Source organism: Cryptomeria japonica, chromosome 7, assembly GCF_030272615.1.
Source record: "Cryptomeria japonica chromosome 7, Sugi_1.0, whole genome shotgun sequence".
NCBI lineage: Eukaryota > Viridiplantae > Streptophyta > Pinopsida > Cupressales > Cupressaceae > Cryptomeria > Cryptomeria japonica.
In genome coordinates this window covers 708,454,495-708,526,583 of record NC_081411.1, presented here as the reverse complement: position 1 = coordinate 708,526,583, position 72,089 = coordinate 708,454,495, and the positions used below count along the sequence as shown (strand labels likewise).

Genomic DNA, 72,089 nt, shown 5'->3' with positions numbered 1-72,089 from the left:
TTCCAGCTTTCTTCAGTCTATCCGCGCACAATCCGCAATAAAGCAACATTTGCATCACAGATCCGCAATAAAGTTTCATCTTCTCCGCAATAAAGTATTAGTTTCATGGATTCAGTCAGTTTCAGATGAGACACATCAGCAACAATGGGCTTCAACAAAATCAAATCTTTCAACAGACTCAGACAACATATGGTTCAGTGCTATCTATCCTTTTTGTGAAAGTGAACATTGTGACCACAATCAAATAAGACTTATACAAGTGACAAGAGACACTAAACTTGAGGACTATAGTGGATGTTGGTGTCGAATCTTGGTTTTCTTTTGATTTTATCTTTTGGTGACATGTCTTTTAGCTTTTCCAGGATGTCTTTGACTAGAGATTCTATCTCCAGGATGTCTTTGACTAGAAAGGTGAGGATGGGGTATCGTCACCTATTTGCATTTGCTATCTGTGGATTGTCTCTTAGTAATGCTATGACTTGTCCAAGGATATGAGGACACTGTGAGTCTAGTATGAACTGGGGCATTCCTTGTTTGTGACTGTCTTATCTCCATGCAAACATGTACAATGACTTTCTGGGTCAAACATATGCCTCGATTGTCATAACCTACTTGCCATAATAAAGCTCAATGATGATAATGCACAAGAAGCTCTTTCACTTTCATATCTTCTATCTTTCATCCCCCTTTCTTGATTGACTTCCATCATCCTTCTCGAGTCCACGTAGCCTACTATCACATGACTGAGTATAATGACACACCAAAAATATTTGCATTTCATGTAGTTGCACCTACATTACCACATATAAGCATTTCATACATACATATAGATATCACAACTGCATCACATCCTGCACACAACACCTGTTAGCACAATTTACATTTGCATTATCATATTCATCTGCATTACTTACATGCACATTTGCATCATGCATACACATATAAAACATAAACGAAAAAAAAAATATTGCATTGCATCATATACATATTTGCATCCATATCATAAGCATCACATAAAACATACATCATGAAAAATCTCATCACATCGATACACATGCATATAGCTTCTGCAAAGATGAATCATCTCATATATATATAAAAAGTGTCATGATACAATGATGTCAAAATCATATGGCTACAATCATTCGCAGGTGTCTACATCATCATACAAAAATGGTACAATACTGATACATAGGGAGCCCTCTAAGGCTATGATGAACTCCCTCCCTCAGAGCCGCCTGGCCTCGATGGAGTCTGAGCCCTAGAAGGACCTGTCCCAAGATCATCTCTCCTGGCCCCTGTGTCCCTTGCAGCCACCCCTTGTGTTGCCCTATCAGGATAGAGGAACCCACTAATAACTCCTGCCAACATTGTTGGTAGTGCTAATCCTATCCATGTCATGGTATCCCATGCCACATGTCCCACCCTCATCTCCAGTCCCGGATCCTAGAACACTCATCTCAGTGCATCCCTATCTCCATATCAATCATAGGGTACTAACTCTCCATCGATCGGTATCTGCAGAATCCTATATACATCCTCTAGGGTGACTGTCATCTCACCCATCGGCAGATGAAACGTACAAGTCTCTGAGTGCCATCTCTTAGATAGTGCAGTCAGCAATCCCATGTTCACTCGAAACTCAGGCACATACAGAATGTATCTCAATCCCATAGCCTCAATCGCGGCTCGGTCCTCAAGTGTCAACTCAGGTCGCAATCTCTGTGTCGACGATAATCTCTCCCCTGACTCTAGCATTGGCAAATACTCCTACAGTCAAGCAACTCAATCATGTCAGTTATAGTGGCATTCATTGTTTATCACAAAATGCTACTCGCTATCTAAATGCATATGGCTATCTACCCTAGTGACACTCACTGTTCATCACAAAGTGTTGCTGATTATCCTAGTGGTACTCCCTGTTCATCACAAAGTACTACGTGTGTGACACTCCCTGTTCATCACAAAGTGTTACTCACATTTGCACTCCTTGTTCATCACAAAGTGCTGCTCATATTTTAGTACTCCCTGTTCATCACAAAGTACTTTATCTTGGTACTCACTGTTCATCACAAAGTGCCTTGATCTATCCTAGTCTTCCTAGAGGACCTGCTTGAGTGTATCCTCTCAGTAGCTTATCCAATCGATAGCATATGTTCATCACAGAACTGTCGATTTGACCTAGAAGATGCAAATTCATACTTTTCAAACGCAAACGCGCTTTTAGACTGCACAAACGCGCTTCTGCAACACAGACGCGCTTTCTGGACACAAACGTGCCTACATTATGCACAAACGCGATTCTAGAACCTAAACGCCCCTACAGGACATAAACGCCTCTAAAATTCACAAACGCGCTCGCAATCAATGCAAACGCGGTCCCAGACGTGAACGCGCCTGGAACCGACACAGACACGCCTGTTGGACACAGACGCGCCTGGCACCGACACAGACGCGATTGTGCATTTTTGCATTTTTTTTGGTACCCTATTCCTAGCGCATTTATTGCTACCTACTGAGCATTAATGACAAAAACTTGAAATGCATGAAAGTACGAGGAGATTTGGTGGTACTTACCGGCTCTCCTGCCTCTGCTGGCCTCTGAAATCGGCGAATGCGGTCGAATCTATGAACGAAGGCCATCGTTGCTGACTGCAGCTGCTCTTTTCTCTCTCTGCACTGTGATCTCGTAAGGGTGTGGATGACAATGAGGATGTCTTTTCCCCCGTGGTCTATCTTATAGACTATCCCTAGCCTTCGTTTCCCGAGTCAGTCTTCTTTATCTCGTGACTTTGTCACTTTATTCGGTCAATCCATTCTAGCCTTTCTTTCTTATCGAGAGATTGTCTGCAATCTTTTCAAACATTTTCATCCAATCTCTCGAGGGGGCATATCATTCCCATTCTGGGGCAACTCTGTATCAGTTCATCTTATCTTCTTTGAAACAACGTGACAAGCCGCATTGTCTCAAAGAGGGGCAAAATGTAGACACTCAAAATTGTCGTGTTTAATTAAATAAATATTTTATTTATTTAATTATCTAAGCCTAATTCTTCTATTAATTAAATAAATTTTTATTTATTTAATTAATTCATTTATCCTCTTCTAGCCTTATTTCTTATTTAAATAAATACATTTATTTATTTAAATTACCCTTTCCTGAATTAAATAAATATTTTATTTATTTAATTGTCCTATTTCTTCTATTAATTAATTAAATATTTATTTATTTAATTAATTCATTAGCTTTTTCTACACATGACACATGCAATTCATCTCTTAATTCCTACACTACCTACCTCTTTCATTATTTTGGTATTTCTTTTACCTACCCTCTAATCCTAGCCGACCTCTCTTTTTACACCTCTCAATCTTAACCCTCCATTTCATATTGTGTCTTCTATTTAAGGAGATGCTTCCTTCATTGTCAAACCCTAATGACCTAATCACTCATGCTAATGATCTTTCATGCAACTTGCTACACTACGATCCTACTTGCAACCACATTCCGTTCTTTGTTGAGCTCTTGTGCATATAAAAATCTGAGAGCAAATATATCAAGCAAGATCAATGGAGATAGGAAGAATGAAGATCAAAACCCTATTGGACATGTGATGGTATAATCTTTGTGATTTCATTTGATTTGCATTGTCTTAGGTAATCTTCATATGTTATGGTGGATCTTTGTTGATTGTTAGGCTAGGGTTTTGTGGTTGAATTCATTTAGCCTTTCAATATTGTTATTATTGTTATCCATTTTCACCATAAACAACAACAAAATCATCTCCAAAGTGTGTCATGTTGATCTGGAATAGATAAGTCTATCGGTGCTTATTTTGGACCTATTTTCCGGTAACAGCAAATATGCAAATATGAAAAATCCAATGAACAAATCTCCAAGACAAAGTGTCCAAACGATGTCTTCAACATAACCAAGTGTTTTCCATGTCATTCCAAGTGTCGATGAACAATATATTTTGCCAGCAAACTAGATACCGGTGACTATGCATAAGTCACTTGCTTGTCGGTGAACATTGCCAATTCTTCAAAGTGCCAGAGTTGATAAGTGTTAACATCAATGACAAAACCATATCAACATAACCAAAACATCAATAGCCATAAGAGAAGCGAGAAATATGAAGAGTGTCATGGATTCCTATGAAGCTACTTCTGGGCAAAAAATAAATTCGGATAAGAGTTCTTTGTTCTTCATCAATACCCCTATGGATAAACAAAGAAGGATTGAAAAGATCCTTGGATGTAAAATTGATGAGTTTCCTTCTACTTATTTGGGTCTCCCTCTATTCTTAAAGCCTTTGGAGAATTTCTGGATGAAGCTAGTTGATAGATTTAATTCCAAACTGGTTAGGTGGAAGGGAGCCCTCCTTAGCGAAGTGTGTAAGGTGATGATGCTTAAGGCCACCCTTCAAAATCTGCCTATCTATGCCCTTAGTCTATTTAAAATCTCTAGGAAGTTTGTTGAGGCCATTGAAAGAATTCAAAAAGAATTCTCATGGTCGAGAGTGGAAGATAAAAATAGAATCTCCCTTATTGCCTAGAATAATATTTGCACTCCTAAGGCTTTTGGGGGTCTCAGAATAAGGAACATTATGACTATGAATAATATCTTGTTAGATAAACAAATTTTGACAATGAAAGGGGAGGAAAGGGAATGGAATTCCATTTTGAAAAATAAATACCTTCACATGCAACCGTCTCGTGAAGAATTTATGGATAAATCCTTTCTTGTGGAAGGCTCTGCAATTTGGAATGCTATTCAAATGACCAAAGTCTGGGCTACTGCTAAAAGAAAGTGGAAACTGGGGAATGGGAGAATTATCAGATTTTGGGAGGATAGATGGCTTATGGATAAACCGTTGGAGGAAATCCCCATTCTTAATGAATGGAAAGATTGGTTTAAAAGAAGGTATGGAGACCTTGTTAGGGACTACTGGAGAAATGGTAAGTGGATTGAGTTCAACCAGTTTTGTTTGGGCTTAAGATTTTTGGAGTCCTTGCTCTCTTCCAAAATCTTCATGGAGCATTCTAAGGATTGTATGATTTGGAAGGAAACTTCTGATGGGAGATATTCTATGTCTTTAGCTATCTCTATTCATTACAAAGTTTCGGAAGAGATTCCTTTGTGGGAGAAAGTGTGGATAAAGAAGTTGACTCCCAAAATTAATATCTTCTTTTGGATTTTTATCCAAAATAAGGTGTTAACCCTTGATAATCTCCATAAGCGTGGATTTGTTTTTCCTAATAGGTGTTCTCTTTCTTGCATGGAGGAGGAGTCTACCTTCCATATCCTCTACCAATGCAATTTCAGTCAAGATATTTGGAATATTATTCTTAATAAGTGGAAGTTGAGCTGAGTTTTCTTGAGCTCTCTGGAAGAGTTTTTGCGATAATGGTATTGCCCTAGCTCTAATTCTAAGAATGTTGAGCTTTGGAAACTTATTCTCCCTATTGTCACCTGGAACATCTGGAAGGAGCGTAACAACAAGATTTTTAGGGAAAAAAGTGTGAACCCTGAAGTGGTGGTGGATAAAATCTATAGAGGGATCCATTAATGCTTATATGGAATTGATACTGGTTTATCTGCTAAAGAAGAATTTAATGAAAGATGGAACCTTTCTAATAGTAGAAACAACAAAGATAAATGTAGAGATGGTCTTTTCTGGTGCTTTCCTTCCCAGGGATGGATCAAGGCCAATTTTGATGGGGCTTCTAAGGGAAATCCTGGCAATGCGGGTTATGGGGGTATTGTCAGGAATTTTGCTGGAGGTTGCCTTGTGGTTGTTGTTGGCTCTTTGGGTAACTAGACTAGTCATTATGCTGAAGCTTCAGCTGCCCTAAATACTCTAATTATAGCTAAAAATCTCAATCATGACAAACCATTGTTGGAGGGAGATTCTCTTAATATTATTAAATGCCTTAATGGTGAAGTTGAGCCTTTGTGGTCTATCGAAAATATCATTTTTAAGGCCAGAGAAATTATTACTAGCTTTAAATCTATTATTATTGAGCATGCTTTTAGGGGCAAAAATGTCATAGCAGACGTTCTTGCTAACCTTGGCGTTATTTCCGAAGAACAAAGCATATGGAATAGTGAAGATAATATTGATTTCAATATTAAAGACCTCATTAGAAAGGATAGAATTATAGGGAAAGAAGGATTGCATTTTAATCATGGTAGTATTAATGATTAATCATCAAAAATTTAGAAAGGTAATGATATCTCGTCAGATGGGCAGAGTGTCAAATAAGAATATTAAAAAATCGTACGCTTTGTGGGTGTGTATTTTCAAGAATCTGAGTCATCTGGAAGATTGCTTTGAAGTTGCAGAAGCAGAAAAATTGCAGAATGAATTCAAGAATGGGAGGTGATCTTAGAAGAGAGGAACCTGATAACATTTCTAGATGGTGGGAGATGCCTAAGGTATGGATGAAGTTGGAGAAGGGTTTCACGTCGCCATTCATGGAAAAAATGGTGGATTATGACAAAAGCAGAGTTAACCTGGCGGTTACTAGAGTGACTAAAAACTGGAAAAATGGTACTTTCAAAATCCATGGTGTCGAATTCAAGCTAGATGCAAAGCTCATCTCTACAGTCACTGGTATGCCCCATATTGAGCTCAATTTATTTAGGGACTTGAAAGTCTCCAATAATGTTGTGAAGTTGTTTCTGCACAAAGATAAGGAGAGAGCAAAATTAGGCAAAGCGTATAGGGGGTATTATGATGCATCTAATATTAATTTTTTTTTGGTTTTGTGCTTAATGTCATTATGAAGTATATCATTGTGGAGGGCCATTTCACTAGGGTCCATACCTATTACTTTGATGTTTCTAAACCACTTTAGGCATGAGAAAAGGGTGTCTCTTCCCTATTACCTTTTCAGGTCCCTGTCACGCTCATTGAACAAGCACAGTAAGAACCCCTCTTCTCCTATGCTACATTATGCCCTTATTTTGCTCATTTATGAACATTGTAAGATTTTGGCAATTCATGAAAACAAAAGGCTATCGGTGTCACCGGGGGAAGGCAAGAGGAAAAGTGATGACCATGGGCCTAGTAAGGATGAGCAGAAACATAGTAAAAAGGCTAAAAAAGGTTTTGTGGAGAAAAACATTGAGGACACGAATTGGAGCCATAAATATAAGGATATAGAGGTTGATCCCGAGGATATGGGAAAAGAAGGAAGTGATATGGAGACTGATGATATTGATGGGCAGGAGAGTTGGAAAGATGAGGAAGTGGGGGAAGAGGAAGGAGGAGAAGAGGAATATTATGATAAGAACAACCCTACCCACAATGCGAGTACAGGTAATTTTAATAACTAGCCTATGGAGGAGGAGGACAACTAGATTAATGAGGAGGAAAGGCAAATAGAAATTGAAAAAAAAAAGGATAAGGAGGATACGAGCAAGGAAAAGGATAGAGGTAGAAGTGAGATTATTCTGGATAAGCTCAAGAACCAGTCTAATGCTCGTATGGGTTTTGATAGGTGGGTATATGAAAGAATTAATAAAATGGAAAAAAATTCTAATCAATAGGAAGAGTAGAGACAAAAAGGTGAAAGTAACCCGGAGCAATCGAAAAAGGTAATGGACGAAAAAGTGGAGAAGCTGGAAGTTCAAATCAGCAAGCTGGAGGAAGGAAAGGCAGCCATGAAGAACTTCTTGATTCTGATTCAGGATATCCTCAACTCTGTGACTAGGAACATGGAGGAAATTGCCAAATACCTTGATGGCCCTAGCCCTACCAAACCTGTTGTGGACCTTGATGTTGATGATGCTGCTACTGAGGCTAGGAATGTGGATAGTTCTCCTAGAGGTGCGGCCAAAAGGACCAGGGCGAGTACGAAAAAAGATGCCTTGGCCTCTTCCAAAGAAATCCCAATTCTTGGGGATAATATCAAATAAATGCAAGTGATTAGAGAGAAATTGGCTAATACCCTTAAAAGCATTATGAAATTTGTCCTTTTTCTATTTTTTGTTGCTTGTTGTTGGTTGTCTTGGGCTTTTATGTTGGCTTTTCCCAGTTCTTTGCTGGTTTTCTTCTAGTCTGTCCTATCTTGTTTCTTAATGCTCTTATCTTTTAAGGTTCTTATGTAAAGGGTTTCGAGATCCCTTCAAAACCTATTTTTCCCATAATCAAAAATATTAATAATGTATTGTATTGTGAATTATCTTATATAACCTCTATCATTGAAAAATATGCCACGTTATTTAATATAGTAAATTTAAAAACATAAAATGATTAATATTTTTTATTTTTTTATTTTTATATATATATTTTAAATAATGCCTGGTAAAAATTTTCACGTGACTGATGACGCTAGCATGACACGCCCTCCGGCTCCACTCGAAATTCTTTTGACCCGAAGCTATGAACCGATGAGACCACAATCAGGGGACCTCATCCCCACACTTCACTTGTTCAAACCCGAGAGCACAACAACCCAAAGAAGACACAAGGCTTGCGAGCGCAATGGCCTAGTAGGGGTTTAAACCCTAGTGGCCATTTCATCAACAAAGTGTTTTAACTGTGACACTACATGTCCAAAGACATAAAATGATTAATATTAATAATTACAAAATTGAACATATAATTATTATTTTTTAAACAAATGTATACATTACATATAAATTTCCTATTGTGATAGAAGTCAATATTCAAGCCTTTAACTGCATTGAGCATAGAACTTTATATGCTAGGCCATACAATAAAGCACTAAAATTTCTTATATGTCCTCATTTTTGGAAAACATGTTCCCTTCCATCAAACTTGGAATTGTTGGCAAGACATTGCTTAGGTAGTCAAATGTTGTCATTGATGGCAACTTGATGCTCATATGATCAATGGTAACTATTTTGTTTGCAATAAATATTGTCACATGGCTAGTCAATGCAGAAATAGGATGAATAATAATGGTCCATCTCTCTCTGATCAATGTTTCAAAAGCAATAAGTATGGTCATAAGTCAATAGAATGCAAAAGTGTGATAAACAATAGAAGTAATGTTAGATGCTATGCATGTGGTAGGTTTGGACATGTTGCTAATCAATCCAAATCAAGAGGAAATCAGATGAACTTTAGGCCTATGCAAGGAAATGTTATTTTCTATACTTGCAACAAATCCAATCACATTGCAAGATATTGCAGAAGCAAAAAAGTAGATAGGAAGGGTTTGGAAGACAAGAACAAGAATGTGAAGGCAGATGAGAAGGGAAAAGCAAAAGAAGATGAGATCAAAGATTAGATGAAGAAGGCATGGGTTAAGAAGAGTGATTCAGAAGTAGGAAGTGGATCCATGCCTGATTCTGGTGTTGGAGCTTCATCTGATAACTAAGCTAAGGCATCTGGCCTTGGGCGAGGTTTTTACAAAAATCTTATAACCCCATGTTTGAGATTTGTGCCTGATTTTAGTAGGTTGCGGAAGTTGTATTGGATGATTGTCAATCTATTGGATGGAGTTTCGGAAGAGTATGAGTAGATTTGAAGATCCATGAAAGATTTTTGTGTGATACAGAGTATCTGAAAGTGTTAGGGTAAAGTGCATTTACTACAATGAAAATTTACGTATGTAGAAGATAAAAAGTGGTTTAATCACTTCATTTATTACTTTGCATTCAAAGAGAAAAAGAGAAGAGATCTCTACAAACTGAATTTTTAGAGACCGAAGCGTGAAAGAAGATTTCTCCAGCGATTTGACAAGAAACCCTAATCTGATGGACAAGGTATTTCTCAATGAAACTTTTTCAAGTTTGAAGTTTAAATTTTTTGGAATGGCTACCTCTGGAACTATTGCCCCATTAGAAATCGACATCACTCATGGAGCCAAGCCAAATTTCAAGAAACATCCATTTATTTCCATGGAAGATGATCCAAAAAGTGCGTTTTCATTGGTTTCACATGGTGTCTTGCATATCAAATATATTAGGGTTTACACTCATTGTAACATTGAGGATTTGGGAACCTCTAACCTATTAAATCTCTTAAACAATAATTTCAAGTATTGGAGGAGAAGGGTTTTGAATAATATGTCAGGTTTCTGATGTTTGATGAACCTGAATGGGTTTGTTATGCATTGAGGAGAATGCATGATGAATTCATGTGGTTGAATAAACCATTCAAGATCACAAAGAATGTTATTAGGGTTGTTATAGGGTTGTGTTCATCGAATGAGCTACTGTCATTGAAGGTTGCAAAGAACAAGATTGTTACAAATGCAATGAGATCAAAATTTGACCGTAGGGAAATGAATATCAATGACATTTTGGAGTATGATGTTAAGTTTTCCTCAACAATGATTGGATATAAGATATACTACTCCACAAGAAGAATTTTGTTTTCAAAACAACCATCTATGTTTCCTATGAGATGATGAAGGAAAATAAGAAGTATGACCTATGTGAACTACTCCAAAGTGAGCTATTGAAGAATTTGAAGAAGATTAAGAAGAACAAGAAACATCCATTCAATTAAGAAACCTTGATCCTGTGTCTATTTTTCTACTTCATGAAAGAAGTTCCGGGAGTAGGATAGATTCAATGGGCTTTTGACAGAATTGTGGGAGTATAGATCTGAGAGTACTTGTATAACTCCTGTGATTCTATCGTTCAAAATACAAATCTCTGGGGTTACTTTAAGAATTTTCAAAAGTAAATGCATCGAAGGGAGAGAATTCCTAAGACAATAGTAGAAAAGTATCAAGATACCATTTGTTTCATGGTGGACACTGATCAATTCTTAACGGAAGGTTTTGAACCTAGAACCATATAGATTATGTCCCCAGGGTATGAAGTTGATGGGAAAATTTTGGAACTATATGCAAAACACTTATTAAGAAAGTCGATAGATCCCTCAGAGGAAAGGTTTGGTACATATGCAGAGAAGAGATTGAACCTGCATCAATAGTTCAAGAAAACAAAAATTCAAAAGAAAGTCAGGAAGGAAGTAGAGGCTTATGTTGAGAGCATAGGGATAACTAAGGAGGTGGTCTGAGAGGTGAGGAATAGAAACATCTTCTATGAAGAGCAGAGTATTAAGGAAAAGAAAGATAAATCAAAAGTCACTGCTACCAAGCCTGAGAAATCAAGAAGCATTGCTCCCTCCTTTGGTTCTGCAAAGGCATCCAAATCATCGGTCGAGTCATCCAGTGGTGATGAGAAGAGAAAGAAGGCAGTAAGATTTAAAACTGTGAAGGATGATGAAGAGATAGAGTCTGATGAAGTTGTGTAGGAGGTAAAGGCCAAAGTAGTCAAGGCCTCTAAAGTTGCCAAGAAGAAACCATCTGGTGGAGCAAAGCCAAGTAAGAAATCAAAGACATATAGAAATGGTGATGTGATTAAACAGGTAAGATTTATTGTTAAATCTCCTATGTCTCTAAATGAAATAATGAATGAGGTGGTAAAGAATTGGAATTTGAAACCATTGTCAAAATGGTATGACAATTTTGATGTGAATGGGAAAAGGACATTAGAGGAATCTAATATTGAATATTTGAATGTAGAGAATAAAGCGTTAATAGAAACAATATATGAAATATCCAAGAGTCTATATGATGTATTGGATATAAGGAGAGTAACTACAAAAGAAGAAGAAGAGAGACTAAGAGAATATGTTCTAGTTAATATATGCTCCCTAATATCTAAGGACGACATTGTAAGAATCCTTAAGTTATCAAAGAATGAGTTCTAGATCAAAACTAGAGTAAATAAGATCATGATTGGGAAAACTGATGAAGTCATAGAGGACACTGAGAAAATTTTGAGAATTTTTTTTCTTCACAATCACTATGAGGTTATACATGAGAAAACTCAGGATGATCTGGAAACTGCGTAGACAAAGGATGATACTCCAGAAGTATGGACATTTGAGCAGGCATAGGTAAATGTTCTAGAAATGGCTAGAGATGAAGATGTTGCAAATAAGGGTGAAGGAAAAGCAGGACAAACATATGAGACTAAAGATACTTAGAATCCTCTGGTTGAAGCTGATTCAGAGAAAGTAGAAGAGATGGAGAAGGTGGAGGTTAAGGTTGAAGTTGAAACTGAAGCAAAAGACACTGTAGAGGTAGTAAAGGGAAAGCAAGGTGTTGATGAATACTTATCTAGATATCTTCAAGCTTTTGTAAGTAAGGACTGTGTGTATATATGTATATAAAATTTTGGCTTAAATTTGGACATATGAAGTCTCATATTTTCCATTGATGTCAATAAAGGAGTGTAGAAGAGTGAAAAATGTTGTAACAAGATTAGGGGGAGTCCTTTGGAGTTTTGCAATTTTGGATTTTTTTGTTGTAGTGTATAGTGTTTTGGTTTTGGTTCCTACACAAACATTTTTCACTAAGTGTTGCCATCAATGCCAAAATGTGAGATTGTTGGCAACAAACACTGCTTATGTAGTCAAATGTTGTCATTGAGTGCAACTAATGATAATGCATGCATCCATAGTTCATGGTTTGTTCATACGTGAAGATAGATTGACTTTTGGTTAGGTTTGATGAGATAGAACATGACATTCGATAGTATGCAATAATTTGGTTGGTGTTTCACTTATATTGAATATTTTGGGTTGCAGATTTGTGGGATTTTTTATGGAAGTGTTATTTACCTTACTCAAAGTTTTTTTCCTTCGGTGATTATTCTTGAGTGAGTTAGAAGGTTTGGTATACAGGTTTTCGGTAGAACGATGTTCATTACCAGTCTCATGTGAATAATCATTATGTGGATTATGTGGATTACTTTTCGTGGTTGTTTTTATGTTTGAGGATGGTCTGTTGACATATGAGAAGCATGTGGACAGTTATTTTTGGTATGCATATGTATTTGGTTCAGATTGAGCTAACTTGGTATACACGTTTCATTTGTGTGTTATGCATTTTTGGGCCGACGTATAGAAGACCTAATTTGATATTGCGGATATTAAAGGGTGATTGATATGATCATTTTGGATATTGGTGGTTGTGTAGAAATTATTTGTGAGCAATTGTGGATAGTTTCATGGGCATAAGTAAAGGATTTGTGCTCTGAAATATAGCAAAACAACAAAATAGAGCAGTATAGCAAAGCTGAGTAAGATTGAGTATTTTGAGCTTAACCGAAACTATTTCCAAAAATTCGCATATTCTATTCATTAGTTCATTACTTCTTGTAATCATTGTAAATGATTGTAAGGCAGTGAGCCTTTCGGGGCTATAGTTCTTATTGTAATTGAGTAGTGAGCTCTAGGCAGTGTGCTTGAATGCATGTGCATTCCCCTTATGTAATGTTTCTATACTTCTAATAGAGTATATTAATATTGTGGATCTCAATTCCACTGTATTTTTTCCCTTAACTGGGTTTCCACATAAAAATCTTGGTGTTATGGTGTTGTGGATATTTGTTTTATCTGTTTACATCTTTCTTTTGTTGATTTGTATTAGAAGGTTGAAGAATCATATTAATAATGTTAAAGGTTGCAGAACACTGATCCACTCCCCCTCTAAGTGTTCCTTGATTCCAACAATAATAGGATTCTTTACATCAAAATATTTTTCTATAGTTTTCTATTTGATTGTACGCTATTTAAGATTGGTTCATTCTCAATCACTTCATTTTCCAAATTCTTCATCTAAGATAACCTTATCATTTTAGTGCTCCACAACATCATTAATGCATTTGATGAAAAATAGTCACTTGATTAAAACATAGGACACATTTGTTGAGAGATGGAAAGCTGCATGTTGGAAATGGCTATTCAGTCGATGGAATGGACATTTACTTACTATTTATTAATTAAATGAAAAATAAAAAGATACTCGTATTTGATTTTTAATTTAATTAATAAATAGAAAATAAATGTCTAATCAGATTCATTTCGTTAGCTGGATAGATATTGCCTTGGCCTTGGGTATACTTGATGGCATTCTAGAAAGTTTGGTTTGCCTACCTATTAATGTAAACTAGATTATTAGATGTTTAACTATATGATTATTAATTGAATGATGGTTAACAATATTTTTAAATATTGACTAATTCAAAAGTTTACTATCATTAATATTATTTATATTATTTATATTATTTATTATATTATTATTAAATTAGATGAAGTGTATTAATATTTTTAAATATTGTCTAATTTAATAGTCTAACATCATATGTTTGACTTAACGATGTAGATGATGAAAAGATAAATGTGTTACATCACTGAATAGTTTGATGAAGACTTAAATCTAATAATAGACCCTACTTAACAATTTTTTTTGACCAGTAGAACATTTGAAAATACTAGTATTTTCAAATATTAAGATATAAATAATAATAGACTTTACCTAACAATTTTTTATGATCTCTAAACTCTTTATAGTTTTGTTTTAAATTAGTAAGATATAAATAAAACTATATATAATCTAAATATCTATTATCATAATCCTCTATAAATTTTCAGTCTACAGAAATCTCATCTTTCATATAATACAAAGATTCTTCAATCAGTCCATATGGCCATCAAATTTAATCCGCAAATTCCTCTATCAATCCATATGGTCATCGAATTTAGTCTCCGGATGTGACAAAAACCAATAATACGTGTCAGTTAGTGTCTGTAAATCATGGCAGACTTGAATCTTCTTCTTCATCTTAAGTTTATCTAAATATCCCGTGTATTAGGTTTCACCATTGACAGACGCCTGTGAGTTTTATTAGCTTCTGTGCAAGCTTACCAGCTTAATTTGTAGCCCGTTTTCTAATCTTAGATAGAAACTGTAAGCCATGTCTGTGTGTATCCTAGCGATCCTTGTGCTACATGCATGGCTTCCAGCACAAGCTCAGACAAGTTTTCGCTTCAATAAATTCAATGCCTCCACCCTTTATCAGGTCGAGCATTCTTCAATCCGTTCTGGTGCCATTTGCCTCACCAATCAATCACAACACGTGTCTGGCCGAGTTTTATATCCTCAGTCGGTGCGGATGAAAGATTCCAATTCGACAAATACGAGCTCATCTTTCAGCACCACCTTCGTATTCGCCATGGTTCCTTATTCTTCCGATCCTTCACGCAGCAGCGGGCAGGGGATGGCCTTTCTCATAACGCCCAGCAAGTCTCCTGTGGAAGAATCATCAACTCAGTACCTTGGTTTGTTTAATGCGTCCAACATAGGGAAGGCCGAAAATCATCTCTTTGCCATCGAGTTCGACACAATCCTCAACGTGGATGTCCAAGACAAGAACGACAATCATGTCGGTGTGGATCTCAACGATCTCAAGTCCGAAGAGCCTGAAACTGCGGGGTACTGGATTGGCAACCGATTTCATGAACTAGATCTCAAGGGTGGACAGAATATTCAGGCTTGGATCGATTACGATCATACCCAACAGCAATTGAATGTTACGATAGTAGAAGCTGGATCACTTCGACCCCAAAAGCCTCTTATATCGCTCAAAAATATGACTTTGTCCAATATTTTTGAAGAAGAAATGTATGTTGGTTTCTCTGCATCAACAGGAACTGTCGTTGCAGATCACTGTGTCCTGGCTTGGAGCTTCAGCACAGATGGATCGGCGCCTGAGCTGGATGTATCTCATCTTCCTTCCCTCATCAAGCGCAAGAAATCCAACTCGAGACTTATAGCCGGTGTTACTACAGCTCTAGTACTGTTGTTGGTGCTTCTTGTTGCAGCAGCTATTTTTAGCTGGAAGAGAAACAACTATAGAAACGCTAAAGAAGACTGGGAGACGGAATATTGGCCTCACAGTTTTGACTACAAAGACTTAAATATTGCAACCAAGGGTTTCCGAGATGATCAAGTTCTGGGTAGTGGAGGTTTTGGACGGGTGTACAAAGGAGTACTCCCTGCTAATGGCCAGGAAGTCGCTGTAAAATCCATCTTTAGAGAGAGCACTGAAGGCATGAAGGAATTCATAGCAGAGATTTCAACTCTCGGGCGTTTACAGCACCGGAATCTTGTACAGGTCAGAGGCTATTGCAGAAGAGGAGCAAAGTTATTCATAGTGTATGACTACATGCCAAATGGAAGCCTGGAAAAGATGATTTTTAAGAAGACAGAGAGCGTGCTTCCATGGGCTCAAAGGTACAGAATTCTAAGGGACGTGTGTGCAGGATTGGAGTATCTTCACGAAGGATGGGAGAAAAGGGTAGTGCACAGAGACATCAAATCTAGCAATATTTTGTTGGATTCTGAACTTAATGCAAAGCTGGGAGACTTCGGGCTTGCTCGTCTGTACGAGCATACAGAAAACCCACAAACTACTAGGGTGATGGGTACCCTTGGGTACATCGCTCCGGAACTCGTACACACAGGAAAAGCCGCTCCCAGCGCAGATGTGTTCAGCTTTGGTGTTTTAATGTTAGAGGTTGCCTGCGGGAGGAGGCCAGTGGATTCGTCTCTCGATGCTTCCCAGATGGTAATGGAGGAGTGGGTGAAAGATCTCCATGCGAAAGGGAGGCTTATGCATGCACCAGATCCAAATCTTGGTGGTGAATATGATGACGATGAGATGGAGAAGGTGCTCAAATTAGGACTGCTGTGCTGCAATCCTCAGCCAGAGGCAAGACCTTCCATCAGACAGGTATTGCAGATAATTGAAGGGGAAGCGTCTCTTCCCAATTTAGTTCCATATGAGATGAGTGGAGGGATCAGTAGTTCATTTACAAGTACAGGAGAATCATTTGCCTCGACTTCCAAGTCTTTAGAGGGACGATAGTGAACAGTCTCGTGGAAATTAGTCATCGTTTAGCAGAGGGTTTCTGCTAAAATTTTGATGGATTGGGTACTTTTTTGTGTGTGGAGTTGTTCAACAGAGGATCCCGTATTGGCAAAGCTACCATTGTCTTTGTTTTTGTACATGGAGCTGTGTTCAATTGCAAATTTGCAGAAACATGGAATGAGTTAAAAGAGTCGATGTATTTTCCCTTGGCATGAGACTGATGTAATACTTCCTCTCTATCTTCTGTTATTTTGATTCTGTTCTATGTACAGTACTGAGTGTTAAATTGCAGTAACAGGGAATGAATTAAAAGAATCACTGTATTTTCCCTTAGCACGAGGTTGATGTAATACTTCCTCTGTATCCTCTGTTGTTTTGATACTGTTCATTTGTCTTGAACAATGAATAGAGTATTGTTTTAAAGATTAACATGTAGCTTCAGGAATTGTTTACATCATAAATTAACAGATATCTATATTAAATTGTATGAAGAGTCAATTTTTTCTATTTTAGTTGATCTCATTTGATACAAATCTTATATATCTACAAGAACATGCCGCAGTACATCTGATTGCTATTCTCAAATGCTTTTGTACAGGGACGTTTTGATAGCCAGCTTTGCTTGGACTTTAATATCTTCCCCACGCCTTTTAATCCCGATTTTTCTCTTCCACATAATCATTTTTTGTTGGTGCTCTTCATTTCTTTGCAAATTTCCGCTGATATTTTTTTTTGGTTGTATATTTCGTATATTTTCAACAACTATGTTGTATGAATTTGGAAATAATGCAGATGAGTTACACAAAAAAATAGAAATTTAGGTAAATATGATGTTACATAAGTATGTTTTTTATCAAATGTCTTAAAAGGTCAAAAAATAAGTGAGATTGTTTTTTATTAGATTAGCAGGGAGACAATCTTGAAACTATTTCTACGGATAGTAGTATCATTCCTATTACTAATTACAGAAGTATCATAGTAGTTGTTGCCATAAACCATACTACTAATGTTGTTACCAGCATTATCCTTATCAACCTTTAACAAACCAGTCTTAGCATAATTAATTAACATTAAGTCTTTCAAAGTGGGCACGCAGGCCCCAAAATACCACCAGTTGCAAAACATAACAAAAAAGGTTAAATGGGGGAAGCAAAATGACCATTACTCCTTCTTGATCAAGTTCCAGTCCCGCTCAAGCTTGCCTAAGTTCTGCATCTAGGTCTCTTGTTGATCTTCTTCCTCGTCATCTGTCATATCTCTTTCAGCCTTCTTGTCCTTCTTCTTCCTAATTTTCTTCAATCGACTTTGACTAGATACTATGCTCAAGAGTCCATTCTTCATTACCCCATCTGTGATAGTGCAAAGGGCATTGAAAGCATCGCACAGATGTTTCATCTTCCTATCCTGTTCCTCATAGTTCTTCTTTAGCATGACCACTTTTTCCTTCATTTCATTCAATTGATCCTCGCAGTTGTTGTTAGCCTCCTGGACTAGCCTCATAGGCGAACACGACATCATTTCTTCATCCTCGGAGTTGTCAAGGCTATTGGGGTTTTTGAAAGGAGACTCATGCTCACTTTCCGACTTGTTGTTCTCTTCTTCTCCTTCCTCTTCTTCTTTTGGGTCCTCATTGGGGCTTTCAGTCGGTTCCTCTTCCTCCACCTGGACATCTTCATCCTCAGAATTGTCCTTTGAGTCTTCCTCATTTTCCAGATCATAAATTTCATAAAGGCTAGTATTAGTCCTATTCTCTTCACTCTTCACAGGCATTTTCCTCTCTTTAGCTCGGAGCCTAGCAGACCTTCTTTCCCCCAAGATGCTCTTGATTTTTTCCTACTCCATTCCCTTCTCACCTTCATGTTCAAAATTTTGTATCTCCAAGTCCATGGTAATTCTCTTTCCCGTCAAATCACTACCAAACCTCTTCACTTTTCTTGGGGTGTTTCAATTTTTCTCTTGTCAGGGGTTAAGTTCAACAAGGCCAGCTCAAGGGAATTCTTTTCTAGGGTTACAATAGGGCTTTTACCCATGTTTTTAACTAGACAAGAGAGGTTAGGCGCATCCTTAGGTTTCTCAGGGGTTAAACTAGGTTTTTTTAAAGGGTTTTCTTATAGCTACCCTCACTACCAGAGGCTGAAGCAATACAACTCACGGTGGGGGTATGGTCCACTGCATATTTGTACATTATGTAAATTAAACCCTAGTGTACAGGCGGGTTCATCCCATTTTGAATACATGCACTAAGGGATGAAAATAGAAAGAGTGACATATTGATTTTAACATGGTGTCTTATGCGGTTCAGAATGGGGAAATGGTAGCCAGGGACAGTACGATAACAACCCTCTAAGGTAAAATATTTCATTACATGATAACTGATCAAAGGGAAAGGCTTGGGAAGGGTCGAATGATCATACCTATTTTGAAATGGAACCGGTTTTTCACCTTTCTCGAAGAATCTCTTCATGTAACCTCTGTAATCTTCCGTGCTCTTCTTTTCAACTTTCTCTCCTTCACTCTGAAGCTCGTCACCTCCGCAATGTACTCAAACGACATAGTAAAGGTAATTTTTCCAACTGTAACCACACCATTCTCCCAAGAATTGCAAACCCTGGCCGAGAGCTCCTTATTGTAGCCCTTCATGGCTAGGAAAAAAGGAGTGAAACTTGCGATATGAAAGAGCTCCCATAGCTCTCTATTATCTCTCAATTCCACATAGTTACTCAGTTCAGTACGTTTCAGAGGGCCCCCCATCTTGACACGGGAAAGAGAAGAACTATACCAGACTCAATGAAAGCGACCGAGTAGAAGGCAGCAAAATCGAGAACTCCAACTTCTTTTTGAAGGGATGAATTTAAAAATACCTTTCCTGATACCACTCAAATGATATTTATCGCATGTGTGATACCCGAGGTAATCATTTCCCATAAAGGCTATGTAAAAAAAAACTCCTTTTCGTACTTGTAGATAAGGAAAAATCACTCCTTTTCACAACTCTTCTAATTAACACCTTATCTTCCCAAATACAAGCATAGTCATCATCCATCACCATCATGCTTTTATCGAGAATGTTCCTGTCTAGGTCATTAGCCACGTAAACCATCCAACTGTAGAAGAGACTCCAGTCGTCTAGGTGCCAAGTCATCACCTTGTAACCCCTCCACCTATGTGGGCCCAATGGACAATTCAAAGTATTTGAGAGCACGGGCATAAAACAAATTAAAAGATCTCATTCCAACGACTCATTAGTCCCACTTCCCGCCTTCTCTTTTATGATTCTTCTTTCCTACGAGAGGATTTCCTTCAACTCTCTAGAGTTGTTCTCAAACTTGAAGACTTGCCAATCCGGCATATGAAAACTTTGATTGGCAATGAGGTCAGCCGACCTATTTCCTTCTCTATAGGTATTCTATATTTTGATGTCTTTAAACAATTCCGCCACCCATTTACATTTACCAACTATCTCTTTGATCTCCCACGAAGGAGAGATGACATTATTGAGGCAGTCAATAATAAGTTTGGAATCTCCTTCCAAAATTACATTCCTTCTAGTGAAATCATATAGTCTCTGAAGACCCATCCGAGCCACCCAAGCTTTCACCTTATTGTTAGTAGTTGTCCCTCGACCTAAGCCAAACCCAACTAAGAAAAAGCCTTTATGATCATGTACTGAGCCTCCTGCCCCTGAGATCCCAGGATTGCCTTTAAAATAACCATCAAAGATACACTTAATCCATCCCATTTCAGGAGGTTGTCATAAACAAGAATTTCTCATGATCGTTCTTTGTCAATTAACATTCAAAATGTTGTGTCGAATTCCTCAAACTTGTTTTAGTCAGAGATCCAGAAGAGAGGGTAGGATTTTGGAGAAACCAGTAGATTCCGCATTAATATTTTCCTTAATCTTCTATGTAGTGATGGTGGCTAGGATTTTGTTGCTTCTCTTCTTTTCTCTAAATATCATGTTGTTTTGTTCTTCCCAAAATTTTCCAAGCAACAAAGGGAGGAGTTTGATGCTAGATACTCTTGGTAATCGGGTGAGAGTAAGGGGATAACTGCCATGCCTCAAGGAGATCTTTGAAAGATTTAAGTTGCACCCAATTAATGTTAAGCTTCTTCCACATTTCTTCCCATATGTCCCAAGCAAAGCTGCAATGTAAAAAAATGTGTTCAATACTTTCTGAGTCCATATAACAAAGTTCACACCTATTGATCAGAGAAAACCCCCTTTTGTTTAGCTTTTCTATAGTAAAAATTTGACCATGAGAAATCGCCCACCAAAAACAAATAATTTTGGGGATTAGCCCCTTGATCCAGATTGCCTTCCATATTAAATCTCTGTCATTATTTTCCTCCAAAAGGTGGTAGGAAAACTTAACAGAGAAATTTCTTGACACACTCCTTTCCCATATTCATTCATCCTCCCCAATAGGAGTGTAAAGATAATAGTTAGGAAGCATGAAAGTGAGGTCTGTTGCTTCCTTCAAGATTAGCCTTCTAGTATTGGGCTAAACTTCTGGTCCAAAGGAAACAATTCTTCTCAGATCAATCTAGGAAGCATACCCCCTATTCCAAGTTATCAAATCATGCACCTTTCCCCCCAATGACAGCTCATGAACTTCTTAATATTCTTCAAGTATGGGAGGGAATCAAGAGAGTTTCCAAGCATCCAAGTGTCTTTCCAGAACTTTTTCTTTCTTCCATTTCCTATAATCATCTTGCCATTCTTTTGATGTTGTGTTTGGTTTTAGCCACACTGTTACAAATGGTGGAACCCATGGGTAGCTCCTCTTGATTGATGAATTTTTCCCCATTGTTACTTGGGAAGTATTTGGCTTTCAAAATTTCAGTCGAGTTATTTTGTTCCTTAGTTAATTGCCAACCTATTTTAGAAATAAGAGCGTTATTAAAATTTTTAATCTTTCTTATGCCCAATCTGCCACAATTCCAAGGTTTGCACACTTTATCCCAAGAGAGAAAGGAAAGTCTATTTTTTTCTTCCATACCTGACCATAGGAACCTCCTTTGGATCCTTTCAAATTTTTAGCAACCACCCCAGGTATCTTGAATAGAGAAAGGTAATAAATGGGCATATTTTGAAGGCAAGATTTCACAAGTTGCATCTTGCCTGCCAAGCTGAGAAGTTTCCCTTTCTAGCCAACTAACTTCTTTTGAAATCTCTCAAGCAAGCCATTCTAGAAATTTAGATTAGGACGTTTGGAAACAAGGGGCAACCCAAGATAAGAGTTTGGGAGGGTGGCAATTTGGAAACCGAGAATGGAGGATATTTTGGCTTGGAGGCTAGGTTTGACATTTAAAAAAGAACAATTTTCTCCTAACAAAGTTTATGTGTTGGCCTGAGATGATAGCATATCTATCCAAGGTCTTTTTCCATTTCTTTGCCTTGGAGACAAAAGCTTCACCAAAGATGATGGTATCATCAACAAATTTTTGATGGGTGTAGGGTTTAGGGATGAAGCATCTTTAAAACCTTTTAGAGCACCCTCACATCTAAGCTTTTCAATATTTATCCCTAACACTTACCAACAATGATGAAAAGATAGGGGGAGAGGGGCTCACCCTGTCATAGCCCTTTGCCTCAAGAAAAGTATCCCTTGGGGTAGCCATTAAGGAGGATTGTGAACTTAGGGGTGCAAACACATTGCTCAGTCAAATCTAAGAATCTGCCCTTAAACCAATATCTCTTAAGGACTTCAAGGAAAAATTTCCAGGACACTCTATCATAGGCTTTAAAAATATCTAGTTTTAAAGCCATTGAAGGTTTCTTGATGTTATCCATGGAGTGAACCAACTCATGGGCCATCTTGACCACATCTAAAAAGTGTATTCTTTCCACAAAACCCTTTTGGTGCTTGGAGATCATTTTATCAACTAGAGAATTTATTCTGTTGACCATGGTTTTGGAGATAATTTTGTAAACAATATAACATAAACTCATAGGCCTAAAATCGTTGGTGGAGACAACATTGCCATTCTTCATAATTAAAGCAACAAAGGTGGCATTTAGTTATTTAAGGAGATTCTTGTTCTAAAGAAGTCTCTGACAGCATTGAATAAGTCACTCCCAACTATATCCTAGAAGTCTTGAAAAAAGGCAGGCGGAAATCCATTAGGTCCAGGGGCCTTATTAGGAGACAAGGAGAAAAGAGCAGTCTTCACCTCCTACATGGTAACTCTTTTGTTGAGGTCCAGGAGATCCGAATCCTCAATAACTCTAGGTATTACATGTAGCATGTTGTTCATATCCTTATTGGCCACATGAATTGAAAGTTGATTATGTTTAAAAGAGTCAATGAAAAGGGATGCCATATCCTCTTCATCCTCCACCTTGGTTCTATCTTCTCTCAGAAGATATCTTATTTTATTTCGACTTCTATGTTTCAAAGTGGATTGATGGAAAAACTTTGTATTCTTATCATCTTCCTTTAGCCACTAGAACCTCGATTTCTATTTCCAAAACATTTCTTCTTTTCTGTTGAGGTAGTTATTTATATAATGAATCATGCTTTATAAGTGGACTGATATGGTCTAACACGATTTGTTACATTCTAGATTTAAGGAATACATTTTATTCAATTATAAGTAAACATCATCAACATTGACAACTTTAAAGTCACAGTTATTAGTGTAATATATAAAAAAAAATATTTTCTTAAATCAACAAATGTTATAACAACTATTGAAATAATTTCACTACTAGATCTTTCCCCTAAATCACCATGTGTCTATACAACAAATACTAATAAAACCTTTTCCTTTTTATTCTTGACTCTTGAGAATCTTTTAGTATTCCACCTCAGAGTATATATTAATAGCAAAAAGTACAGAGCAAATGACTAGATAATTTCTAAAATTTTGGTGCATCTTTCATTATGATGTGTCGGTTCAGTGTCTGGGTACTGGATCGACTTTTAATATTCAATATGTTTATGTAAGCAGCTCACCCGGCACTACAAAACAAAAAAGTTAGCAAAGATAGACTTACAGTAACTCCATCCTATATTTCAAATAAGTGTAGATAGTCAATATTCTTTGGTTTAGTTGATTTCAATTTGTAGGTAATCTCGCAGACAAGTATTTAACGAACTAGACATCAAAATGAAACCCATTGAACAAACCTTTGTCGTGGAAGCACCATATAAATAGATTCTCACCCAACGTACAAAGCATTGAATATGCTCAATAATCCTGTGCATTTGAATCCCAATAGAAGCTTAAAGCACCCGAGGATCAATGATAAGATGTGTTCCGCAGGACAGAATCAATGGAAATAGAGGAAATAAGTAGGCCTATCATCTAGAACACTGCACACATGCACTATTACATAGAAAGGGGTTTTAAGACAATATTTGAGACAATTTTTGAGTGAATTGTCTTAACTAGAGACAAAATAAAACTTATGTATCGTCTTAAATATTGTCTCTAAATGAGTGTCTTAAATTATTGTCTTAAAAAATTGTCTTTATAAAGACAATAAAAAACACCAGTATTATTGTCTCTTGAGAGACAGTTGTATTTTTGTGTTTCATCTCACCTATTGTCTTTTTTAAGACGATTAAAATATTCTTATTAGAGAGTACCACTTTTGTCTCTTTAGAGATTATATAAAACAATAAATTTTAAAAATAGCTCACTATTCAGATAAATCAATATTATTAGATATAAAATACAATATCATTGATTAATTCATGTTAGGGCACGATGGAATTGAACCACCATCCTCCTGCTTGTAAATCAGGTGCTCTTCCATTTGAGCTAGCACCCTTTAAAGAAAAATTTTATCTTTCAAAATTTTGGGTATCAAAACACGCTTTGGTTTAGAGGTGAACCACCATCCTCCTGCTTGTAAAGGAGATGCTCTTGCATTTGAACTAGCACCCTTTAAAGAATAATTTTATCATTCAGAATTTTGGGTCTCAAAACACCCTTTGGTTTAGTAGTGAGTTTTAAGTCTAAATAATGCTTAAGAACATGTGACCATTTTGCAATCCATTTTGTGTTTTTGTATTAAACAACTTTGTGTTGCCTTGAAAATAAAATAACTGCGTTTCTTAGACAAAACCTTAGAATATCTAGCCAGCTCTATGCAACACAAAGAGAATGTACAAAAAATTTGAATGATACATTTATGTTTGTGAATTTGCAACTACATGGTCTAATTCTAATCCTCAGTGTGAACCTGTTCAATGCAAAATAGCCGTAAATCAATAGTCTACGAATTCAAATAGCCCTCTTGCTGACTAAATTTCATCAAAACAATTAAAATGGAATCTAAAACTAACTCTTTCCAATCTTGGAAGTAATTTATAGCATGATATTGATACAAATGAATATCCAAATAAAAAAATGTTAAATTTCTGGAATTTTAAATTACCAACCTCCAGATTTATGTTTGAGCTAAACTATAGCAACTTTGGTGACAATATATCTTAACCCTGATGTCATGAGCTAAACTATAGCAACTTTGGTGACAATATATCTTAACCCTGATGTCAAAATTTTGTCCTTCACAATCATGTCCCTTTCACCTCCTTTCAGCTGCCCTCCCATAGGTTTCTTATGTCCAGTCATGAGATATAGGTTTAGTTAGCTTGATGAGTATATATGTAGAATAGTTTTTCTATCAAAAAAAAGTTCATTATATATTGAAAGAAACCATTAGATGTTATGTATTCAAATGTAGTATTATAGGCACATACCAAAATCCCAAGATTATTTTTTATAAAAGAAGCAACTTATAATATCAAAATAAAATGTTCCTAGAAAATAGAACTCTATCTCTAAGAAAAAAGAGAATGACAAAGGGCACAAGATACTCAAAATCAAAATAATTTGATTGTGATATTGCTCTCTAATTAGGAAAATACCTTTTAAGACTCAAGAATACAATAGATGCAAGAGACTCAAATTTAAAGTTGTTCATCTATAGTCAACCCAGTTTTTTTGTCTAGCTCTCTGAAGTCATCCTCAGAATTGCACTACCCTGAATGGTAACAAGACCGTTGTGAAAACTCCTCCATTTTATCTCCATAGATTTCCCTGGTTAGACAACAAAATTTCTGAAAAAAGAATTTTCTTTTTGAAATTCCTATGAAATAATTTTCGGGTTCAATGATTCTCCAAATTGCATTTTGATTCTACTAAAACATAACATTTATAATGTTTAAAGCATAATTTAGTAATTTTAGAAATTTAAAAATTATGTAGTACACAAAATAATGAGTACCTCTTGTTAATCCTCCAGGTTAAATTACCACTAATAATATGATGTAATTCTGCATGAGGAGAATAAGACCACAAATTTGTCTGGCTATGCTGCAATTATCCAAGGCTCTAAAACAACCAAACAAATTATTAGTCTATTATTTGATAGATTCCTAAATAACACAAAACCATCCATTTTAGTGTTTTTTTTAATTAATACATTAAGATAGGGATCATAAATATAAAAATTATCAATAAATTACAATGCAACAAATCATCATAAATAACTTGCTATATTACATACAAGAGTAATTTATGATAGCTAAGGAGCAATTTTTGGTTAAAATCATTAGCGTGGAGGGATGGTCATCAATGAAAATGAAGAACAACTTGTTTCCTCATTAAGGGTTCCAATCCAAAGGCAAATAGAGGTCATAGTGGTAGAGACGATGTGGGCTATGATGCATACAAAGGGAAGGATCACAAATGATAGTATATGGATGTGAAAGAAAGTTAATGGACAACTATGAACCCATATCTACAGGTCACAGTGGTAGAGACAATGTGGGCTATGATGCATACAAAGGGAAGGATCACAAATGATAGTCATATGGATGGGAAAGAAAGTTAATGGATAGCTATGAACCCATATCTACCTTGTCGAGAATACAACACCATTGATGATGACAGTTGACAGTGGAAAAATAAAGACTAATAAAGGGAATAGTAGTGATGCTTCACTATGTATTAGGCCCATGAGATAGTCAACATGCAGGGTTTGATACAGTTTCAAAACAGTCCATGAACATCATACAAGGGTAACATTCTAACACAAAGGCTATAGTGATAAGACTAATTATCATGTCATAACATTTATGAACAACAACATAAGGTTGGAGATCATTATTCTAGGTGACAAATTCATGTTGGATGAATAGAAGACATCACTATTATGAGGAGAAAAGAGGATAATACTATCAAGAACAAAACATTGAGAAGGAAATGACAGTTACAAGGGCCTAATAGCAGCAGTGAGTACAATGTCATGATAGAGCAAAAGGAAAAATAGGTCTTAGAGAGCAGAAATACAAATATCTCTTGTTTAGATAGCATCACACAAAATAAAGAAGCCAAAATGCAAAGAATGCATTCAAGGGTTTTGTTGGCAACACTTGAGATATAACAATCATTAAGGACAACAAATACATAGCACAGAGGTCCTGAATGAAGGGTATGTGAAAGAAAACAAGGTTGGCTTAATCACTGACATAGTTGCAAAATGAGGTGTCATCACAATGATGTGCATGTGTTCAATAGTAATATCTCAAAGATAATGAATAGGGCAGTCCTATGGATATAATACAAAGACTGTAAGCATGCATAAAAGAAGACTCCAGGCCTAAAAAGTCCTATACAAACCCTATGACAATCACACATTGGGGAAAATAGAAAATCAGAAGTTTGTAATAAAGGAATAATTCATGAGAGTTGAAAATGTACGAGTCATGATGCATAATATTTTTTATTAGACTCTAATGGCATTTTGGTTCATTGACTTCACTGAAAACACAGTTGGGATGATCCTATTTTTGGGGGTCATATGGGCACATTTTAAAAACCTATTTCTATCCAAAGTAGCCATTAAAATATAGTTTCTAACCCAATTTGAATTTTTCAATTTGTATAACCAATGAAAAAGATGTGGCCAAAATACCCACTAGGTATCACCCAAGAAACTTAGGGACAAGATACGAACAGAGTCAATTTTTGGATGACCAAATTGTTGAACCTCTAAAACCTGTTGCTAAGGCATATTCTCCTATGAATCTAGTTTATAACACAATTTGAATCACCCAATTATGCTATGATATCATATGAGAAAGTTATGCCCAAAATACTGACTGCCTATCGTAAATTTGCACTGCTAAAACTCACATTTCCCTGTTTTTCATTGGCAAATTATACCAATCAATTCTTCTTGTCTTAAAAAACTGTTTCTATTGGAGATAAAAAAAATTGAATCTAATTTTATCTCTGTAGACACCCAAAATTGTCCAGTCTAATTAAATAAATATTTTATTTATTTAATTATCTAAGCCTAATTCTTCTATTAATTAAATAAATCTTTATTTATTTAATTAATTCATTTATCCTCTTCTAGCCTTATTTCTCATTTAAATAAATACATTTATTTATTTAAATTATCCCTTTCCTAAATTAAATAAATATTTTATTTATTTAATTGTCCTATTTCTTCTATTAATTAAATAAATCTTTATTTATTTAATTAATTCATTAGCTTTTTCTACACATGACACATGTCATGCATCTGTTAATTCATACACTACCTACCCCTTTCATTATTTTATTATTTCTTTTACCTACCCTCTAATCTTAGCCGACCTCTCTTTTTACACCTCTCAATCTTATCCCTCCATTTCATATTGTGTCTTCTATTTAAGGAGATGCTTTCTTCATTGTCAAACCCTAATGACACATGCTAATGATCTTTCATGCAACTTGGCTACACTAAGATCCTACTTGCAACCACATTCCATTCTTTGTTGAGCTCTTGTGCATATAAAAATCTGAGAGCAAATATATCAAGCAAGATCAATGGAGATAGGAAGAATGGAGATCAAAACCCTATTGGACATGTGATGGTATAATCTTTGTGATTTTGAGTTATTTGCATTGTCTTACGTTATCTTCATATGTTATGGTGGATCTTTGTTCATTGTTAGGCTAGGGTTTAGTGGTTGGATTCATTTTAGCCTTTCAATATTGTTATTATTGTTATCCATTTTCACCATAAACATTTTGGCACGCCCGGTGGGACTCTTGTCCCTTTGCATTTAACAATTTTGTTGCAGATTTTGCATTTTTAAAGTTGCAGATCGGACAGTTTTCGACAACATTTTAGGTTTTTCCACGTCTGCGAGTGTTCGGATCGCGTTTTTGTGTTTCAGAAGCGTCTGCGATATCGAGAATCGCGTCTGTGTTTCTGCCAATCTTTATTTTTTTTGCAGGTTTCTGGAATCGCGTCTGAGAATTTTAACCGCGTCTGTGCTGGATCTTATCGCGTCTGCACTCGGAAGTCACGTCTGTGATCTCTGATCATGTCTGTGAACTACAGAACCGCGTCTGTGTCATATAGACGCGTCTGCGTTTGGTGTAAAGGCGTCTGTGCATTCTGTTTTGCAATTTTTCAATTTTTCTTTGATTCGGGTTTTTGGATTTTGTACTTAGGGTTTCAGATCTAGTTTGTTTTCGGCTAACTCTTACAGATCTAGCTAACCTGGTTTGTGCAGCTTGCTTGGGAGGCAAATACATTTTTGTTGAAGGCCCCTATTTTCACAAAGTCTTTTGGGTTTTCTAAAAATTTACCTAACTTGTGTGCTTGCAGGAAGGGGTAATCATTTGAAACAACCCAAACTACTAACAATTTTGTTGCAGGGCCTTAGCTAGGGTTTTGTAGTTTTGTTGTGTGCCTTGTTTTCATAGATTAGCAAACACTTCCATTGGTGCACTAAAATTGAATCATTGTCTTTTGTGTCTTGAGCAATAGGCTCTTTTTGTTTGATCTTTAGAGGGTCTGTCTTCCCGTGTGGTCATTAGAACTACTAGTGAGAAGAGAATGACCCAAGTGGTAGCGAGGAAAACCCACCTCTTCCGAACCACTATAATCAAATGTATTCATGGTGAAAACTATGAATAACGTGTGCTGATTAGTTCATACCGACACTATGTCTCCCCATAAACCCGTTTGATCAAATTTATTTGATCATTTGTAGGGCGTAACCCCTACCAGTTGGGAGCCTTCTGTATTTACAGAGCTGAAAGTGCCGCATGTATGGCCACACGAGCGGATGCCCTTACTAGCACCTCTTTGTTTTAGATGCCCAAATCCTTCTAGTTGTTGAGGCAGGAGGTCGGACCTCTGGTAGCGGCCCACACACATACGGTTCTTAGTAGAGATACAAAGTTCACCATGGGGAGTTTTCATGGGGACTGATGCTTGGCTGACCCGAGAAGTGAGTGCCAAGGGTGGAGCCAGTGAGGTCAAGCATCTAAGTATCCGCTCTGAATAGCATAGCCTTGGGGGTAAAACCCTATGTGGGATCAACAACTATTGTCTTGGCCAGCCCTAAGATTTGTGCTTGTCTTATGCTAAACACTCAAACATTCAAGACAAAACAGCAAAACATTGTGTCTTTTGTGTCTTCAAGTGTATGCAAAAACTTTTTACATCAAACAACACACTTTTGGAGTCTAAACAGTTTGCAAACATTGGGTCATCAACATTGTGTCCTCTTGTCACGAAAAACAGTCAAAAAATCAGATTTGGTCACAACAAAACAACTTCACAGATAAGAAAAATTGCACTAAAGTTACAGAAACGCGTCTGTGTTTGTTCAAACCGCGTCTGTGTCAGATAAGCTTGTCTGTGAAGTACAGAATAGCATCTGTGTTTTTATCAACGTCTGTGTCAAACAGAGAGGTGTCTGTGTCTAGGAATCGCGTCTGTGAAGTATACAGAGGCGTCTGTGTCAGGATTTGAAAACTTTAACAGTCAAGCAAACAAAGAAAATCAGTTTCGGCATACTTGAGCTTCTTAGGTTGTCTCTTCAGGTTTCATCTAGCATTCAGCTTGTTCTAAGGTTTCACACAGTCCATCATTGCTTCACATCTCATTTTACATTCACAATTGTCTAAACTTGAGTCAAAAGGTCACTTGCTTGTCCTCATCATATTTTGTCAACACACTACATACAACTACACTTTGCTAAGTGGTCCCTCATCAAGGTTTCTTACCTTTGGGTCTCATTTGGTCTTACTTAGAGTCAAGGTCAGCTTACCTCATCAAGAGAAACTATCATCTCTTTGGAAGTCACACCTACTCTACTACTTACATACTTGGTCTTACACTTTGGACATTGCAAGTACACCCCAAGATTCATTTACACTCCATACAACTCTTGGTCTTCCATACTCTTTTCATTCTTCATCTAGTTTCTCACATCTTGGTCTAACACCTAGTTCATGGTTGAAACCCACCTTCAAAAATCTAGGAGAATAGCTAAAGAAGCTCAAGAATCCGTAAACATGAGTTCTTATGTGTATGACAATGATCTATTCTACAATCCTGAGCACACTACATTACCAGACATGAATGTTTATAGACACAATCCAAATGTGGAAAGCGCAAACACTATAAACAACAATGTTACACACAATGACACAGTGGACAACTCTTCAATACTATCAGCAGACATACAAGAATCCATAATGGACCCTCAATTCAATAGATTGGTTAAAGAGATAATGAGGAGAGATCGTCAATACTTTTTAAACATGATGGCACAAAGTGGAGCTAAAATACCGCATGATTTTGACTTATCTCAACTTATGGAAAGTCGGCCCTCACAACAAATTCAACCTAACATGGATCAAAGGAGACCAAATAGTGGAGGAAATAGAGGACCGAATAATATGATGTCGAAGTCACCATCAGCTTTGCTTCAAAAGCCAGCAATCCCACATACACAAGCTCAAACATATGATACTTACACTCAAGGACCATCATGGAGGCCTTATGCTCAACCACATGCTCAAGGTATGAATCAATCAAAACAAGTGGATACTCAAGGACATCCTCAAAATTTTGACACAAGGAAACCTCATGTCAAAATTGGGGGCAACACAATGGAAAATGAAAGGCCTATTGAATATGGTTTATATACACAAAATAGATATGGGGTCCCTCAACATGAAGTTATGCCAAATGCTCCATACATGTCGCAACAATATAGACCTCCATATGGACATGTCTACGATTAGTATCATCCATACATGCAACAAGCTCCTCCTCAAATGGGCATTTCAAACATGGGGTATGCTACAAGAAATCCATCTCCTCCCAAGAATAATTTGGAGCAACAAATTAGAGATCTACAAAAGAAAATGGAGGACATGAGTACATCAAAACCTACATACACTATGAGAGATATATGTCCTTATCCCTTTGATAAGAGCATTCCAATGCCTCCATTTCCTCCACACTTTGTGACACCGAAATTCGACAAATATAGAGGGAGAGGAGACCCCAAGGCACACATAAGACAATTCTTCACAGCTTGCATTGAGGTAGCGGCGGAAGAAACATACTTAATGAGGTTATTCCCACAGAGCTTAGGCGATCAAGCTATGGAATGGTTTTCTCAATTACCTCCCGGTATTAAGTCATGGGGTGACTTAGCGGAGGCATTCATTCAGCATTTCTCTTAAAACATTGAAACAGATGTCTCAGTTACTACCTTGTGCAATACTAAACAAAAGGAAGGAGAATCTTTCGCAACATTTTTACAAAGATGGAGAAATCTAGCTAGCAGATGCTCTTGCGAAATCCCACAGAAACAAATGGTAGAAATGTTCACACAAAATGTTAACAAGGCTATTGGCTATGATCTCAGGAAAGCTTGTTTGTCTACATTCAAGGATGTCATTGAAAAGGGCCTAGCAACAGAAAAGGTCTTAATTGAACAAGGAGTTATTAAACTATTCAAAGAAAACAAAGAGGACTTTAAGGGAAAGGACAAACCAAAATTTTGGAACAAGAACAAGAACACAGTTAATGATGGTGTTGTTGATGCCAATATAGTGAGACCCAAGTTCATCTTTTCTGGATCAAGTTCTACCAACAATCAGGTGAACAACCAAACAACTTCAAAACCTCGAAGGAAGTACACTCCATTGGGGGAACCACTTGAATCAGTACTCAAAAAGCTTGTGGCAAACAAAGTGATCATAGTTCCAGATTTTCCTCCATATGAACCAAAGGTCAAACCAAATTGGTGGAATGATGATGAATTTTGTGAGTTTCATAAGAGCAAGGGTCATAAGACAAGTAATTGCCATCGATTGAAAAACATTGTGCAAGATCTCATTGATAGAGGCGACATTGAGATTGAGGGACATTCATCTAATCAAGAGCATGAGATGTTTAAGGAACCATTCCCAAAACATGACAAAGGAAAAGCCAAAGTCACAGATGATCAAGCCAATTATACTAGAGCACCTTACAATTATGATTCTACTATCAATCACATCTCGATGGACAATCATATTTCTACTATCACTATCAAAAACAAAAATCCTGAGAACCCTTCTCAGAGACCCAAGATTGTCCTAAAAGGTGTGGGATCTTCGTTCGAGTCTACCTCTGAATGCCATGTTACAACCCGTCGAGGTAAGATCACATTGCCAGGTGCCTCCACTAAGAATACCAATCTTTCATCAATCAAGCCTGAGTACGACCTTGTAGAACAACTAGGGAAGACACCTGCACTCATCTCTATTCTTGAGCTCTTACGTATATCTCCTGCACATAAAGCTATCCTTGACAAAATCTTGAGAGATACTGCCGTCCCTACTGATCTGAACGTGGACCAGTTTCAAGCCATGGTGGGATACCTATCCGTTCCACACTCCCTCACATTTACAGAAGCCGATGACGCCTCCATAAGTCAGCCACATAATGCACCTCTACATGTTGAAGCCTTCATACATAAACACCGAATAAAGTGAGTCCTGATAGATGGAGGAGCAGGTTTTAATATTTGTACCTTGAGTACCATAAGACAATTGGGATATTCTGACAAGGCTGTGAATTCTACAAACCAAATCACCATCAAGGCTTATGATGATGAAGAGCGCTCGTCCAAGGGCACAGTCACCTTACCGCTAAGAATAGGGCCAGTCACAAAGGATGTGGTTTGTCAAGTCCTAGATCTTGATCTCACATACAACATATTGCTAGGACATCCGTGGATTCATGAAATGAGGGCAGTCCCATCAACATACCATTAGTGCATTAAGTTTCCTCACAATGGAGTTGAAGTGACCGTCAATGGTGATCCAAATCCATTCATATATTGCAATAAATTGAGACCACATACTGAGACTATCATTCCCAGCAATCGTGAGGCTACTCCTTCTTCAGCATATATTGATCCTGAGTCATTAAAGCCCTCGACATCCAAACAAGGTGAACTTAGAGCCAAGTTTCAAGACAAAGGCATGGGAGAATACACTTTGAATCAAACAATGTTTTTACGACAAGTCATGACCTCTCCCAAGGAATATGGGAGGCCACATCCTAACAAGCAAATCTCCATCATGATACTCAAATGGGATCCTACCATCTTTCAAAAATGGGGTGAACTAGAAGAAGAAAATTTATATAAAATGCTCTATAAGGACGTTGAAGAGGACACACATGATCAGATTATTATACCCTGTGAGAACTATGGCAAAGGCTTCAAAATTTTGCAAAGATTTGGGTATGATGGAAAAAGCCCTCTCGGACTACGCAAAGAAGGTGTCATGGAGCCCTTACAACCTGAGCTAACTACAAGAAGGGAACGCTCCAAGGGGCTTGGTTTTCTGAATCCCAGACTACATAATAAAAGAACAAAAGAGGTATGGCGAATTAAAGCTGTTGAAGTTCAACAAGAGGATTACTATTCCACAGACTCCAATGAGTGGGAATGGGGTTCAGACAAATCCTCCAGTGACTATGAGCCTACAGAGGAGGAGGAATTTTACAAAAAGTTCAGAGTTGGTCAAGAACCAACCCATAAGGATCCCGCACAAGCTTCGTTTCAAGGGCCTAGGTCAAAATCACATAGGATGAGGACACCTGTCCCAGAAGGCTCTACTAGTGATGACAATTTGGATTCACTCACGATCAAAACTGATGAGGAGAGTGCCATCGATGACCTCGACGATTACCTTGACATACCTGAATATAACCACATCTTCACTATTAGTCCTGCAAACCCTGAAAGCACTAAAGACCTTCCCCTTGTTCACCCCCAACTCATTGACTGGGATCATGAAGGACCAGCACAATTTGATACATTTCAAAATGACGAAGCTATTGTCGACTATCTGGGCATACGAGATGATCTTCCCCCTGGAGACCACAAAGCAGGATACACCATAGAACTCAACAACATGGCATACTTTGGCGAGGGTGTCGGGCCTTCTAGTTGCAAAAATGTGAAAATAAAAACAAAACAAGGGTCTTATGGCGAAAACCACACTGTGGCGCTATCCAACTCCAAAAAAGTAAAAAGAAAGGACATATCTGAGGGTGAAAACCTCTCTGAGGCGCCCGAAGATGGAAGGCTCGACATTCTCCCAGCATCATACGAGGAAAAATCATCCATGTTGGTAGAGGAGACTATAAAGACAAACATTGGTACAGCAGAGGTTCCACACAACATATTTTTTGCTCAATCATTGACAGAGGCCGAGAGGACAAAATTCATAAGCTTCTTTAAGGGACGACAAATCAACTTCGCATGGTCTTACGCGGATATGCCTGGGCTAGACCCGGATTTGGTTATGCATCATTTGACAGTCAAACCGGGGGCAAAACCAGTAAAGCAGAAATTAAGGAAAATGCATCCACAAGTGGCATTGCTAGTCAAGGCAGAGCTGGAGAAATTACTGGATGTCGGATTCATATGCCCAATTGATTATCCTGAATGGATTTCCAATCTAGTACCCGTCAGCAAACCAGATCGCAGCATCCGAATATGTACAGACTTCAGATATATCAACAAGGCGTGTCCAAAGGACGATTTCCCATTACCAAACATTGACTTGATCATTGATCTCACAGCAGGTCATGAAATGCTATCTTTAATGGACGGATTTTCTGGATATAATCAAATCAGAATTGCACCTGAAGATCAACATAAAACATCATTCACTTGTCCATGGGGAACCTTCTGTTGGAATGTCATGCCCTTTGGGCTGAAAAATGCAGGTGCCACATATCAAAGAGCGATAACTACTATCTTTCATGATCTCATGCACATAACCGTGGAAGATTATGTTGACGATCTTTTGGGAAAATCAATAGACAGAGATACACACTTGAACATCCTTTCAGTTGTCTTTGATCGGCTGGAAAAATATAAGGTAAGACTAAATCCAAAGAAATGCGTCTTTGGAGTAACCTCCGGGAAGCTCCTAGGATTCATTGTGTCTAAAAGAGGAATAGAAGCTGATCCAGCAAAAGTCAAGGCTATCTTGGACATGCCGCCCCCCAAGAATATTAGTCAACTTCGATCTTTACAAGGGAGACTCCAGTCCATACGAAGATTCATAGCACAACTTGCAGATAAGTGTAACCCTTTCCAGCACCTGCTACACAAAAACATCAAGTTCAAATGGGATGAGAACTGTCAACAAGCTTTTTAGACGCTCAAAGATTATCTGTTAAACCCGCCAGTTTTGATGCCACCAATTCCAGATCAACCATTGCTAATTTACATATCAGCTACTCCGACAGCACTGGGGGCACTCCTAGCACAGCAAATACCTGACGGCAAGGAAAAAGCAGTCTACTATATCAGTCGCACATTGGTGGGATATGAGCTAAACTACACACCAATCGAACGTGCATGTCTCGCTGTGGTCTTTGCTTCACAAAAATTACGACATTATATGCTCACTCACAAGACTAAGTTGATTGCCAGAATTGATCCACTAAAATATCTTCTCAACAAAGCTACACTTACTGGGCGGCTGGCCAAGTGGGTAATGATTTTGAGTGAATTCGACATTGAATACGTGGACAGGAAAGCAATCAAAGGACAAGCAATTGCAGATCAACTGGCAGATGCTCCCATGATAGATGATGCTCCTCTACAGTTAGAATTTCCAGATGAGTCCATTCTAACAATATCACCTGCAAAGCCATGGCAATTATATTTTGACGGCTCATATACACAGCACGGGGCAGGAGCGGGTATACTCTTTATAACTCCTCAAGGCGATTCTATACCAAAATCATACCGCTTATCATTTCCTTGCACCAACAATATAGCGGAGTACGAGGCATTAACAATTGGGTTAAGAATTGCAGTTCAATGGAAGATCCAAGAACTTCATGTTTTTGGGGATTCTCAACTTGTCATCTGTCAAGCAACTGATGATTATCAAACAAAATATGAAAAGCTAATGCCTTACAAACAACTGGTAGATGAGCTGAAACAGCATTTTGCAAAGATAGAGTTTGAGTAGATACCAAGAGAACAGAATCGCGCTGCTGATGCCATGGCTACAATTGCTTCGCTCATTGATCTACCGCAAAATGAGACCTGCTATGAGTTCCTGGTAGACAACCTGCTGATTCCGTCATATGAGATCACTCCTACGGAAATGATATGTGTTGTTGGTCCTGAATCCCAGTTATATGGTCCCATATTCACATACCTTCGCGACAATATCTTACCTCCCGATCTATCGAACAATCAACGCCATACTTTCATTCGCCAATCCTCTCGATACGTCATTTTAGCTGATATCCTATACCGACGAGGTCTAGATGGCACCCTTCTTAGATGTTTAGAGAGTGACGAAGCTCAGATTGCATTACGAGAAGTGCATGAAGGGATATGTGGTCCGCATACTAGTGGTCCTACCTTGGCCAAGAAACTCATCAGGACGGGATACTACTGGCCTACTATGGAAAAAGATGCATATCAGTTTGTCAAGAAGTGTAAGCAGTGTCAAATTCATGGAGACCTCATACATGCACCAGCACAAGAACTACAACCACTTGCATCTCCTTGGCCCTTTTGTCAGTGGGGACTCGATCTCATAGGCAAGATTCACCCTCCTTCTTCCAATGGACATAAATTCATTATCACAGCCATAGAGTATTTTACAAAGTGGATTGAAGCCGTGCCTGTCACACAAGTTACTGGGAAACAAATCGCTACCTTCATCCTGAACTACATCATTTGCCGATACGGGATTCCTACTTCCATTATTACTGATAACGGGCGTCCTTTCAAAAATCAGGATGTTCGTGAACTCTGTGAGCGCTTCCATATCTCTCACCATTTCTCCACACCATATTACCTCCAAGGTAATGGCCAAGCTGAGGCGTCTAATAAAACAATTCTCAAAATCCTTAAAAAGACAGTCGACGACGCTGGCCGTAACTGGCATATCCAACTCAATCCTGCACTCTGGGCCTACCGCACAAGTGTCCGCACACCTACGGGAGCTACACCCTACTCACTTGTCTACGGCGCTGAAGCCATCTTGCCTATTGAGGTCGAGTTGCCTTCTCTATGGGTCTCCTTGAGAAACATAATCAACGATGAAGATTACAGGGTCTCTCGCTTACAAGAACTAGAACTGCTGGAGGAACGAAGGCACACTGCTTTTAATCATCTCAAGGCTTACCAATAACGAATGAGTTGCAGTTACAATCACAAAGTTAAGCCTCGCACATTTGAGGTAGGTGACTTAGTACTCAGAGAGAACCCCAAGAATCAGCAAGACAGAGATAAGAAGGGCAAGTTTGAACCAAACTGGCTTGGTCCTTACATCATTACAGTGGTATATGGATTTGGGGCATATCAGCTCTCAACTACAGAAGGTGAACCTTTGGAGGATCCTATCAACAACATGCACCTTCGCAGGTTCTACACATAAGCTCTTCGAAACATCCTAATTCAAAATACAAAAAAAATAAAAAAAAATCAAAAATACAAAAAAAATTATAAAACAAAAAAATCATTACTTGGTGAAAACCTGGCAAACAGGCGCCTTGTGACAACAAAAAAATTGAAAAATCAAAAAAAGTAAAGAGAAATAATTTTGTCCAACGGTGAAAACCACTTCGGTGTCGCCCTGGGCAAGTACCATGGTGAAAACTGGGTCACCAGCGCCATGCGTAGAGACTTTGCTCCTCCATCCTTCAGGATTCTCTTTCATCCTTTCACTTTGCACACACTCACAACCTATTCGTTCACAATAAACTTAACCATTCCCATCATGGCTTGTTATTGATCTACCTAAGATTGGTTAGCCACCCATAACCCTCCCTTTTCACTCCCTTTCCATCCATAATAAATCAGATCCTATCTATGACTACGGCCAATCCTACATCTAGTAATGGGTGTGGAACTGAGAACATCACGTGTTTCAAGGAGTACAGTTTCTTCCAGCTTCCTTCAGTTTATCCATGCACAATCCGCAATAAAGCAACATCTGCATCGCCAGATCCGCAATAAAGTTTCGTCTTCTCCACAATAAAGTATCAGTTTCATGGATTCAGTCAGTTTCAGATGAGACACAGCAGCAACAATGGGCCTCAACAAAATCAAATCTTTCAACAGACTCAGACAACATATGGTTCAGTGCTATCTATCCTTTTTGTGAAAGTAAACATTGTGACCATAATCAAATAAGACTTATACAAGTGACAAGAGACACTAAACTTGAGGACTACAGTGGATGTTGGTGTCGAGTCTTGGTTTTCTTTTGATTTTATCTTTTGGTGACATGTCTTTTAGCTTTTCCAAGATGTCTTTGACTAGAGATTCTATCTCCAGGATGTCTTTGACTAGAAAGGCGAGGATGGGGTATCGTCACCTATTTGCATTTGCTGTCTGTGGATTGTCTTTTAGTAATGCTATGACTTGTCCAAGGATATGAGGACACTGTGAGTCTAGTATGAACTGGGGCATTCCTTGTTTGTCACTGTCTTATCTCCATGCAAACAGGTACAATGACTTTCTGGGTCGAACATATGCCTCGATTGTCATAACCTATTCTGCCATAATAAGCTCAATGATGATAACGCACAAGAAGCTCTTTCACTTTCATATCTTCTGTCTTTCATCCCCCTTACTTGATTAACTTCCATCGTCCATCTCGAGTCCGCGTAGCCTGCTATCACATGACTGAGTATAATGACACACCAAAAACATTTGCATTTCATATAGTTTGCACCTACATCACCACATATAAGCATTTCATACATACATATAGATATCACAATTGCATCACATCCTGCACACAACACCTGTTAGCACAATTTACATTTGCATCATCATATTCATTTGCATTACATACATTCACATTTCCATCATGCATTACATATACAACATAAAAGAACAAAAATATATTGCATTGCATCATATAAGCATCCATATCATAAAACATGCATCACATAAGAACATCTCATCACATAAGGTACACATGCATATAGCTGCCGCAAAAATGGATCATCTCGTATATATAATCAAAAGTGTCATGATACAATGATGTCAAAAGAATCATATGGCTACAAAATCACCCGCAGGTGTCTACAATACAAAAATGGTACATGTACTGATACAAAGGGGAGCCCTCTATGGCTATGATGAACTCCCTCCCTCGGAGCCGCCTGGCCTCGACGGAGTCTGAGCTCTAGATGGTCCTGCTCCAGGATCCCCCTGCCTGTCTGGTGGTGGTGGAGGACCCATGACCCCACCGCTGGATGCCTGCCTCCTACGACTCCCTCCCGTAGCCATCGCTGTGCGCGACGATCTATGGAAGCTCCTCGCCCGCTGATCCGCTGGCACGACACCATAGTACAGATCCCTCCAGTAGGCGATCTCCTCTCTGGCTCGCAGCACATATGCGTAGCCTGCCCCTGCATCCTTTGCTGCTTGCCTCCCTGCCCTCAGAGCTGTCTCGGCCTCAGTATATCTTTGGATGGCCTGGTCTCTCTCCCGCTTTATGTCCCTGAGCCTAATCCTGAGGCGATCCCTCTCCCGCTCCAACTCTGCAATCTCGTCTGCCTGGCCCTGGCAGATCTCTCTCAGCCCTAGCAGCTCATCCTCTTCAGGATCTCCACCCTCAGCCTCTGCCTGTGGCTCCTCCTCTGCAGGTGCCTGCACCTGTGCCTCCCCCTCTACCTGTCTAGGTGCCTGAATAGGTACCTGTCCCTGTGCCTGTCCCTGTCCCTGCACCTGTCTCGGTCCCTGTGATCTAGGACCCAGTGCTGCTGGTACATGTAGGGGCAATCCACCCCGACCCCTCACCACCACCTGGGCTGGTCTCTCCTGTCCTCCCTCCCTCCGAGGTGCTACTCGCCTCTCCCCCACCACTCCCCTCTGCCTCCATCGGCCCCTGCCTCCATCTCCTCCATCATCATCATCATCATCATTCCCTCCCACCTCTCCCTCCAGCAGCTCTCCCGGATCTGTCAATCTCAGAAAGGGATGCTCTGCCCAATACGCAGAGTACTCTGCGTCCATCCCTGCATCCTCTACCTCCGACCACATGTCCCATGGTAATGGCATCATCTCTGCCAGCTGTGTCACGACCTGATCATATGATAACAGCGGCCCGAACTGTACCTGATCTCTGACTGTATGGGCATACATGCCCGAGCCTCGTGGCATCCGCTGAATCCTGCCGAACTGTCTGCATATCCTGTCAACAAGCTGTCTCTCCAGAATATAGGGCGTCCGCCCAATCAGATACCTGCTCCTGAATGCATAGGGTAGCTCCACTGCATCATCATCCCACTCCTCGCACCCCAGGTACGGCCTCCAGATAACCATATCAATGTCATCTATGACGCGTCTCCAGTGCTCTAATCGACCAATCCGAGGCTGTGACGTAATCATATCGTACAGGTGCACAAAACTCCGTCCCTGCCCTCTGCCTCTGAAGTGGATAGGCCGTGTGATCGGCAGGTGCTCATATGCCCACACCTGAAGGAGAGTCACTCCGCAGCCCAAGCCCACTGATCCGTGGTACACAAACTGATGCAGCTCATAGTACAAATGTGCCAGGACACATGGCCCCCATGCATATCTGGTGTGCTCTGTCATCAGTGTCTCCAATGCCCCTCCCCAGCCAACTACCAATCCTCGTGTGGCTCTGTCCGGACACAAGTACCCACTGATGACTCCTCCGATAATAGCTGGTAAAGCTAAACCTGTAGCGGTCATGGTATCCCATGCCACGTGACCTGCTCGCATCTCCAACCCGTGATCCTGGAATACCCGTCTCAGTGCCTCCCTATCACCATCTCGATCATATGGAATCAACTCTCCATCGATCGGAATATGCAGAATCCTGTAGACGTCCTCAAGCGTCACTGTCATCTCACCCATAGGCAGATGAAACATGCACATCTCAGAGTGCCATCTCTCAGCCAACGCAGTCAGCAAACCCATGTTTGCCCGAAACTCAGGCACATATAGCACATGTGTGAGACCCATCTCCTCAATAGAAATCATGTCCTGAATCGACAACTCTGGTCGCAACCTCTGAGTAGACGGGAATCTCTCCCGTGACTCCAGCATAGGCAGATACTCCTACAGTCAACCAATCAATCATGTCAGTTATCGTGGCATTCACTGTTTATCACAAAATGCTACTTGCTATCTAAATGCATACGCTTACCTATCCTAGTGACACTCACTGTTCATCACAAAGTGTTGCTATCTATCCTAGTAGTGCTCCCTGTTCATCACAAAGTACTACGTGTGTGACATTCCCTGTTCATCACAAAGTGTTACTCACATTCGCACTCCCTGTTCATCACAAAGTGCTGCCTATCTTGGTGCTCCCTGTTCATCACAAAGTGCCTTGATCTATCCTAGTCTTCCTAGAGGACCTGCTTGAGTGTATCCTCTCAGCAGCTTATCCAATCGACAGCATATGTTCATCACAGAACTGCCGATTTGACCTAGAAGACACAACTTATGCATTTTGACACACACGCGCTTTAAACTCACAAACGCGCTTCTAGACTGCACAAACATGCTTCTGCAACACAGACGCGTTTTCTGAACACAAACGTGCCTATACCATGCACAAACGCGACTAGGGAACACAGACATCCCTACATGACATAAACGCCCCTATAGGGCACAGACGCTTCTACATTTCACAAACGCGTCCGTATTCAGCACAAACGCGGTTCCAGGCACAGACGTGCCTGGACCTGACACAGACGCGCCTGTCTGACACAGACGCGCCTGGCACTGACACAGACGCGGTTGCGCGTTTTTGCACTTTTTAACTACCCTATTCCTAGCGCATTTATTGCTACTTAGCATGCATTAATGACAAAACTTGAAATGCCTGAAAGTACAAGGAGGTTCTCGGGTACTTACCGACTCTCCTGCATCTGCTGGTCGCTGGAATTGGCAAACGCGATCGAATCTATGAACAAAGGCCATCGCTGCTGACTGCTGCTGCTCTTTTCTCGCTCTGCACTGTGATCTCGTAAGGGTGTGGATGAAAATGAGGATGTCTTTTGCCCGTGGTCTATCTTATAGCCTAGCCTAGCCCTCGTCTTCCTTTCCTGAGTCAGTCTTTCTCATCCCGTGACTTTGTCACTTTATCCGATCAGTCCATTCTATCCCGTCTTTCTTATCGAGAGATTGTCTGCAATCTTTTCAGATATTTTCATCCAATCTCTCGAGGGCGCATATCATTCCCATTCTGGGGCAACTCTGTATCAGTTTATCTTATCTTCTTTGAAACAACGTGACAAGCCGCATTGTCTCAAAGAGGGGCAAAATGTAGACACCCAAAATTGTCCAGTCTAATTAAATAAATATTTTATTTATTTAATTATCTAAGCCTAATTCTTCTATTAATTAAATAAATCTTTATTTATTTAATTAATTCATTTATCCTCTTCTAGCCTTATTTCTCATTTAAATAAATACATTTATTTATTTAAATTATCCCTTTCCTAAATTAAATAAATATTTTATTTATTTAATTGTCCTATTTCTTCTATTAATTAAATAAATCTTTATTTATTTAATTAATTCATTAGCTTTTTCTACACATGACACATGTCATGCATCTCTTAATTCATACACTACCTACCCCTTTCATTATTTTATTATTTCTTTTACCTACCCTCTAATCTTAGCCGACCTCTCTTTTTACACCTCTCAATCTTATCCCTCCATTTCATATTGTGTCTTCTATTTAAGGAGATGCTTTCTTCATTGTCAAACCCTAATGACACATGCTAATGATCTTTCATGCAACTTGGCTACACTAAGATCCTACTTGCAACCACATTCCATTCTTTGTTGAGCTCTTGTGCATATAAAAATCTGAGAGCAAATATATCAAGCAAGATCAATGGAGATAGGAAGAATGGAGATCAAAACCCTATTGGACATGTGATGGTATAATCTTTGTGATTTTGAGTTATTTGCATTGTCTGAGGTTATCTTCATATGTTATGGTGGATCTTTGTTCATTGTTAGGCTAGGGTTTAGTGGTTGGATTCATTTTAGCCTTTCAATATTGTTATTATTGTTATCCATTTTCACCATAAACAATCTCCAATTGGAATTACACCATCCATCATCAAACGAAAAAGATGTGGACAAAGTACCCACTAGGTGTCACACAAGAAACTCAAGGACATAGTAAGAACAGAGTTAGGGCAGTAAATTTTTGGATGACCAAATTGTTGAATATCTAAAACCTGTTTATAAGGAATATTCCCCTATGAACCTAGTTTACAAAACAATTTGAATCACTCAATTCCAATATCGTATGAGAAAGTTATGCCCAAAATACTGACTCCTTATCCTAAATCTGCACTGCTAAAACTCACATTTTCAGGTGGTTCATTGGCACATTCTACCAATCAATTCTTCTTTTCTTCAAAACCTGTTTCTATTTGAGATACAATATTGAATATACTTTTATCTCCAATTGGAATCATGTAAATCCATCATCAAACGAAAAAGTTAATACTAAAAATTTTGACTATTTGTCTAGGTGAGAATTTGAAAACTACAGGGAATGCCAAGGACAAAGATCAAATAACCACAAATATAGCAGTGGAAATGCAGTCTCAAAGGGATAGGATGGTTGTCCCAAGCATTCAATGTTGCAGAAAACCATCTCTTTAGTGGTTGTGAGGTGTCACATAGTGAAAAGAGTAGTGTGCAAACAATAGAGTGAAGCCCTGGACAAAATTTAGAGAAAAATCAACACAAAAGTATCTCATGAGTCTCAAAGCTATATCATGCCATACAATTATAAAATAAAAATGATCATTCATGCTCCATATTGTGTCCTATGTGTCGTAATGTGTTGATTCAATTCTACAATGCATGCACATTTTTCTTGTAGGATGTAATATGGTGTGTGTCTATCTATGAAGTTGGTATTCTGCATCGAATAAAATAGAAATTCACTAAGAAAAGATATATATGAATATTGACAATATACCAAGATTAAATTACTTTTTATCTATAGAGAAAAGAAAAAGGATGGTGAAATTTACTTGATCTGCAGTTATCAACAATGATGGTTCTGCATTTATTTCACCATTGTTAAAAGTTGCAAGCTTTGACATAATAGCCTCTGCATGTGGAAGAACCATTGCATCAATATGAGACTGATAAATAAAAGGCATGAAAACTAATAAATAGTATTTTGATCCAAACAAAAATCCCCTGGTTACATTCCACTTTTGGCATGATTTGGTAGAAAAATAAAATAGCAAGAAAAATTAAACCAGAAAATTGTCTATTAAATAATGTTCACATGCCACAACTTAAGGAAAATTAGACCAACTGCAGTAGAGAGTATCATCGGGTTGAAGTATAATAAACTTAAAGGTATTTCCATTGCAATAAATACCAAATGTGGCTCATCACATTGGTTTGAATGCTTGATAAAAAAATGTTCTTGGGTTGTCTACTTGGACAAGGCGTTCTAAGGGCAAATTCCTACAATTAACAGCAAAATACTGGTATTGAATCCATTCTAGCACTATTGGAGTAAAACTGAACAGATTCCTGAATAATGAATTTTAATAATATAATATCAGTATGACAACATCAAATAAGAAAAAAAATTGCAATATATGCATAGTTGAGTTTCATTCCTACACCTTTGAAGTAAATCTGATCCATGAACTTGATACAGTGATCTACATAATTAATATAGTGGGAATCAACAATTACAGTATGTATTCTGAGGGCATATTTCTACAATCTAATAGCAGACAATCATATTCAGAACATTCCAGCATTGTTGGAGTAAGTCTACAAAAAATGCTTGCAATCTAATAAGTAAACATCACTAATATAGAATCAAATAGTGGGAAAATGTGTCGACTGAACAGTTCAAATCCATATTCCTAAATATTTCAAATTATCTCTGATTTATGCTTGATGTGGTGTGGAACTCATACTTGTTGTAGATTAGAACATATATTCAAGTGGCAGATTCCTACAATCTAGTAGAAAAATATCAAATTTGCATCTTCTACTGCATGTCTGAATTATGTCAGTGTAGATTCTTATAATCTTTAATAGTAATAAAAAAATATCACTAAGACAACATCACGTAGGTGGAACCTGATGAACAGTTTAGATCTATACTCGCATCTTTAGAGCGAATCTGCTTGATACATTGAGCAACATCCAAGATACTTCACTAGACTAGGTGTTTCTAAAGGGTACATACCTACAATCTAATAACAAAACATTAGGGCTAGAACCATGTCTGGCATCTCAAGAGCTAATCTACACAGTTTGTTACAATTGAACAACAAAACAAATCACTTAGACAACATCAGACAGAGTGGAAAATATTCTAGGTGGTTCAGATCCAGAACCATATATTTGCAGTTAGTGTCTACCATTTGCTCGATACAGTGAGTTTGTATCTATAATACATAAAGCATCAGCATTAAACTGCGTACTCCGAGGGAGGATTCTTGAATATAATAACAAATTTTGAGGTTCATATTTATCACAACACGATTAGAATAAATCTGAGAAGATTCCTACAATCTAATAACAAAACATCACCAAGACAGTCCAATAGAGAGGAGGAAAACGACATGGACAGTCCATATCCATTCCCACACCATTTAAGCAAGTCTCTACCATACACATCATACAATAAGCAGTGAGCTTAATACTCTTGAGTATCAGCATTAAACTAGGGCAGATTCTTACTATCTAAGAAAGATATCAAGTTAAGGTCCATGTCGGTATATTTGAACTAAGCTTGCATCGTCTATTTGATTTAGTAAATAGTATAATTTCTTTTACACCATGTCATTAAAATTACTTTTACAGAGGATTGAAACGAAGGAGAGTTTTGAACGTACCTTTTCAATTGATAGCCACTAGGTCGTCGGATCGAATTCCCAAAGAGTATCTCGTTGCACAACATAACCTATCCAAGTATTTTAATTTGCGAATAGCAGAACCAAGGGGACAAGGATCGCCAAACCTAGAAGAGTTTTCCCGTCCAAGGGGTGGAGACGATGGGACAACATTTGAGCCAAGAGCAAAGCTCCCAACACCACAATCTGAAGAGTGTCGTGGCCGATGAGCAGGAGGCAACCCAGCCACCGAAACACCAACCCCATGTCACGTAGCCTGCAAGTAACTCCCAGTGCCAACACTGATGGAAGAAGAGTCCAAAAAACATCGCAAGTTAGGGTTTGCTGACACGGCCATGATTCTTAAGCCCCTCTTTGGCAGAGCGCACTCTCACAGGAGATTCCCGACCGTCCCGCACCAAAAAAACCCCTGAGCGATCTAAATCGCCAACACCTATCAGAGTAAGAGCAGAGGAATTGGCAGCTTTGCAAAACATTTAGGAGCTTTAAGATTCAATTATACTGCAATATTACAATTTTCTCTTTAAAAAACGCCTTAAATTGTCTCAATTACAATCCCCTCTTACCTGTCGAAGGGCTTCTTTCTTCTACTAGAAGCCTTGTTTACAATATGTCATCATTAGGGCAACTATGGTCTAAGAAGATCGAAAACATCTTTGTGGAGCCACAAGAAGTAATTTTACCGGGAAAGGTTGAGCATTTTGGGTATGTCCTGAAGCAAAAGGGCCCTTTTCAAATCGAAATTTGAATATGACAATGAATTCAAATAACCAATTACCAGCTATTACGACTCAGTCGTCCCTGCTCTTTCCCCACATTCATTGAAACAACATCTCTTTAGAGGGAATCAATCAAATGATCCATATAAATGATCTACAGGCACTAAGAAGACACGTTCACGTATTACAGAACCCTACCAAAGCAGATTTTTTTTTTAAATACACGAACTTGCCTATGTCTTAGCTAGTGATAGTGAGCAGTAGAAGCCGATGGGAAAATATGGGCAGATCAGATTGCAAGAAGTGGGCTGTCCGACGAAGGGCCAAGATGGAAATTGTAGTAGCTATGCGCCCGGTGCCATGCATCCATTGAAAAACCCCTACACATAAAAAACCCTTACATTTTATCCTGTCAGTGAAGCGGATGGGAAAATATGGGCAAAGCCTAATTCTTCCTGCGTTGATAACTGCATGCCGCTGCCGCCGCGGGAGCAAGGAAGAGGGCAGATGATTGAGCGCCAAGAAAAGAGGGGGAAAAAAAATGTTTTATTTTAGAAAAAAGTTAATTTCTATTGTCTTAGTTTGAGAAAATTAAATAATTAAAAAAAAATTTAAGACAAAATATTAACGTCTTAAATCCTTCATTTGTGTAGTAGTGACAATTAACAACCAACTGGTAGTTAACCAATGTGAAATTGTTGTTGCATGAAGATTAATAACAATGCCATTTTGCTTGCACACATGCATTTAACTTTCATTTCGATTTCAGCATTATAAGCATTTTAATATTGTGCATGTATGGTAGTAGATATGAATGGAAGTAAATATAGTGTTGTAGTTCATCAAAAATGGACATCAGGGTCTCAAAGAGTCGAGAGAACAATGGAAAGAGATATTAATATTACAATATATTGTTTAGAAGTGATTGATTTCTCATTGTAATTCATAAAAAATGGACATCAGGGTCTCAAAGAGTCGAGAGAACAATGGAAAGAGAGATTAATAAGCCTATATTACAATGTATTGTAAGTTTAGAAGTGATTTATTTGAAAAATTAATCATTAAGTGAGACATTTGTTGACATTATCATATATAATTAGAATAATAAAAATCAATTTTTAAATTGAATTAAATGAAATTATATGTTTAATGATTTATTTCAAATATTTATTCATATTTTTTTTATTTAAATATTAGAATGAAGATCACTGATTTTGTTGGTTTATAAAGAGTATATTGAGCATGGTTTTTCAAGTCGAAAGAATTTTTTCTAAACAACAATTTGAATTTTTAAAAAGCTTAATCCATTTTAGAAACTAGACTACTCCTTAATCCTAAAGCTTGTGTAAAAGGTGTCAACTTTAATACTAATAATATTATTGTCATTTTTATAAATTGAAATTTTTTCTCTTTGTTGAAAGATATTTAATCTATTAAATATGTTTATATCCTAAAATTTGAAATCCACAAACTCTTTTGTTAAATAGTATTTACTCAATGTGAATAGTAAAATTTTAATCAATTTTTAAACAATAAAGTTTATGAGGAAAGTAGTTCTTTTAAGAAATTTTAATATGTCTTGATAGAAATATCACTATTGATATGATGGAAATAATCATATCTTCTTTAACACAAATATATTTCAGTTAATTCATTTAAGTTGAATTATTTGGGTTAAGTATTAATTAATATTATAAGATTTATGTTCAACAATAAACTCTTAACTATAGATTGAAACATGATAGCAAAATACAATCATTAAATAATTAGTTTATATAAAATCTCTATAAACATTTATATGCTATTAATAAGTATCAGGAATTTGTTTTAAAAAATGACACAATAAATAGATAGCTGTCAATTGAAGATCTTATCTTATTGATTATAATAGAGAAAAAACATTTCATGAATCTATGTTATTTGCAATATAACATTTCACAAACAAAAATAATAAATAGATATTAGATGCAAATTCAACTAATAAAATAGAATAATTTACAATTGAAAATATATAGATTGCTCTAAAATAATGTGATAAAAAATATTGTGATTACATCACTCTGGCATAAATAATCCACTCCCATAAAAATGTGTATAAGAGAGCTACTAAAAGTCAAAGCTTTTCTCATTATTCTCATGGATCCTTTTCTCCTTGGGAAGCCTACTTTTGTAGAAAACCAGAGGTTTCGTGCTCATTCTGCTTTGGAGAAACTCAAACAGGATTTGAAGGACGTGAAGGGTTCACACCCATTGTATTGGATACAATGTATTTAACTACCATTCAAGAGCTTCTTTTGCTTGAAAATAATTGAAGAAAAACAATTTGATGTGCCTGACTTCTTTTCCCAATCCGGAAAATGCTCTAAATGCGACAGTGGCATGGAGGAAGATGTTTTATTGTTTTACATTTCTTTCGAATTAACTTCGTACAAGAGGGAGAGGGGTTAAACAAGAGGTAGTAAAATTTCTTCAATTTCGAAATTTGCCTGTGTAAACGTTGTTTGTAGATATTCAAACTAAATTTAGTAATTGTGCCATGAGGTGAAAGAACACCAACTGCAGTCTATTCGAATAATAGAGAAAGCAGGGATGATGGAGACTACATTGAGAATTTAAGACTGTAATCCTTCACAATGTCTAATTAAGAATAGATTATAAAGATTATTTTCTTAAGAAAAAAAGAATTATTGGTTGTCATGGTTGACAATTGAATTGAAGGATATATAGAAATATTGAATATCATTCATACATCGCCTAATTTAATAGTACAATTATTTCATATAGTCAATAATTGTACAACTATAATATTCTTAAATACCTGTTACTCCAATTATCAACATCACATATTTGACAATTGAATTTATTGCTATTTACTAATAGCCATTGGAAAATAGCCTAAATATAAAATAGTCATTTTCGTTAATACATGGATGATCCTTGATTTTTTTCCCTTATTTTGTTTTTAATAGATTTCACTGTTGACAGTCACATATGAATCTTATTCTTTGATGTCCAAGTCTAACAACCCGTCATTGATATTTTTAAAGCCTATTTTTTATTATTATTGTTATAGAAAGTGAAAGCCATAGCCTAGTGATCCTTGTACTGTGTGCATGGCTTCTAGCACAAACGCACACAAAATTGCGCTTCAAGAAATTCAACCCATCCACCCTTTATCAGATCGAAAATCTCTCAATCTGTTACGGTATCATCTCCCCGCTAATCAATTACAACACGTATTTGACCAAGCTTTATATATTTAGCGTGTGCGAATGAAAGATCCCAAGTGGAGAAATACAAGCTCATCATTTAGTACCACCTTCGTATTCTCCATGGTTCCTTATTCTTCCGATCCATCGCACAAGATTGGGCAGGGTATGGCCTTTCTCATAACGCCTAGCAATACTCCTATGGAACATTCATCATCTTATTTCCTCGGTTTGTTAAAGAGTTCTAGTGTAAGGAACTCTGGAAATCATCTCATTGCCATCTAGTTCGACTCAATCCTCAACGTGGATTACCAAGTATCAATCAGAAGCATGTTGGTGTGGATTTCAATGACATCAAGTCTGTAAAGTCTCATTGGAAAGTAATTTTCCCACATTTTGTTTTATTTATTTATGATCTTATATATTTTGAGGATGCAATTAAGGATAAATATTGGGGTAAGATTAGGGATGAATAGATGGACTCTATTATAGAATGACACATGGAAGTTAGTAGATTTTCTTACATTCATTTTGGAAGTTCTATCCTGAAATTTAGCGAATTAGTGTTGTATGTTACTATTATGATTATGATGGTTTCTAGCTCGGTGGAAGAGTCATGAAGAGTTATTTTTTGGCAGTCTACATTTATTGTTTGAGTTCACTTTTCACAAGGCACTTATTTGGTTATGGTAACTTCTATGTTGTACTTATATTACATTTGACAAGATGACCATTATGGAAGAGATAGGTGTTGTTGCTTCAGAAGTTACTATGTGCAACATGTCATTCGATTAGAAAGGTGTTGCTTGTCACACAACTTACCCCTTGGACATTGAAGATGGTTTTGGAAACCATGGGTAGATACCTCTTTGTGATGAGCTCTATTTATATGTTGATGCCTTAGTTGTTTTAAAAGAGACAAGTTGATTATTTCTAAGGCACTGTTATGTTGTCAAAATTGTTCTTGAAATCTCTATTTTAACTACTCCTAAAGAGCATTGGCTATTTTTCATTCTATTGTAACTATTGGTGTTGTTGATAATACAATTGAGTCTGGGTTTTGGAGTGTGGGTTTTTTGCCAAAAGGGTTTTCCCACGTATATTTGGTGTTGTGATTTTATTTGTTAATTTTTTATTTTTTTTATGTGTTTATCTAGTCTACAATAGTTTAAAGGTTTGTAAGAAATTTTTGCATCACCTCTCCTGTTAGATTTAGTATTTGGAAGTGTTATTTCACAATTTGGCTTCCTTTCAATTGGTATCAGAGCCTAGCCAGCTTTTGTATTGTTGTTGGTTTGACGAGTTTTTTGTGTTGATCTATTTTCAGTGGAAGTTTTGCAAAGGTAGGTTTCATAACTTTGTTGTAGGTTTGATATGGCAAGCACATCCAATAGAATAGAGATGGATAAATTTAATGGCAACAATTTTGAGTTGTGGAAACTCAAAATATGGGACATGCTCCTAGATAGAGATCTATGGGCTAGGGTTTATTTGACAAAACCCCAAACTACATTGTAGGATGATTGGGATAAAATGGATCAGAAAGCCAAGGGTTTGATAAAACTCTATCTAGTTGATTCAGTGCTCCTGAATGTCCATGAAGAGAAGACTGCAACTACACTTTGGAAAGAGCTTGGTGATATTTATCAAGAAAATGTTGGTATTGTGTTGTCATTGATGTAAACCGGTAAGTATAGCATGTCATCGATATGCAAGGTGTATGCAGGATGCAAGTAGGAGATGTTACCGATATGGATGTTCACCAATAAGAAAATATAAGAAAGCAAAGAGATACACTGGTTATGTCAATTGGTATACAGGAAGGTGCAGCCCCAACCGGTAAACAGGTCCACCAATGAGTATGTATGAACAAGTAGAAGACAAATAGCATAAGGTAGATACCAGTAGGATGTTTTTTAGTCGATGACCAAGCTTGAACTGACATAGTGGACTTAGTTGAGCTGAATGCCAAGAAGGATGCCACGTAGGAACCAGGTGTCTAACGTATAACAGTCAGTGAAGTATGCTATAACGAGATAGTTGAAGAGTCAGTTGACATTAAATGAAGACTGTAAAAATCATGGGTTAGTTACAGAAGTTTGCGACTCAATGAAGATCGATGGATGACTCCTGTGTGCTGATCGATGCATGATATTTGATCTCTTTGATGACCTGGAGAAGAAAATTTTTGGGACATTAATGGTGATTGACAGAAAGAAGAGTTGTGTTTTCCAAATATAGAATGCGTGCATTTGAAGGAAGGATTTGGCATGCAGTGTGTCATTGTTGCAGCATATCAATCTTGGAGATGAGATTAGATATGACTTGATATGGATTGGGTTGGTGGAGAAAACCCTAAGTGCACCAAAGTTTAAATCTATGTTTTGGCGAGAAAGCAGATAAATAAATATGCAGATCAAATATCAAAAAAGTGATACCAGTTGCGAGAAGAGAGAGTGCTTGAGTGAATAGTGTGCATATCAGTCTGAGAAGAGTATTGCAACTAAGTAGCTAAGGGAGAACCGGTAGTAAGAGTCGTAATCGGTAAGGAGGTTTAGCAGAGGTTTAACCAGTAGATAAAAAAGCTGAGGTGAACCGGTAAGAAGGCATTCGAGAGTGATTGAGTATAGAGTGAGTATTAGAGGAAGTCAGCAAAGGCAGAGATTGACCGGTAAGGGATCAGAGAGAGTGAATTGATAACCAGTAGTGAAAGAACCAGTGAAACAAAGAAGAGTTGTAACCGACGGAGAGAAATTGAATAGGTGTTAAAAAACTCATTTGTAACAAGGTACTTTCATTGTAATAAGTCATTATTTCATTGTGTATCACTGAGTTGGAGCTCGGTGTAGGGGTTGGTGCTCTTTTGGTTTGGTGCCCATAAACTAGTAGGGGTTAGTGCCCTAAACATTGTAACTGTTGTTTCATTGTGAGGCTAGATTGGAGCAGTAGACTCCAGCAACATTTCTCACTGAGGTTTTTCCCACATTGGGTTTTCCTCATATATCCGGTTTTGTGAGATGCATTCTGTGTGTGTTTGATTACTAGTGTCTTCATTGTTTTACCAATTAAACACACATAGTTGGAAATTATTTGAAATCATTGATTCACCCCCCCTCTTAGTGACATATTATGTTCTATAGTTGGTATCAGAGGGTTAGGTTCCTGGTTGGTTAAAGCTTTCTCTAGCTTGGGTAGATTCTAGTCTAAGAACACAATGGCAAGAAATGAGTCCTCCTCCTCCAAAGCTCCCATGTTTGATGGAACCAACTATACCTTTTAGAGAAAAAGAATGGAAACCTATCTGTCCTTTCTAGAATTTGATGGTTGGATGTCTGTAAAGAATGGGTATATTGTCCCTAGTGTTCCCCCCACAGACTCAGATACTAAGGAGTATAAGAACAATGCAAAGGCTAAACATGCTATTCTCAGTGGGTTGTCAGATAATAATTTTTTTAAAGTAATGCACTGCTCATCTGCCAAAGATACTTGGGATAAACTACAGAGATTATTTGATGGATATGTCAAGGCTAAGGAGGCCAACTTGCAAACACAAAGAGGTCAACTTGAAGGCTTGAAGATGAAAGATGAAGAAAAGATTGCACACTACCTTCACAGATTTGATGAAACTATGAATACCATCATAGGACTTGGAGAGGAAATTGTTGATGAATTTATTGTTAAAAAGGTGCTTAGATCACTCACATCTAAGTATGATACTAAGGTCTCTACTATGGAGGAAGCCAAGGATTTGAAAAGCTTCTTAATGGATGAGTTATTTGGCTCACCAACTCCTTATAAGATGAGGACAACCAGTGAAGGAACTTCCAAGAAAGAAGCTACTTTTAACTCCACCAAAAAGGCTAAGGAAGTGAGTGCTCATAGAGAATCTAGTAGAGACTCCGGTACTAAAGTTGCAAACTTTGTAAGAAATATTAAAAGAGGATCCAATAAGTATAATGGAAAACTGCCCCTCAAATGTTTTAATTGTGGTAAAATAAGACACTTTGCTGCAAAATGTCCCTATGGTGAAACCGGTGGAGATGACCAAAGAAGCTTTGGCAAGTCTTCTGGTAAAGATAAAGAGAAGAAGGTCTACCAAAAAGAGAGAAGAAGCTACAAGAAGAAGAACAGTGTATATACCTTTGAAGATGATTCCATAGATGAAGACAATGCATCCGAAGTTGACTACCATGAGGATGAAAGATAAGTTCATCTCTTTATGGCACTAGATAAACCGGTTGATGAAGTAGATGAAGATGAAGACATTGAAGTTGGAGTGGATTTAGAAGGTGAGCTCATAAGTGCACTTGAGGAGTTGAAGAAAACCAGAAGAGAACTCAAAAAAATTAGCCATGCTACTGAAGAGAAACAAGAACAGTTGGAGGAAGCTCTGGAGGAATCCAAGAAGATAATTTCTGATCTACAGCTCCAGTTGGAAAAAGCTAAGAGGATACATCAAGTTACATCCTTCAAATTGATAAAGAAGGAAAAGGAGGAGCAGAAGATGGAAGAAGAGATTGTAAGGATCATAAAGGAGCTAGAAGAGAGCAAGGATTAATTGAAGATGAGGAGAAAGTATGAGGGTAGCACTAAATCTTTAGACAAGACGTTGAGAAATGAAGCATTCAAAAGTCATTGGTGGCTTAGGATTTGAAGAAGGACAATGTTCAAATAGCTAAGACATATCAGGTAAGGGGATAGAATTCTCTTCCTCAAGTGAAATTAAAGAGAAGCAAATCTTTACACTCAGCAAAGATACCAGCAAGAAGACATATGATGAGGCTACAATAAATCTATGTGACATTTTGTGTTATACAATTGGTATCAGAGTGTTAGGTTCTTGATTGGTTAAATCTTTCTCTAGCTTGCGTAGATTCTGGTCTAAGAACACAATGGCAAGAAATGAGTTGTCCTCCTCCAAAGCTCCCATGTTTGATGGAACCAACTATGCCTTTTATAGGAGAAGAAAGGAAACCTATCTGTCATTTCTAGGATTTGATGTTTGGATGTCTGTAAAGAATGGGTATACTATCCCTTGTGTTCCTCCCATAGACCCGAATGCTAAGGGGTATAAGAACAATGCAAAGGATAAACATGCTATTCTTAGTGGGTTGTAAGATAATGAGTTTGTTAAAGTAATGCATTGCTCATCTGCCAAAGAGACTTGGGATAAACTGTAGAGATTATTTGATGTAGATGTCAAGGCTAAGGAGGCCAAGCTGCAAACACTAAGAGGTCAAATTGAAGGCTTGAAGATGCAAGATGAATTAAATATTCGAGACTACCTTCATAGATTTGATGAAATTGTGAATACCATCAGAGGAATTGGAGAGGTAATTTTTGATGAAGTTATTGTTAAAAAGGTGCTCAGATCACACACATGCAAGTATGATACTAAGGTTTAAGCTATAGAGGAATCCAAGGATCTAAAAAGATTCTCTATGGATGAGTTATTTGGCTCACTAACTGCTTATGAGATGAGAATAACCGGTGAAGGAACTTCAAAGAAAGAAGCTACTTTCAACTCCACCAATAAGGCTAAGGAAATAAGTGCTCATAGAGAATCTAGTGGAGACTCCAATACTGAAGTTGCAAACTTTGTAAGAAATCTTAAAAGAGGATCTGCTAAGTATAAAGGAAAACGGCCCCTCAAATATTTTGATTATGGTAAAATAAGACACTTTTTTGCAAAATGTCCCTATCTTGAAACCGGTGGAGATGAGCAAAGAAGCCCTTGTAGGTCTTTCGGTAAAGATAAAGAGAAGAAGGTCTACCATAAAGAAATAAGAAGCTACCAGAAGAAGAATAGTCCATATACCTTTGAAGATGATTCCACAGATAAAGAAGTGCATGAGAAGTTGACTACCATGAGGATGAAAGAGAAGTTAATCTCTTTATGGCACTAGATGAACTGGTTGATGAAGTAGATGAAGATGAAGACATTGAAGTTGGAGTGGATTTAGAAGGTGAGCTCATAAGTGAACTTGAGGAGTTGAAGAAAACCAGAAGAGAACTCAAAAAAGTTAAGCATGCTACTGCAGAGAAACAAGAACAGCTAGAGGAAGCTCTAGAGGTATCAAAGAAGACAATTTCTGATCTACAACTCCAATTGGAATAAGCTAAGAGGATATGTGAAGTTACACCCTCCGACTTGATAAAAAAGGAAAAGAAGCAATAGAAGATGTAAGAAGAGATTGTAAGGCTCAGAAAGGAGCTAGTAGAGAGCAAGGATGAACTGAAGATGAGGAGAAAGTATGAGGGTAGCACTGAATCTTTAGACAAGATGCTGAGCAAACAAAAGCATTCAAAAGGCACCGGTGGTTGTAGGATTTGAAGAAGGACAATGTTCAAATAGCCAAGACACATCTACTAAGGAGATACAATTCTCTTCCTCAAGTGAAATTAAAGAGAAGCAAATCTTTACCGTCAACAATGATACCGGCAAGAAGACATATGCTGAGGCTACAATAAATCAGCCTACAAACCAGTATGATCAAAACCAGAAGTCTCACACATCGTAAAGGTATCTAAATCATAAAGGCAAGCCAGAGGTAGATAGTGAAGGATTCACTAGAATAAACAACATGAGAGGAAGAGATCCGGTAAGACAAAGGTTTTCCAGTCCAAAGCAACAAGATTGGTATGTACTCAGTTTCCATGGTTATTGCAGCTAAGTAGCTAAAGGAGAACCGATAGTAAGAGTTGTAACTGGTAAGGGGGTTTAGAAGAGGTTTAACCAGTAGATAATAGAGCTAAGGTGAACTGGTAAGAAGCCATTCGAGAGTGATTGAGTGTAGGGTGAGTATCAGAGGAAGTTAGAAAAGGAAGAGATTGACTGGTAAGAGATCAGAGAGTGAATTGATAACTGTTAGTGAAAGAATTGGTGAAACAGAGAAGAGTAATCAGTAGAGAGAAAATGAATAGGTGTTACAATAATCATTTGTAACAAGGTACTTTCATTGTAATAAGTTGTTATTTCGTTGTGTATCACTGAGTTGGAGCTCGGTGTAGGGGTTGGTGCTCTTTTCGGTTGTTTCCCATAAATCAATAGGGGTTGGTGCCCTAAACATTGTAACTATTGTTTCATTGTGAGGCTAGACTGGAGCAATAGACTCTAGCAGCATTTCTCACCGAGGTCTTTCGCACATTAGGTTTTCCTCATATATCCAATGTTGTGAGATGCAGTTTGTGTGTGTTTGATTACTAGTGTCTTCATTGCTTTACCGATCGCACACACATAGTTGGAAATTGTTTGAAATCATTGATTCACCCCCCCTCTCAGTGACATATTGTGTTCTACAATTAAAATTAGAGCGTTAGGTTCTTGGTTGGTTAAAGCTTTCTCTAGCTTGGGTAGATTCTCATCTAAGAACACAATGGCAAGAAATGAGTCTTCCTCCTCCAAAGCTCCCATGTTTGATGGAACCAACTATGCCTTTTAGAGAAGAATAATGGAAACCTATCTATCCATTCTAGGATTTGATGTTTGGATGTCTATAAAGAATGGGTATATTGTCCCTAGTGTTGCTCCCACAGACTCAGATGCTGAGGACTATAAGAACAGTGCAAAGGCTAAACATGCTATTCTTAGTGGGCTGTTAGATAATGAGTTTGTTAAAGTAATGCTCTACTCATTTGCCAAGAGACTTGGGATAAAATACAGAGATTATTTAATGGAGATGTCAAGGCTAAGGAAGCCAAGCTACAAAAACTAAGAGGTCAACTTGAAGGCTTGAAGATGAAAGATGAAGAAAATATTGCAGACTACCTTCACAGATTTTATGAAACTATGAATACCATCAGAGGAATTGGAGAGGAAATTGTTGATGAAGTTATTGTTAAAAAGGTACTTAGATCACTTACATCTAAGTATGATACTAGGGTCTCTACTCTAGAGGAATCCAAGGATCTGAAAAGCTTCTCAAAGGATGAGTTATTTGGCTCACTAACTGCTAATGAGATGAGGACAACCCATGAAGGAACTTCCAAGAAAGAAGCTACTTTCAACTCCACCAAAAAGGCTAAGGAAATAAGTGCTCATAGATAATGTAGTGGAGACTCTGATAATGAAGTTGCAAACTTTGTAAGAAATCTTAAAAGAGGATCTAGTAAGTATAAAGGAAAACTACCCCTCAAATGTTTTAATTGTGGTAAAATAAGGCAGTTTGTTGCAAAATGTCCCTATGGTAAAATCGGTGGAGATGAGAAAACAAGCCTTGGTAGGCCTTCCAGTAAAGATAAAGAGAAGAAGGTATACCGACAAGAAAGAAGAAGCTACCAGAAGAAGAACAGTCTATATACCTTTGAAGATGATTCCACACATGAAGAAAGTGCATCAAAAGTTGACTTCCATGAGGATGAAAGAGAAGTTAATCTCTTTATGGCACTAGATGAACCGGTTGATGGAGAAGATGAAGATGAAATATTGAAGTTGGAGTGGATTTAGAAGGTGAGCTCCTAAGTGCACTTGAGGAGTTGAAGAAAACCAAAAGAGAACTCAAAAAAGTTAAGCATGCTACTGCAGAGAAACAAGAACAACTAGAGGAAGCTTTGGAGGAATCCAAGAAGACAATTTCTGATCTACAACTCCAGTTGGAAGAAGCTAAGAGGACATGTGAAGTTATATCCTCCGACATGATAAAAAAGGAAAAGGAGCTGTAGAAGATGGAAGAAGAGCTTGTAAGGCTCAGAAAGGAGCTAGAAGAGAGCAAGAATGAATTGAAGATGAGGAAAAAGTATGAGGGTAGCACTGAATCTTTAGACAAGATGTTGAGCAAACAAAAGAATTCAAAAGACACCAGTGGTTTAGGATTTGAAGAAGGACAATGTTCAAATAGCCAAGACACATCCAGTAAGGAGATACAATTCTCTTCCTCAAGTGAAATTAAAGAGAACAAAATTTTTACAGTCAACAAAGATATTGGCAAGAAGACATATGTTGAGGCTACAATAAATTAGCCTGTAAACTGGTATGATCAAAACTGGAAGGGTCACACATCATACCAGTATGTAAATCGTAAAGGCAAGCCAAAGGTGGATAGTGAAGGATTCACCAGAATAAACAACAAGAGAGGAAGAGATCCAGTGAGACAAAGGTTTGCCAGTCCAAAGCAACAAGATTGGTATGTACTCAATTTCCATGGTTATTACAGCTAAGTAGCTGAAGGAGAACCGATAGTAAGAGTCGTAATCGGTAAGGGGGTTTAGTAGAGGTTTAACCAGTAGATAATAGAGTTGAGGTGAACTGGTAAGAAGGCATTCAAGAGTTATTGAGTGTAGGGTGAGTATCAGAGGAAGTCAGCAAAGGCAGAGATTGACGGTAAGGGATCAGAGAGAGCGAATTGATAATTGATAGTGAAAGAACCGGTGAAACATAGAAGAGTTGTAACCGGCAAAGAGAAATTGAATAGGTGTTACAAAATTCATTTGTAACAAGGTGATTTAATTGTAATAAGTTGTTATTTCATTTTGTATCACTGAGTTGGAGCATGGTGTAGGGGTTGGTGCTCTTTTGGGTTGGTGCCCATAAATCATTAGCTGTTTGTGCTCCTTGGGTTGGTGCCCTAAACATTATAATTGTTGTTTCATTGTGTGGCTCAATTGGAGTAATAGACTCTAGCAGAATTTCTCACTGAGGTATTTCCCACATTGGGTTTTCCTCATATATCCAGTGTTGTGAGATGCATTCTATGTGTGTTTGATTACAAGTGTCTTCTTTGTTTTACCAATTGCACAGACATAGTTGGAAATTGTTTCAAATCATTGATTCACCCCCTTCTTAGTGACATATTGTGTTCTACAATTGGTATCACAACGTTAGGTTCCTGGTTGCTTAAAGCTTTCTCTAGCTTGGGTAGATTCTGGTCTAAGAACACAATGGCAAGAAATGAGTCCTCATCCTCCAAAGCACCCATGTTTGATGGAACCAATTATGCCTTTTAGAGAAGAAGAATGGAAACCTGTATGTCCTTTCTAGGATTTTATGTTTGCATGTCTATAAAGAATGGGTTTATTGTCCCTAGTGTTCCTCCCACAAACCTGGATGCTAAGGAGTATAAGAACAATGCAAATGCTAAACATCCTATTTTGAATGGGCTGTCAGATAATGAGTTTGTTAAAGTAATGCACTGGTCATCCACCAACGAGACTTGGGATAAACTACAAAGATTATTTGTTAGAGATGTCAAGGCTAAGGAGGCCAAGCTGCAAACACTAAGAGGTCAACTTGAGGGCTTTAAGATGAAAAATGAATAAAAGATTGCAGACTACCTTCACATATTTGATGAAAGTGTGAATACCATTAGAGGAATTGGAGAGGAAATTGTTGATGAAGTTATTGTTATAAAGGTACTTAGATCACTCACATCTAATTATGATACTAGGGTCTCTGCTATAGAGGAAGCCAAGGATCTGAAAAACCTTCTCAATGGACGAGTTATTTGGCTCACTAATTGCTTATGAGATGAGGACAACCAGTGAAGGAACTTCCAAAAAATAAGCTACTTTCAACTCCACCAAAAAGGCTAAGGAAATAAGTGCTCATAGAGATTCTATTGGAGACTTCGATACTAAAGTTGCAAACTTTGTAAGAAATCTTAAAAGAGGATCCGTGAAGTATAAAGGAAAACTACCCCTCGAATGTTTTAATAGTGGTAAAATAAGACACTTTGCTATAAAATGTGCCTATGGTGAAACCGGTGTAGATGAGAAAAGAAACTCTGGCAGGTCTTCCGGTAAAGATAAATAGATGAAGGTCTACCAGCAAGGAAGAAGAAGCTATCAGAAGAATAACAATCTATATACCTTTGAAGATGATTCTGCAGATGAAGAAAGTGCATCAGAAGCTAACTGCCATGAGCATGAATGAGAAGTTAATCTCTTTATGGCACTAGATGAACTAGTTGATGAAGCCGATGAAGATGAAGACATTGAAGCTGGAGTAGATTAAGAAGTTGAGCTCATAAGTGCACTTGAGGAGTTGAAGAAAACTAGAAGAGAGCTCAGAAAAGTTAAGCATGCTACTACAGAGAAACAAGAATAGCTAGAGGAAGCTCTGGAGGAATCCAAAAAGACAATTTCTGATCTACAACTCTAGTTGGAAGAAGATAAGAGGGTATATGAAGTTACATCCTCTGACTTGATAAAAAAGGAAAAGGAGAAGCAGAAGAGGGAAGAAGAGATTGTAAGGCTCAAAAAGGAGCTAGAAGAGAGAAAAGATGAATTGAAGATGAGGATAAAGTATGAGGGTAACACTGAATCTTTAGACAAGATGTTGAGCAAACATAAGCATTCAAAAGACACCAGTGATTTAGGATTTGAAGAAGGACAATGTTCAAATAGCCAAGATAGATCCGGTAAGGAGATACAATTCTCTTCCTCAAGTGAAATTATAGAGAAGCAATTCTTAAGTTTCATTGCTTACTGGTATCTACTTCTGCTATTCTGGTAATCAATGTTTATGTGCTTTGTTTAAGGTTATAAGTGGTTTGATTAATATAATCTGTTAATAACTGATTCACCCCCCCCCCTCTCAGTTGGTCACCAGTTATCCTAACAATTGGTATCAAAGCTTTGGTCCTCTTTTGCAGAATCTTCACCGCTTGAGGTAGATTTTATGGCAACTAATACTTCAAATCCATCGGCAACTATTTTTAGAAGAGAAATCCCTAAGGTTGATGGAAAAAATTATGGTATATGGAAAATTCAAATAGGGACTCATCTTAGATGTCTTGGAAAGGATATTTGGGAGATCACTAAGAATGGATATACACCTTATGATCCAGCATCTAGCAATCTTGCTCCTATAGACTTGGACAAGAATATTGAAAATGATTGCAAATCTAGAGAAGCCCTCTTGTGTGCACTCTGAGTGAAGGTGATCCTAGTGTCAAAATTGCTAAACTTGATGGTAACCGTGTTATGTATGAGAACTTGAAGATGGAAGATAATGAAATAATTGCTACATTTATGGAAAGAGTAAATGAGATTGTCATGGGAATTCAATGTTGTGGAGGATCTCTGAGTGAAGATGAAATAGTTTCCAAATTCTTTAGAGCCCTTCAACCAGCTTACAAGATGAAGGCAACTGCAATTAATGAACTGAGAACAATGGCAAACACTTCAGTTAACAAAGACATTCTGATTGGGAAATTATCTACTTTTGAGCTTGAAGAATTTGGACCTTCTGGAGCTACAAAATCTGAACTAGCTTTTCATGCATCATCATCTTTCAACAAAAGTGATTGGAAAGCCTTATATGCAAAATAATTGGAAGATATGAGCAAAGAGGATAAATAATTTGAGCAACTTGAAGCCTTATTTGGTAAAAGAGTACCTAAAGGACCGACAGGAAGTAAGTATGAAGGAAGAGCACCTTTTAAATGTTTTGCATCTAATAATATTGGTCATTTTGCATCTAGATGTCTTGAAAGGAATGCAAGATTTGAAGAAAGAGTTAAGAAATCATTTAAGCCTAATCAAAACAGATATAGATTCAATAAAAGTAAACAATGCTACATAGCGGATGAGGAAGGAGTAAGTGATGACTCTAAGGATGAACCGATAGCTGACTCTGCTAGTGGATCCAACAATGGAAAGGAATGGGTGTTCTATGCTTTAAAAGAAGATGAACCGGAACTGGATATCATGAATGAAGAAAAGGCCCTGGCAACAAAAGTTGAAGACAAGAATGAATGGCTAATTGATAGTGGATGCTCACATCATATGACTGGAGATAAAAGAAAATTTATGTCACTACAAGAATACAATGGCGGTCAAGTGAGATTTGGAGATGACAAAACATGTATGATCAAAGGTAGAGGTATTAATTCTCTAGATGGCAAGCATAATACTGATAATGTCTATTATGTAAAAGGTTTAAAGCATAATATTTTAAGTGTTGGTCAATTGGTGGACAAGGGTTTCCAACTTCAACTTAAAAATAGAAAATGCAAAATCATTAAAAATACTATTTTGAAGATTGCAACCAGTACTCAGACTGGAGGTAATATCTTTCACTTAAACACTAGTAATAAGACATGTTTGATTGCTCATTGTGATGAGAGTTGGTTATGGCATAAGAGGTTGTATCATGTTAATTTTGATTGTATTTTTAAGATTAGTTCAACAAAGGCAGTTAGAGATATACCGAGGATTATGAAGCCTCATAATCCGGTATGTAAGGAATGTCAATTAGGAAAGCAAGTTAGAACTTGTTTTAAGAGTGTACATGATAAATATAATGATGTACTTGATTTGATTCACATTGACTTATGTGGTCCAGCAAGGACTAGAAGTTTTCAAAGTGATAGGTATTTCATGTTGATTATTGATAACTATTCTAGATTGACGTGGGTGACTTTTCTTAGGGAGAAGTCTAAAGCCTTTGAGAAATTCAAGATCTTGAAAGAAAAGGTAGAAACATAAACTAAATTGAAATTAAAATGTCTAAGATCAGATCAAGGCAGTGAGTTCACTTCTCATGAATTTAATAGTTATTGTGAGACAAATGGAATTAGGAGACAATTATCTGCACCTTGAACTCCTCAATAGAATGGAGTAGTGGAAAGAAAGAATAGAACCATTTTGGATGCAGTAAGAACTATGATGATGGAAGCCAAACTAGTAAGACCCCTTATGAATTATGGTTTGGACATACACCTACTGTTAAATATTTCAGAATTTTTGGAAGTAAATGTTATATCAAAAGAGATGATTCAATTAGGAAGTTTGATCCTAGATATTATGAAGGGATATTTCTTGGATATTCAATTAAAAAAAAAGAATATAGATGTTATAACAAAAGATTGCAGAAAATTGTGGAGAGCGCAAATGTGAAAGTAGATGAATAACACTGAAATCAATCTATATCATATGACAATGAACCGGCAGTGGAAATGATCATAACTGAACCGACAATGCCTTAACCGGTACAAGACACTGAGACAGATACATCGACACAATCAGAAAATCAACTATGACTGATGAGTAGAACAGTGAACCTGAATTTCAAAAGACACCAAGGTATGTAAGGTTAAATCATTTTGAACATTAAATCATTGGAGACAGGAACAAAGGAGTATGACAAGAAGAAGACTAGCAAATGAAGAGGTATTTCTTATTTCTCAAATTGAACAGGCATCTGTTATTGAAGCTTGTAAAGATAAACATTGGTTAAAGGCTAAGGAAGATGAATTAGATCAAATAGAGAAGAATGAGACTTGGACTTTAGTTCCTCGGCCTAAAAATAAAAATGATATTGGAACTAAATGGGTTTTTAGGAATAAACTAAATGAGGATGGTCAAGTTGTAATAAACAAGGCTAGATTGGTTTGTAAAGGATATTCTCAAATTGAAGGAATTGATTATGGTGAAACATTTGCACCTATAGCTAGAATTAAAGCTGTTAGACTATTTCTTGCTATGGACGTATAAAAATGACCATATTCCTAAATGAATATTTTATGTTCATTTCTCTATTTAATTAAATCCAATTTAATTAAATCACCCACATTCCTCTATTTAAATTAAATAAATTACTCAATTTATTTAAATTAAATTCACTAAGCCTCTTTTGACATTTAATGAATAAATAATTTTATTCAATTAAAACCCTTCTATCCATTTTTAATTAAATTCAAATTTAATTAAATAGTTTATCCTAAATTGAATAAATCTAATTTATTTGATTTCCCCAAATTACAACCAAATTGAATTAAATGGTTTTTATTCAATTAAATCCTATTATCCCTTCATCCACTTGCAAAATCCTACATCTCCCACTTGCTTCCTAAACCCTATTCCTAATCCCTTCTAGACTCTTCTAATCACTTCTAAATTAACCTAACCCATTTCCTAATCTTTGTCACATCCCTAAGCAAGGGGAAGTCACTTCTCAAACCCTCAAAGTCTTTGAAAACCCTTAAAGGCTTCAACCACTTAACTTTAAAGGTCTCCCAAACCATTAATGGTTAACTCAACCCTCTAGCATGATTAAAGAATTTCCCTAAACTCAACCTCCATGTAACCCAAGGGTCTCATCAATCATTTATTGCTTTGACCATGGTTATCCTTAATCTTTTGCACAAGAGTTTATCCTTTGGATAAAACATTTATCCATTGGATAACCCTAGCCTAACCTTAACCTAACCTTAACCCTTACCCCTAAGGTAACCATGAGGTCTTCTCAAGCATTTAATGCTTCTTACATCTCCTCTCAACCAACCCTATGTTGCCAATTGTCACCATTTTATTGGTGACAATTGCAAACATGGATTCCCAACTTTCAAACTCAACCCTTGATTAAATCTTTCAATCCTGGCCATCCATTGCCCTATTTTTGCTATAAATAGAGCTCTCATTCCTCCATTTTTCATCATCCAAGTCTTTAGCATCACACTTATACTCAAATCTATGCAAGCTTAAATATCTCATTTTATGTTCATCATTTAGCCTCTCTTTTAAATAGGAATTAATCTAAATATGCATGTTTAGAGTATTTTCCTTATCATTTAGCTTAATCATAGACTAATATAGCATGCTAGGATAGTCTTGGTACTAATCTTGTCATCTTATAAACTAGTTTATTGCATTTATAGGATCATGTATAACTTAGGATGCATTTCATCTTAAAATCAACCAAAGCATCCCTTGTTCTTGCATTTGTCATCCCTAAACCACTTTGCTCAGTGATTTGAGAGCAGAGAAATTGGTTTGAGGGACCTTGTGAGATAGAGAACCATGGAACCAACCTTGGGAAGCTGAGCCATACTTCATGACTCCATAGCTTGCACCAAGAAGTCCTATGGGTGTGTGAGCAAGGCTCCTTAGGCTTCATTTTCCACATTTTAAGTTCTATCGACCCGCTTTTCCTGCATACATTTCTGGTGCCCACCGTGGGGCCCAACCCCATATATCAAATCAGTTTTTGAATTTAACCACTTTTGCAGGTCCACGAGAAACAAGAATCAGTGCATGGGAAACATTCCCTAGCGTATCTGGTTAATAGTCTACCACATCCCGCTTATTGTTCCGCGTGTTGGGTCCATCTTGTAGCATGTAAAGTCTTTACATTAGCACATCATCCCACTAATATTTTCCTGTAGGTCTCAGCATGGGAGAAAAATAGAGGAGTGCATCCAGAAACCATCCTAGCCCATCCTGAAAATAGTATAGCGCATCTCTACCATCTTTTAGCGCATCACTTTTATATTGTAGCGCATATAGTTTGTTCTGTAGCGCATCATAGATAGACAAAGACAAGAAAAATAAAATCTATAACCGAGGATAAAATTAGACTTGTTGAAGTCCACCAGTTATCTAACATTTTTTGCTTGTTATTTGGTAGGATTCTAACAATTTTATTGCAGATAGGAGCTTAGTTTTAAGACTATTAAGATAGTTAGAGTTTTTACTAACTTCTTTAAGTTAGTTTAAAATTTGAACTTCTTTTTCTTAAAATTGAACTCATATTTCATTTGGGTACCTAAAATGAATCACAAATCAAAATCTTTTCTTGCTTTTCTAAGAAGAAAATCCTTAATTTGGGCTTTTAAAAAGAACTAGCCAAATTTTTATTTTGCAAAGGGCTTAAAAAGAATGTCACCATCCTTTGGTGCCTAAAAGGATCCATTTTTAAAATTTGGCCAAAGTAAAGAATCACATTAAGTCACAAAAGTCAGTTACAATCAAAGAGAGAAGTTCTTCCCCTTTTGATCGCTTTATTTTATTGAACACACATCGCTTTTGTTTTGTTGACCAAGATCAAAATTTTGCTTTGTTGACCTTTTCTTTTCAATAAACTAGAAAATCATTGCTTTGAAGAAAATAAAAAGAACACCATGTTTTCATGGAGCAACATCTCCATATAGATCTTAGAAAATCACTGATTGGAAAGGTAAAAAGAACAACGTTGTTTGCCTTGTCTCAAAAGTAGAATGTATATGCTCTCCCCTTAACTGGGTGATCAAAAAACCAGACTACTCTTATGCTTTCAATATTTCAAGTAAATAGAACCCTTTAGCAGGCCTGCCTTCTCGAGGGGTTGAAATCAACTCTTAAAGCCATTTATGGCCGGTGTGAAGGGAACGACCTAAGTGGGAAATGACTTTGACACCAAGTGTTCCAACCCACTATAATCAAGAGTGGAAAGTGACGAAAGTACTTTTCAACAGTTGCGCGCAACGATTAGCCTTCCCCTAGTATCCTTGAGATACATAAAGCCTTTGTTCTACAGGTTGGGAAGCCTCTAGTGGGAGTTTATCACTGACAGCCGAACATGAAGCTTGATTACGAACCTTAAAAATAGAAACCTTGAGCTGAGTCAATAACCAGATATTTGTAATATCATAGTGCAAGGGTGGGCAAGAATCCGCCCCCAAGATCGCTCACCATATATCTCCCAAGATAACTACTCAATTGTGAAGAAATTCACTTTGAGTTAATTTCTGGCAAAAGGCAAAAAAAGGGGCGCCCTCTAGGGGGTGACATGACTATTTGAGCTGACGGAGTATCGAGAATAGTGGGCTATGGTATTACTTATGACCCTTGAATAAAGAGTCTTTTTGAAAGTGTATTCATTATAACCAAACCTGTTAAAACATTGGGGATTTGAACACATCCTCACAGATTATACACTTACTGTTTAGAATAGGCAAAAATGGTTATGTATTTTATGTTGTGTTTGCATTTGTTACTTCAGAAAATCATCCATCAAACATTGAAAACCTAAGGCAAAACACCAAAATCACATAAAACAGTCAAAACAGGGCAGTCTAGCGCATAAGAGCAACTCCTTAGCGCGTGTGATACATCTTTTAGCGCATCAAACCTTCACTTTAGCGCATCCAATTTTAACAGTAGCACTTTACCAAAATTTAGAAACAGCTTTAAAAAGTTAGCGCGTCAAAGCATCAGCTTAGCACATAGGAGTCAATCTCTAGCGCATCTGGTTTATCAGTTAGCGCATGGGAGGCCCATACTAGCGCATGATCTTTTAAGCAAAAATAGAAAACAAATTTTAATAGTCTCAACCAGTTAGCGCGTAACCAAGGGCAGCCTAGCGCGTGGGGTTTTTTCCCTAGCACATCAAGAAATTTCTGTAGCGCATTTAGTCTCTGATTTAGCGCGTGATCAAACCCAGAAAAACAGGGGGCAAAGACGTGGAAAATTTTGAAAATTTAGAAAGCATTTTTGAGAGCATCCTTTCATCAGCTTCATCTTCATCAAACCAGAGTATCAAAAAATAGAGCTTTAAAACTATTTCTTGAGCAAACTTCGTGTCAAAACAAAAGTTGTCCAGAATCCAAAACTGATCGCACGATAAACATATCTATTGTATCAAAATCAAGAAACATCATTGCAAGTGACAAATAGGTTCTTTATTATCTCATGAATTATATCTCAAATACACTTGTTCAAAATCTTAGGTTGTCAAATCAAGTTTCCATATCGGGAGACTTTATCCATATCATTTGACACGTTTTATCGTGAGGGGGCATCTAAACCTTCACTTTGATAAAGTAAAACTTGAGTTTTCAAAACAAGATCAAATAAATCCAAAACAATTCAAAGGAAACCATTGAATCACTTATGCATGACTAATCCCCATATTCTGAGAAGAAAGAATATTTATCGTAAAACCACGTTGAAGAAACAACAACCAAGTTTTTCCAAATTTGTCAAAAGAAATAAATTTTTATACACCAATTGTCAACTCTTCAAATGTCATTGAACATTCCTTCATCATGTCAAACTTTATATCCAGATCAAATCCAACAAATTTGACAAAGAGCCTTTGAAGACTAGGGCATATTGTCAAAAATCCGCATTCAGTCAAATCATAAACTGTGGAGGAAAGATCAATCTGACATTCTTTCCCAACAAGTGCATCACTTACAACACACCCTGATTTGAACCACCAACCCCGGAGCAACATATCAAAGAGGATTTTGTCCCCTTTGTCACAGAAAGTTTCTACTAAAATGCCTGTCACTCGCTCTCAACAAAACAAACAAAGCGAGGAACAAGCAGAATCCAGTATGAATCGGAGGTTATCAAATCCTTTTGAAGGTCCGCATCTAGAGGATACTGAAATTTCTGAAGAGCTTCTTCAGGAATGCCAAGAAAGTGCTTCATTCCAAAAACTTGTGGAAAGACTCATGGAAAATGACAAGGAAAAATACTTGCTCATGCTCACAAGAAAAGGGGTTAAACTCCCTAAAGACTTTGACACAGACATGTTTAGAATGAGAACTCAACATTATGAATATCAAGAACGACAATGAGAAGGGGAAGCATGCGACCCTGAACAAGATATTCCTGAACAAAACATACTGGAACAACATACACCAGGGAAAAACATCCCTGAGCAACACATCCCTGAGCAAAACATACTGTTGCATACACCATTTCAACCTAGGATTAATGCAAGGGAAGAACTCTTCCCTGGGCAAAACAATGCACCTTTGGTTGCCCTTACTCAACAAATGTAAATGTTACAAAGACAAATGCAAGACATGGAACAAGGGACAACAGTACGGTATTCACTAAATGAAATTTGTCCTTATCCATTTGATAGAAGATTGCACATGATCCCTTTTCCTCCGAATTCAGACGTACGTAAATTTGACAAGTACGATGGGAAAAGTGATCCCCATGATCACATTAAAGAATTTTGTACCATGAGCCTTGAATTCTCTCATGACGACACCTATCTGATGAGGTTATTCCCAAGAAGTTTGGGAGGACAAACAATGGAATGGTTATCCAAGATCACACCTCTTGTCAGATCATTTGACGAACTAGTCAACAAATTCATCACTCAGTATTCCTATAACATTCAACATTCTATAACCATGCTAGATGTCTCTAACAATAAACAAAAAAATAATGAAACGTTCATGGTATTCCTTCAACGTTGCTGACGTATGGTTTCACAATATCCTCGAGATATTCTTGAAAAAGAGAAAATGGAAATTTTCATCGACAACTTGAATGGTGAGATGAGTTACAGGCTCAAACTTCAATGCATACTATCTTTCGCTAAACTGATTGAAAATGGCATTCAAGTAGAAGAAGCATGTGTCAAGAAAGGAATGCTCAAATTCTTCAAAGAAGGCACAGGTTCATCAAACTACAATAACCAAAACAACAACAACTTAGACAAATCTAGATTCTAGACTCGAAACAAAAACAATGGAAATGAAGGCGGCAATGAATCACATGATCCAAAATCTAAATAGCCAGTGCTCACATTATCAGGAAATCCTCAAGCTACAAAGAATCCTAAAGGTGCTAACCCAGATGCTAACACATATGCACCGAATACCAATCAAGATCAACCCAACACAAACAACACCAACGATACTCAAAACAAAACCACAAATCGAGGACCTAATAACAATTCACGAGACGATACCAACAATTTCCAAAAATGTGTCTTCACACCACTGGAACAATCACTAGAGTCAACATTCAGAGAACTCCTAGCAAACAAGATTATCTCTTTGCCTGCAATCAAAAACTATGAACCACAAATCATACCACCTTGGTGGAATGACTCACATTTTTGTGATTTTCATCGCAACAAAGGTCATCAAACGAATGATTGCATGAGATTGAAAAACATTGTTCAAGACATGATTGATAGAGGTGATTTAACAGTGGATGGTCTCAAAACAAATGGTGACCATGGAGTCTTTAAAAATCCTCTTGCAAACTACAACAAAGATGGAGCTTCAACCTTGAACGATACACATGGGGCTCGTATCAATCACATCTACAATAACACCATCAATCACATATCAGCTGAAGACAATCATGTAAACATCATCACAATCCGAGACCAACATAATCATGAATCTATCAATGTAACAACCAAAGCTCAGAAATATGTCTTGAAGGGCCACACAACAACAACAAACACTAAACCAAAAATCCAATATGATTTAGTCAGCCAACTACGTAAAACTCCTGCTCAAATATCTATACTAGAATTGTTGAAACTGTCACCAAAACACAAAGACATATTAGAACAAGCATTGTTGGAAACCAATGTACCTCAAGATCTGGATGCTGACAAATTCCAAGCCATGGTCGCTCATATGACAGGGCCTCATAATCTCACCTTCTTAGAGCATGATAATACTTCCTTAAGTCATCTGCATAACACTCCTCTCCATATTGAATTCATCATCTATAAACACTGAGTAAAACGA

The 72,089-nt window shown here is 37.5% G+C and overlaps 1 protein-coding gene and 1 long non-coding RNA gene across 3 annotated transcripts; one reads left to right on the top strand and one right to left on the bottom strand.

Moving 5' to 3' along the window:
* The first annotated feature begins 14,503 nt into the window (after positions 1-14,503).
* On the top strand, positions 14,504-17,186 carry LOC131040282 (L-type lectin-domain containing receptor kinase SIT2). The gene has a single exon (XM_057973178.2). It carries the CDS (start codon positions 14,762-14,764, stop codon positions 16,712-16,714), a length of 1,953 nt encoding a protein of 650 aa, XP_057829161.2. The 5' UTR covers positions 14,504-14,761; the 3' UTR covers positions 16,715-17,186.
* An 8,400-nt stretch (positions 17,187-25,586) lies between these two features.
* LOC131040275 (uncharacterized) lies at positions 25,587-48,183 on the bottom strand. 2 transcript variants are annotated; one of them, XR_009104806.2, is made up of 5 exons: positions 47,513-48,183; positions 46,929-47,379; positions 45,087-45,166; positions 25,962-26,068; positions 25,587-25,774 (listed from the first exon to the last, which is right to left on the bottom strand). It is a non-coding gene; the product is annotated as an uncharacterized LOC131040275 (long non-coding RNA). The 2 variants fall into 2 exon arrangements; XR_009358376.1 differs by having other exon boundaries at positions 46,929-47,364.
* Between the last annotated feature and the right edge of the window lie 23,906 nt (positions 48,184-72,089).

Excerpts from the sequence above, each read along its gene's own strand:
- LOC131040282 (XM_057973178.2), top strand. The coding sequence starts at position 14,762 with ATGTCTGTGTGTATCCTAGCGATCCTTGTGCTACATGCATGGCTTCCA.